Genomic DNA, 67455 nt, shown 5'->3' with positions numbered 1-67455 from the left:
CTGCCTTTCCCTGCCGCAGCCTAGGAGGGCTCGCTCGGTTGGATGGACTCAGGTGTGTGGCAGGTCCAGAGCTCCTGCAGCCTGGCAAAGGGGGCAGGGGAGGTCCACCCGCCCAGCCTGGAGGAATAAAGTGTCGGTTTTCTCCCTTCCCGACTGCTGTTTATTTGCTCAGAGCCGCGAACCCCTGGGCCTCAGCGAGAGTGTCTGTGTGTGCGTCCTCAGTGAGAGAAGGGATGGAGCCCCGCTGCGCAGACACCCCGAGAAGCTCAGTGGGCAGGGGCAGGGCAGAGCTGCTCGCAGGGCCTCAGCCGCATGCAGCCTCCCTGCTCAGGAGGTCAGCATTCCTGGCCCCCGGGCCAGCGCTCCCAGGCTCCCAGGGCGGCACTCGCAGACAGGAGCCCTCATTTCCCATTTGTGGGGAGGGAAACTGGCACGGGCACTCTGCTGACACGTGGGAGCGCCAGGTCCCCAGCCAGCCCACATCACTGCCTCTGGGACAGGAGCAAAGCCTGCCCACACATGCCTCCACCCAGGCCCACTGGCCCACCTGCCCCGACCACACCTCACAGGCTTTCCCTTGCCCCACCACAGAGTAAGAGGGGCACAGAGAAAGGCAGCTGGCCCTGGGCATCCGTCAAACAGGGCAACCACAGGGGCCCCACCCACAGGATCCACCTCCCTCACGAGCTGCCCAGGACAGCACCCCCGCCCCACCCATGGCTGGCCCTGCTCCCTGAGCCACCCCGAGGCCCTCCAGGGGACAGCCCACGAGGGGCTGAGCGTGGAGACACCCAGCAGAGTCTCGGGAGCTCAAGTCACTAGGCCTCTCAGCACCCCATCTGCCACACAGAGCCCCTGGACACAGGCAGGGGCCCCGGATGTAATGTGGTTGGATGACAGGGCTGCTGAGGACTGTGGACACCAGCCGGTCCACCCTCTCTCACTGTTGACACATGAGCTCTGGACCCCCTTTGCATGGATGGCTGCCCCAGAGTTGCATCTATCTGGCTCTGTCCAGCTGCAGCCCAGGACTAAAGCCCAGGTCAGCATCACCAACCTCACCTCTGAAGCCAGGCCCAGCTTCTGACCTTGAACACACCTCTGTCCCCAAGACCTTCTCCTGAGCCGAGGCTCCGCTCCCTTTCACCCTGGCCTGGGGGCTGGCTGGCTCCTGAAGCTGCCTCAGCCACGCCCCTGGAGAGCCCCACTTCCCTCCCTGACCCGACAACCCCATTGCAGGCCTCTGTGGGGTGGTGGGGTCACTAGCCCGCCTGGCCCCCCTCAGGGGTGGTCACCATGGGAAATGGCGGCGGACCCACCGTGGCCTTGCCCGTCTACAGCCCGTCTGTGACCCGAGGACGGTGGGTGCTATGTGCTGGCAACTTAAAACCCCTCTATAAGGCCCACCAAGCATGGACAGAGGGCACCTCAAATGCCAGGGCACTGAGAACTCAAGCACAGGGCAAGGCTCAGGAGGCCCATCCATCAACAGGCACCCAAGACACACAGCACCCCAGCACCTTAACGGCAACCACTCGCACTGCAGTTAGCCTCGAAGCGCCAAGGACGTGAGATGACCTTACCCACAGGGTTTGCAGATTTAATCAATACTGTGGTGTGATGTGCAGTTTACCTAAAAATCTCGCTTCCAGAAAGTATCACCAGGAAAATCGTCCTTGGCCACAGAGACCAAGTTGTAGTGTCCTGCATTGCCACGTTGCTTCCACCACAAAAACTGACCACTCAGAAGGCCGAGGCAGGCGCACCACGACGAGTTCAAGGCCAGCCTGGGCAACCCAGCGAGACCCCTGGAAAGGGCTGGGCGTAGCTCAGTGGTGGAGCACCCTTGGGCTCAATCCCTAGCACCACAAAATTTTTAAAAGACTAACAACTGAGAAAGGACCTACTGTCCACTCAGGATACCTGCTGCACAGATCACAGCCCACAGTGGGCAGTGGGAGGGCTCCATGGGAGAAACCACCGCAGCTTCACCTTCAGACCTTCACAAGACACCACTCGGCCATGAAGGTTGGTTGCAGGACACAGTGGCCCCATGTTTAGGAGAACAAAATGCACATGGGTGTATTGAGTTTTTATCTACTGCTTACAGATTTTCACATCTATACCAAAGAAATATGGAATGATAAGCATGGGAATCAACCATGATTAGGGTTAGGGCTTGGGGTGGCCGTGGAGGGCCTGGTCTCTCCCAGGAGTTAGGGTTAGGGTTAGGATTAGGTTCAGGGCTTGGGGTGGCCGTGGAGGGCCTGGTCTCTCCCAGGAGTTAGGGTTAGGGTTAGGATTAGGTTCAGGGCTTGGGTGGCCGTGGAGGGCCTGGTCTCTCCCAGGGGTTAGGGTTAGGATTAGGGTCAGGACTTGGGGTGGCCGTGGAGGGCCTGGTCTTTCCCAGGGGTTAGGGTTAGGGTTAGGATTAGGTTCAGGGCTTGGGTGGCCATGGAGGGCCTGGTCTCTCCCAGGGGTTAGGGTTAGGATTAGGGTCAGGACTTGGGGTGGCCGTGGAGGGCCTGGTCTCTCCCAGGGGTTAGGGTTAGGATTAGGGTTAGGGCTTGGGTGGCCGTGGAGGGCCTGGTCTCTCCCAGGGGTTAGGGTTAGGATTAGAGTCAGGACTTGGGGTGGCTGTGGAGGGCCTGGTCTCTCCCAGGGGTTAGGGTTAGGGTTAGGATTAGGGTTAGGGCTTGGGTGGCCGTGGAGGGCCTGGTCTCTCCCAGGGGTTAGGGTTAGGGTTAGGATTAGGGTTAGGGCTTGGGTGGCCGTGGAGGGCCTGGTCTCTCCCAGGGGTTAGGGTTAGGGTTAGGATTAGGGTTAGGGCTTGGGTGGCCGTGGAGGGCCTGGTCTCTCCCAGGGGTTAGGGTTAGGATTAGGGTCAGGACTTGGGGTGGCCGTGGAGGGCCTGGTCTCTCCCAGGAGTTTGGGTTAGGGTTAGGATTAGGTTCAGGGCTTGGGTGGCCATGGAGGGCCTGGTCTCTCCCAGGGGTTAGGGTTAGGGTTAGGATTAGGGTTAGGGCTTGGGTGGCCGTGGAGGGCCTGGTGTCTCCCAGGGGTTAGGGTTAGGATTAGGGTCAGGACTTGGGGTGGCCGTGGAGGGCCTGGTCTCACCCAGGGGTTAGGGTTAGGGTTAGGATTAGGGTTAGGGCTTGGGTGGCCGTGGAGGGCCTGGTCTCACCCAGGGGTTAGGGTTAGGGTTAGGATTAGGGTCAGGGCTTGGGTGGCCATCCGTGGAGGGCCTGGTCTCTCCCAGGGGGTGCTCACCAGTCTCCCAGTCTCTGGAATGGAACCCAGGGCCTTAGGCGTGCCAGGCAAGCGCTCTTCCACTGAGCTGCACCCCAGCGACCCTCGTTCTTGTGGAGAGGCCGCTGAGGCCCCCCAGTTCTTGGGGAGGAGCATGAGGCCATGGGCTGCCCACCTGGCCAGCAGCACCCTCACAGAGAGTCCTGTGGCTTCTCACTGTCCACCAGCAGCCGGTGCCCACTGGACCTGGCATCTGGAGGCCACCAACCCAGCTGCAGATCTGGGCATGTCACTCTAGTACCTACTTGTGGTCCCCATGGCACTGGGCCCAACACCATCAGCTGGCTCTGAACAGCAGCCAACAAGATGGGCAGAGTCTTGCGGGCCAGGCCTTTGCTGCCCAGGGCCTCACCCCTGTCCTGCTCCAGGGGCACCTACCCATCCCTGGACCAGACACAAGGCTCGTGACCCAACAGCAAGCGTCCTGAGGGGTTTCTACTCTGGGAGAAGGGCAGAGCCCAGCAGCGCCGTGGACATGCCAAGGACGGGGGCTGGCAGACAAGTTGCCAGGGAACCACGTGGACCCTCCATCACTGATACGGAATCATAGGAAGGCCACCACTAGGGAGGGACAGTCCCAGGGGGACTCCTCCCAGAGGAGGAGACAGAGAAGGGCTGAGGACACGGGGGCACGTGTCCAACATGAGGGTGAGCAAGAGGAGGGCAGGGCATGGCCCCCAGAACAGGGCGCCGAGGATGCGCCCACAGGTGGCCACTCAGGCAGGGAGGGCAAGTAAACTCAGAGGGCACCTCCCAGAACTCAGGAGACACAGGATAGCACTCAAGCACGGAAGGTGAAGAACCGTGTTCCAAGCCTGCCATACCCGAGCCACAGACTGTGGGAGGCCAACCTTAAGGGTGACTGAGTTACACTCCCCAGCTGGGTGCTGAGGCGCTCAGTCACAGAAATGGGTGTGTCTTGCTAGAGCCCCATGGGTGGAGCTACACTCACCTGTTCCTTTGTAATATAACCCCTTGCCCTGTTTAGGATAGAATCTCCTATGGAAGTGCCTTGTGTGTGTCCCCTCCTCTTACTGTGCCCTTGGGTGTGGCCTACCCAGGTGTCAGTCAACCTGCTGACAGTGGACATCATGAAGATAGACTCAGCCCCCTGAAACCTGACCCCTGGCCTCATTTGAATAGCTTCTCCTCAATAAAAGGGGTCAGTGCGTGCTCTCGCTCTCTCTTTCTGTGGACCCTTAAGGTCAGAGGAGCCGTCACAGCAACCCCAAAGAAAAAGGTCTTTGTGTCTCTTGTGTGGTCATTTCGTGCAGCCCAGTGAGCCCAGTTTAACTAGAGTGACCCCTGAGCCTTTTAGTCGCGAGAACAGAAACCCGGCTATTGGCGCCCAACGTGGGGCGAAAGGTCTTTAAGCCGCCGGGACAAAAGCGACAAAGGCTGGCTCCTAAGGGGACTCCAATTTAAATATTAAAGAAAGTTAGTGAAGTGGAACGTTCTCTCCAGAAGTTAAGCATGCTTAGGATTGCAGAGTATTGTGGGCAGAACTGTAGAAAGTAAGTGAATTAGACAAAAGGAAAATCTGTGACGTTAAAATTTTTAATATTGGGGTATAATTGTAGAGACTCTAAATAAATATAGTTATTAAGATGATTGATGGGCTATGTTGTTGAGTTGAGTCCTCTCCATGGAAAGCGTGCTTTTTTGGATTTTTTAAAATTGTTTTTATAAATCTTTATAAAAGATTTTTGGGGGGCTAGGATTGTTGCTCAACGGTAGAGCGCTTGCCTAGCATGGGCGGAACCTGAGTTCGATCCTCAGCATCACATAAAAAAAAAAAAAAAGCTTTAAAAAAAAGAGATTTTTTTGGCCTTTATGTTCTAGAAGTTTGCGCTAGAAGAGTGAGAAAAAGGGAGAGAAAATGTGATGTTTACCTGGAGAGAAATAAGTTTCAATTTTCTATTGTTTTTGTCAATACTCAGAAAGTATGTATGGACCTTTTCACTACATGATTGTCCTATGAATCAGAATGGCTGTAACTCAGCCGCTGGGGACAAGAGACTTTAGCTGCTGCTGCTTGCTGCTCGCTATGGGGTCCTAGCCCCTGCGGCCAGCAGTGCCTTTAACCCTTGAATTACCTGACCTAAATGCCATGGCAATACCCGAGCCACAGACCACGCAGGTGACAGCCCTCACCTCAGGCCTCTGAGGTGGAACACACACCATCAGCCAAGGTCACTGTCAGCCAAGGTCACTGTCGGAGGCCATAGTCAAGGAAGAAGAGGCCCAAGCACCGACCAGACAGTCACAGAGAAATAAGGAGACTAAAGAAACGCCCAATCTGCGTAAGGACCTAGAACTCCGCCCACACACGCAGACAGCAGACGGAGACGGGGGCGGGGACATGCTGAGACATCCCTCCCCACAGGAAGAAGACGAGATGAAGACGGGGCTGGGAATCCCTGGACAGCCAGGAGGAGTGAGGCCAGGCAGCTGCAGTGAGGACCAAACGTGGACTGGCCACTGTTAAGCCAGCAGAGAAGGGAGAAACACAAACGCAGACCTCGGGGAGTGGGCAGCGTGACTAGAGTGACAGCACGATGCCCGACGTGGCGAGCCGCGTCCTGAGAGCAGCCGTCTGTCTGTGATCACAGCCAGACTGCCCCGTGCCCTCGCAGCCAGGAGGAGGAGGCCAGGGGAGGTGACGGAGAGAGGGAGGAGGCCAGCAGCTGAGCAGAGACCTGGACAAGCACCTTCAGGTCTGGACCTCGTGACCAGAACCCATGGAATTCCACTCGGCCCAAGGGTACGCCGTCAGCATGCGGGAGCCCCTTCTGAAGGGCATTGGCCATTATCAGGTCCTGAGCTAAGAGTGAGGAACGCAGCAGGGTCTAGGCCCCAGGGCTGCCACCTGTCCTGCAGACTCACACAGGAGGGCAGAGCTCGTTCGCTGTAAGTGGACCCAGGAAGGTGCTCTTCATACCACAGAAGGCCGTGGATGCACAGCTTAGACTGACTCCTCTTATGTGGGGAAAGGCAAATAATCACAAAAGAGGAAAGTGGGCAGTGGACAGCTCATGATGAACACCCTGGGCACCTCAGGCTGGGCCACGGAGGGCTGTGAGCAGTCCTGGGGGTTCTGGAGGGCTCCGCCTGGGACCCAGCTGCACTGCCCCAGGAAGGACGAGCTCCTCCCCACTCTCCATGTCTGGGCGCTTCGTCCTGAGTGTGGCTCGGGCCCAGGGTTCCCCAGACCCATCCTGGACTCTGCTTGCTCTCAGGAAGACGAGGCCTCTCTGAGCTGTGTCCTGCTAATCCCCTGTCTCTTCCCAGACTGCCAAGCAACCAACCGATGACCCCAAAGGAGCAGCTACCCTGGACACCCAGAGACCCAGGAGAGGCAGAGAGGATGCCATCTGTGGAGTGGAAAAGGAGGATGGCCAAGTTCAGGGGCACAGTGGCCGGGTGTGGTGCACCCGCCTGTGATCCCAGCAACTCAAGAGGCTGAGGCAGGAGGGTCACAGGTTTGAGACCAGCTGCAGCAACTTAGGGAGACCCTGTCTCAAAATAAAAGGGGCTGGGGACGTGGCTCAGTGGTGGAGTGCCCCCGGACTCAATCCCCAGTACTGGCTGAGACATGCCCCGTGGACGGAGGTGTGTGGCTATCTGAGGGTGCACGGAACCCATGGCATCACTCATGATACATACAGGGATTCCGGAAAATTCTGTTTTGAGATTCTCATCAGGCACACTCCCACCCCGGGCCAGCTCTTAATCCCATGACACGGAGCAGACCACGTGGTTCTGGAGGCCAGAAGTCCACAGTGGAGGTGCACTGGGTGGGCCCCTCGGAGGCTGTGGTGAGGGCCGGGGGCAGGTCCCCGGCTCCTGGTGGTCTTGTGACCCACTTTGCATGGTTTCTCCTGCATGCATGGCTCTGTGTCCAAATCAGTCCTGTCATGTGAGGGACCAGTCATGATCTCAAGCCCTCACCTGCTCTTACTACCTCTGCCAAGACCTGTCCCCAAACAAAGCACGTGTGCAGCTTCTGGGTGGACCTGGGTTGGGGGGACACTGTTCACATGCCATCCCTTCTTCAGACAGTGATGAGGGTGGAGCTCTGGGTATTTGGGGACCTGGCTGGGACATGAGGAGGCGGGACAGGGGAATGGGAGACGGGAAGGACTGGCATCAGGTAGCACCTGACCTGGCAGAGGGTGTCCCGGGGTCCCTCTGGCTGGGGACGGGGTGGTTTTGGGCAGTGCATACAGCAAACCCAGGCTGAGGATGCAGTGAGAATGGCCAGCTCTGGACGTGCTGGAATGGCAGACCTGGCAGGGGTTGAGGCCAACATCAAGGGTCTGCTCCCTGAAATGAGGAGAGGAGGGTTGAGATTCGGGGACTGTGGGAACATCCCAGGACAGGGAACAGAGCCAGGAGCCGAGGGTCCTGCCGGCCCAGAACAGCCATAGTGCTACCCCCTCCCCAGAAAACCCAAGCTTCAAGCAGAGGTTGACGGCAAGCAGAGGCACCCCACCCTGCCCACACCTGCCACCGGGTGCTGTCAAAAGACAGAACCAGGACCGATTCAGCCGTAGGGCTGGTCCTCGGCTTCTGATCAAGTCTCATGGCCACAGAAGGGGCCAGCCCAAGCCCAGCGAGCTCCCATTTGACAATGGAGGGACAAGGGTTTCCCGAGGTGGACACAGGAGACAAGAAGACAAAGAGCCGGTTGGTTGGCGTCAGGTTGGGTAGAGCCACAGGGAGTCCTTCTGCTTAGGTGGACGGGGGCCTCTGCTGTCTCCCAGTTTCCTGGAGGTCTCAGGCATGTGGCCCCAGTGACTGGCTCTGGCTGGTCTCTCAGGGCCTGGTGTGTGTCCAAGACAGCGGCCTCCCATGCGAAGGCAAGGGGTAAAGGGAGGTGTGGGGAGGAGGTGGCCCAGGCTTTCTGGAAGCTTCTGATCACCCGTGGGGAGGAAAGGCACCAGCAGCCACTGCTCCTGGTTATCGGCCAGCACGGCCCCGCTGCGGGCCAGGGTCCTGCTGTGAGTAGGCCGCACTCCCTCCCCCCAGGATGCAGCTGCCTGAGTCAGTCTGCTGCAGGCGCCGTCTGCTGTTTCAAGCTGGGGCTGCGGTCGAGGCAGGAAAACCCGCTGGACCCGCAGCGCCCACCAGGTTCTCAAGCCCCTACACGGCGCCCCTCCCCCCTCCCCCATGCCAGCAGGTGTCTAGCCTTCTGTGCTAGGCCGTCCACTCTCTTAGACCAAGAGCCTGGCCACCACTCACTCCCCCACCACTACGCTGGCCAAAGACCCACATAGTGACCTGAGGGCTGGCCTCCTGAGGGCTCAGCACCCACAAGGGCAGGGGAGCCCTCTATGTCCTGCCTTTTCTGAGCACACTTGGCCCTTCAGCAAAGTCTGGTGGACGCATCTGTCATCGTGGCTGCCAGCTGCACACCCTTGCCACCCGACCCCTTCCCACTGGGGAATCCCAGTGGATCTGGGGGACCTCAAGCAGCCCCCCCACTAGGGTCATGGACAGATGCTCTGTGTGCAGGGGTCCACTTGTCCCTTTATTTTCTACCTTCCTGCTCCTGCCTCAGCAGTCTAGGGGGAAATGACCCCGGAGGACAGTGTGGCCTGGGGTGGCTGAAGAAGGGGTCTCAGGGGGCTGCTGGTGGGCACGGGGAGGGAAAAATCCAGAAGAGTGAGGAGAGCAGGCGTGGGAGAAGCAGGGACATGGGCAGAGCACGTGGGCAGAGCACGTGGCAGAGCACGTGGCGGAGCAGGGCGACCCTCTTGGCAGTTCCTCCCTCCCCTCCAGGTGCCAGCCCCTCCCTGAGCACCTCCTTTTTTCGTGGCTTTTTGTAGCACTGGGGTTGAACCCAGGGCCTCGCACATGCTGAGCAAGGACCCTGCCACTGCCCTGTACCCCTGGCCCTTTCTCACTTTTTACTTTGAGACAGGATGTCACTCGGTTGCCCAGGCTGGCTTCAAACCTGCGAACCTCCTGCCTCGGCCTCCCAGGAACTGGCATTTGGTCCTGTGTCCCCACACTTGGTTTCCCTACCCTTTTACCCCAACGGTAGCATTTGATCTTTAGCAGTTGGAGATGTGTCTGCCCACAGGAGCCGCAGGAGCTGGCCCAGGCCGTCCAGGCCCACCACCACCAGGAGAGCAAGAGGGAGACGCACGCCTGAGGAGGAAGACCCCACCCGGCATGGCCTTCCTGCTCGGCCCCTGCTTTCCTTCCCTCTAGGCCCGGGTTCTGTTCTCGCGACTAAAAGGCTCAGGGGTCACTCCAGGTAAACTGGGCTCACTGGGCTGCACAAAATAACCACACAAGAGACACAAAGACCTTTTTCTTTGGGGTTGCTGTGACGGCTCCTCTGACCTTAAGGGTCCACAGAAAGAGAGAGAGCGAGCACGCGCTGACCCCTTTTATTGAGGAGAAGCTATTCAAATGAGGCCAGGGGTCAGGTTTCGGGGGGCTGAGTCTAACTTCATGATGTCCACTGTCAGCAGGTTGACTGACACCTGGGTAGGCCACACCCAAGGGCACAGTAAGAGGAGGGGACACACACAAGGCACTTCCATAGGAGATTCTACCCTAAACAGGACAAGGGGTTAGATTACAAAGGAACAGGTGAGCGTAGGTCCACCCACGGGGCTGCAGCAAGACACACCATGCACGAGACACCGACCCCCGCACCCAAGAAGGCTGGGGAAAGCTCTGGCACATTTCTGTGCCTCAGCACCCAGCTGGGGAGTGTGACTCAGCCACGTGGGAGGTTGGTCTCCCACACTTCTAAAAGCCCTGAGACCCCTGGGGCCCTGGACGGACCTGGAGGCAACAGCCCTGCCTCTCTCTTCTCCAGGTTGCCTGCCGTAAACACACTCCTGTCCTCCCTGCCCACAGGGTCTCCCGGACACAGGCCCTGAGCAGGCAACAGAGTTTCATCCTGCTAACAGGGTCAGCAGGGACAGCCTCCACCAGGCTTCCCTCCGGGGAGCCCAGCCCTGAGCCTGAGCTCAGCAGCCTGGAGGGGAGGCCCAGGACCTCAGCCCCGCAGGCCTCCCAGGCAGCCAGCAGGAGCGAGCCCACCTGCCCATTTAGACAGCAGGGAGTGGGCCTGCCTGACTGAAGACAGCGCTCTGCCTCTGATGGGCACTGACCAGGGCCTCCCTGAGCCTCCCTGGGTCCAGGCTGTGGGAAGGGGGCCCACCGTCCAGATGACACCCTAGGCCCCAGGCCCTGACCGTTCCTCAGGCACCTCCCCCTCAAACTCTCCAGGAGTTCCTCAGTCCTGACAAGGACCCGGGTGGCAGGGACTGACACCCCAAGCCAGAGAAGGTGGCCCAGGCCAGGACAGCATGGTCCAGAGGATGCCTGTCTGTCCAAGGCCACCTGGGTCCCCACCCCAACAATAGCCCAGGAGGAAGGGCCCCTTTGGGAGACTCCATCCCCTCCCCCCAGGAAGTGGTTCCTTTCCACCAGATCCTGTGGCAGTTTTTCAGAACACTCTGCCCCACCTGCCCATTTAGACAGAAGCCCAGGAGGTGTATGTGGAAGGGGGCTGTCCACGGCAAAGACTTACAGGAGGGTGAGGGGGGTAGTTGAAAGGAAAGTGACCACAACACTCGGAGCAACCAAGAGATCTTTATTGCAGCAGTGAAACAGAGGAGAACAGAGAGAGATAAAAAGAGAGAAGGGAAAGAGACAGAGAGAGAGAGGGTGGGTGGGGGTGAGAGAGAGTGAGAGAAAGCAAAAGCGAGAGAAAAAAGAGAGAGCCAGAGAGGAGGGCCCAGCAGGAGGGAGATTTTATAGCCAAAATCTAATGGGGTCTCTGGGTCTGCAAGCTGCCTTGTTGGCGTACAAAGATCTCGGATCAGACAGCAGGTGCTAAGGGTGTCATCTTCGGCCTTCAGGCAGACGGAGCAGGGCTCAGATGTGGGTTTCTGTTGCACCAGACAGGTGGGGGTCCAGTGTCCAGCCCACCTGCAGCTAATATTCGATCAGCCTGCCCTGCAGATAACTTAGTTCAGCCTGCCCTGCACCTAACAGTAGTGCCCCCAAACAGGACACAGGACCAGGAAGGCCTAGGTCACCCAGCAAATGCTTCTGCACTCAGCCGTTTGTCTTAGGTGCCCACGCCCCAGAGCCAGGCACAGGGCTCCCAATGTCCGGGAACTGCAGTCTGCACCTAGTCAGTGCTGGAGACTCCACAGTGCAGCCTGGGGCTTCGACCTCAAGGTCAAAGCCCACCGTAGACCACAGAGAAAGACACCAGCAAGGGCCCAGGCACCCTCCGCAGTCCCCTGGCCAGGCACCGGGAGTCTTGGGTGCTCCGAGCCTGGGGGTCCTGCCAGCATGTCACAAGCCAGAGGCCATGACAGCTGCCCTGTGGACAGCACCGTCCGCACTCGCCCACAGTGGGTGGACCCCTGTGGGATCTGAGAAACAGCTCCTGGAGGCCAAGCAGAAGGTGGGGTGCCAGGCTGGCTGTGACCCTGTGTGAGAAGATGCCCTTGAGCTGAGGCCTCCCCCCACAGCCACAGGGTCAAGCCCACAGGGCAGGACCTGGCACAGGGCCCCCAGTGTCGCTGCGGAGGCTGAACTTCCTGTTTCTCAGGTGGGCTCCAGCCGCATCCTGCCTCCGGAGGTGTTTGCTCTCTCTTCTGCCACTGGGTCCCCAGCAGCAAGTCCCAAGCCCCAGCCCCTCCTACCCAGGGGCCCAGCTGCCTGGGAGACCCCCACCCCTTGCAGGACCCCTTCCTAGCAGCCTCCTGGCCCCTACCACCTCCAGGCCTGGAGAGTGAGGCCCAGAGCAGACCCAGCTGCCTGAGGGCTTCTTCTGGGCAGGACCCGGTCCCCAAGGAGGTGATTATGTTCCAGTGGAGGAGAGGCGTCCCTTGCCTCCCCAGTCCCTGCCTTGAGGGCCACCGAAACCCTCTTGGGGAGGTGGGAGCAGGTCCTGAGGCCACAGCCGGATGAGCATGGTCACTGTGGTCACCTGGTACTGACTGTCCAAGACCCTGTGCTCGGGAACCAGACTGCAGGGTCCCCCATGTCCCCTGGAAATGTCTGGGCGGACTGGGGTATGACTCCCTCTGCCTGCAGTCCCAGGTTCACGTTCCTGCCTGTGAAACCTGAGCCTGGGGAGCTGAGCTGATGCCCTCTTCTGCAGGCCTTGGCCTGGTACCTGCCTGACCACACCTCACACGTCCGCAGGGACTGAGCTGGCTCAGTCACCACGTCCTGTGGAAGCCCCCTCCAAGAACCTGGCCCAGCCCCTCTTAGAAGACAAGAGAGTCAGGGAAGAGCAGCTGTGAGAGACCCCAGATCAGACCCACCTAGCACACCTGTAAGCCAGGGATGGGCCTAGGGACAGCAGGTGACCAGGTGGCACCAGCCCCACTGCCAGGGCTGTGGTCTAGCCTGGAGGGGAGCCAGTCCCCACAGAGGCCCAGACTGCCGCCAGGAAGGCAGCCCAGCGGTGCCCTAGGGGCTGTGCACGTCCTCCCCCGGGTCCTCATGACAGGGCTGAGGGCCGCCTTCTACTCTCAGCCCCGGGAGGGCCTGTCCTGACCAGGGAGGTCCCAGACACCACGCAGACGCCTCACCTCTGCCCAGCACTGCAGCTGTCCGGCCCTGAGAGGAGCCCCCTTCCCTGGGACCACCTCTCTCAGGGCTCCGTGTGTCACGGCTCCTCGGGGAGCTCCCCTGGCTTGAGTCCCCGCTGCAGGCCAGGCAACCCTCAGCACAGAGCAGAGCTGGCACTCCCCAAGCTCATGCCAGGACCCACCCAGGAGGCAGAGGGTGCCAAGGGTGACACCAGCCAGCCCCTTTGAGGCCCCCCACATCCCTCCAAGAGGTCTCTGGGGAAGTTAAGCCCCCTCCTCCCTTTCCTCTTGCTTTGGACCTGGGTTGTCCCCATCAACATGGCCCCCATCGTGGAGGTATGAGCCAATGACATCCAGAGGGCACCACAGGTGGAGGGCGTGTGAGGAAACCCACATTCTCACTCAAACACCTTGCACAGTGAGGAGGCAGGAGGTCACACACAGCACATGCTGAGAGATGACCTTTACCTTGCAAATCCCAGCTGCCCCCCTCAGCCTGAGCACAGCCCCCCTCACCCAGCACACCATGGACCTCAGACGCTCCCCAGTCACTGTGGTCCCAGGTCACCTCTGCCTTTCATTCCAAGGGCCTCACAAGAGACCAGGCTGAGTCCAGGCTAAGAGGCTGCTGCTCTCTGTGGGGCCAGCGAGCAGTGGTCAACCCTGGCAGTTGGCTATGGTCCTGCAGCTGCTGCAGCCCCAGGGACACAGTGAGTCACCTTCCCTTGGTCATTGAGCACACGGCCCCTGTCACATTATTCCCACAGCCGTTGGAAGGACAGGTGCTTAGGGGTGGGTCGCCGCCCTCAACCTCCTCCCAGAGTATCGTGTGTATGTGGGGTCAGTGCTCCAGGATCCAGGACCCCTGCCCAGGACCTTTCCTCAGCTTCAGTGCCGGGTCCAAGACTGGCAGCCCCTTCGTACAGCCATGGACCTGTTTTTTCTATTTTCTCTGCCCCCCACACCCAGAATGTAAGACCTTCTCCCTCTTCCCCTGGAGAGCCCGCCCCACAATGCCACCCTCTCCCTGCTCTGCACACATATGGCTTCCTTCATGCCCCTCTCCCGCCCAGCCCACCTGGCCTGGCCACTTCCCCAGGCTCTGTCCATCTCAGCCTGGCCGCTCTCATTGCCCCCAGGACCTCCTTGCCAGGCAGAGCCAGCTTTATGGGGCCTTGAGGGTAGACGTGGGAAGGGTCAGCATATCCTGCCTCCACAGCTGACCCAGGCCAGGACCTGACTGCAGCCCTTCCTCTCCCTGGACCCTCTGAGCCAGCCCTGACCTACCCTGAGCCTAGGGATGGCTCTGTCTCTAAGCCCTCTACTGCCCTCTGGTGACAAGTTCCTGGACTGTCTTCCACCCTGTGGCCTCCCACAGCTTTTTGGCTGAGGGTCTCCCAGGCCCAGCCACACCCTCTACCCTCAATGAGCACAGGCCAGTCGCCCCCTGGTGGCAGACTGGGGCGGGGCAGGGGAGCCACTGTCAGACACTGCAGACCTCCCTTGGTGGAGGGAACAAGGCTGGCCTCCAGGAAAGTCTCAAGCTTTGAACTTCTCTGGGGCAGTTGCTTGTTAGGAGAAAGGAGCAAGCCACCTGGGTGCTGCCCTGGTGAAGACTTGGTGGCAGCAACACGGAGGGCGCCAGTCCTCGGCCCTGTCCAGGCCCACACTAAGAAAGGAGAGCTGGGGGAGGAGTGAGCCCCAGAGAAGGGGCGGGCCCAGCCGGTACCACATCCCTCCTGGGGCAGTGGAGACAGGTGTGGGGTAGCCTGCCTCCACCAGGCTGGAGAGAAAGGGCCACTGGGAGGGGCCAGCTGGACGTGTCCTCTGTCCCTCCCTGCTGTTTGATGTCCTCCGGGGCCTGCAGGCCCTCTTCCAGGTGTGTTTCCACATACATTGGTCACTTTTGGGCATTCCCCTGTTCTTTTCAGGGGCTTTTGCAGGGGATCAGGCTCCTGTGAAAGGAGGCCTGGTGCTGCTGCCCTGAAACTGGCATGGAGGAAGAGGCTCTGTGCCAGGCAAGGACATCTCCTCCTCTGAGCCACGGGTGACCTTGTGTCCCTGCCTTCTCCTGCCCCGCCTCCACCTGTCCTCCCTCTGCCCACCCAGGGACCCCAGTTCCTACATCAGATGAAAGACCCCGGTCTCCAGAGACCACTCTGCCAGCCTCATGATCATGGGAGGCCAAGACCCCATACAAATCCCCACTCCCTGGGAACTCCTCCACATCCCCTACAGCAAGCCCCAAGAGCCCAGTCACCATGTCCTGCTCACCCCTGGCTCCCAGACAGCATTTCCAAGATGCACAGTCAGCCACCCAGTGAGAGCTGAACTCCAATCTCCCGTCACTGGGGATGCTAGCTTGGCAGGATAACTCCTGTCACTGAATTTCTGGCTTTCAAGCTTGTTACAGCGATGAGGGCTGGGGCTAAGGACAGAGTTCAGTGGCAGTGCTTGTCCAGTGTCACGAGGTCATGGGTTCCAGCTTTGGCATCACCAAAACCAAACAAAAAACTGCAGGTGTGGAGGCTTCAATCCATTTCCCAGCTGAGCTCTGGGAGAGAGCATGCCCCCTGGCCCTTCACTGTGTAGGTGGGGGACCTAGACCTTTCCTGCCAGGACTGGCCTCAAGACTGCAGTTACAGCTGGGCCCTGTTCCCAGGCCCTGCACCCTGTCCACTGCCCCACCACATCAACAGACAGCTCATCCTGCTTCCACCCCCTTCAGGAGTCTCAGATGCATTTCTGTCCTGGGAGAGGACTCCTGTGGGAGGCTGCCCCTGCTGATGACCAGCCAGCTCCAGGGATGGCCCTTCAGGGGGCAGGAAGAGGTTTGGGCACTGTTCTGAGGAAAGGAGGCCACGGTCCCTGCAGCCCTGGGCTGCAGAAAGGTTCAACACCCCCCCCCCCTTTCATGTGTTACCATTTCCTTGCAAAAGGGCTGTTTCCATTGTTCACTTTCTCTGAGCTATGTCAACACTCTCGGCCCACAACTTCCTGGTGGCTGCTATCACAGTCCACGCTGATGCAGTTCTGGACTTGGTAATGGAAATGAGGTGAGTTCAGGAGTTTAGTGGAAACCGGCTTGTCACATGAACAGCCTAGGTGACACAGCACAATGTCTGAACACAACAGCTTCTGAAAAAGTTCACTTCTGCTGGAAGGAGGTACATGTCCCAGCAACACAAAAGTTCTGGGAAGGGGCCCAGGCCAGCCTGCCCCCACCTCATGAACCCTCCCTGCACACGCTCCCCACCCTGGACCCTCCCAGCGGTGTCTCTTCCATCCACACACTGACACCCTTCTGGCCTCAGTGAGGACTTCTGTCCAGAACTCCTGTGGAGGGACCTGGAGGGGACAGACACTCTGAGCCCAGCACTGCGCCCAGCCTTGAAAGCAGTCCTCACCTATGTACCAGGAAATGAACAATAGCACCCTGTTTTTAGTTATTGTGGTAGTTATTTAAATTATTCAACAGTCAGCTTACGAATAAATTTTTTTAAAAATCAGAAACAGTGAAAACCTTTATCAGGAACTTTAATAAGAATTTAAACAGAAAACCTCTTTGTATTTGTATCCCTCAATTTGGAAGTGCAGGGGTCATAAAAGATGAAAGAGTACTGAGTTCATGTGAGATGGTCCAAGTGCTGGGTGAGAAGTAAGCTATTCACTTCCTGATGCTGAGTCAGAGGTGTTCGTCGAGGACCTTGTCATCTGAAGGCGTCAGTTCCCCCTATACTACCGCCAGAGCTTTTCTTCTCTGCCACCAGGGGCAGCAAATGCAAGACTTGGGCTCGGTGCGCTCAGCAAGCAGCAGCCCAGACACAGCCTGCTCTACGACGGCGGCGTCATCCTTCCGGGGAGGGAACCCGTTTCCCGGATTTCTTACTATTTCGGTCATGGTGAGCAGGGTCGGGAAAAAGGAAACCATAACGATGAATAACCCTGGGATGATGGAATAGCAGACTACTGACGCAGGAAGCTACGTGCATGAATCTCAAACCGCGACGCCAAGTGAAAGGAGACGTCCCGGGAGCACGTACCAGTGCTATCTATATGCGCTCCCGGGACAGGCAAAACTCGTGGACGGCAGAGCAGTGACGCTGCTGGGGCTGCAGGTGGGCAGAGCGGGAAGGGCTTGGAGAACGTTCCCGGGCGTGCTCGGAGCTGTCGCCTGCACTAAACTCGCGACGCGAGGTTAAGGCTGTGCGCTCCGCGGTCCCTGAACCTGGCACCTACAAACACTCCACCAGGGCAAGTGCGCTAGAGCTCGGGGCCACGCGCGCCAAGCCCGCGAGGCTGGCTACCAAGTCGGGCTCCCGCACTCGCACGCCAGCCCCCACCCGCCAGGACGTCGCAGCCAGGCGCCGAGGCTCGGCGCGCGCTCCGGGAGGGTTCTGGCGACGGGCAGGGGCAGGGCCAGGGCCGGGCGCCTGCGGCCGCAGGTTACGCGGACTTCAGCTCACGTGCCCCACTGGTCTCCTTGGGCCGGAGGCCTCAGTTCGGAGGCTACCGAGACGCGGCCCAGGAGGACCAGACCCGTGAAGGTTCCGGGGATGGCCCTCCTAGGGAGCCGTAGCCAAGACGGTCGCGGTCTCCCTGGGCACATGACCCAGGCCTGGCCAGTCACAGAACGCCAGGCTCCGGTCTGAGTGATTGGGTCAGAGACAGGCACATGACCCACGATGGACCAATGAGAGCCCAGCCATGAATGCTGAAGGTGGAGCCAGAGTCAGTTGAGCCGCGGGCAAAATTTTCACTTTCCTCTGAAGACGGCCGAGTGCCAACCAGTGTCCCAGGGAAACTTGCGCCCAGTCCGAGGTCCGAGCGCGCGGGAACCACGGCACGCGTCGTAACTGATGGCCAGCCCCGATGTCCCCAGGGCGCCGGCGGTTCGGTCGCGGGTGGGTCTAGGATCCATACAGGGCACGCGCGCCGCGTGGCAGGTGACAGTATCCAGTGACTCTAGTTGCAAATTACGAAAAGCCCATCGCTATGGTCCTGAGAAGTCGGCTGTGGACGCCGTCAGGTAACAACGCCCTGCAGGTGCCTGAGACGGGAGGGCAGCGAGCATGGCCTTATGGACCACCGAACTCCCGAGGAACCCTTGGACTCGTTAGCTACAGTGCATTTGCTACGAAACACCCTTAATGTCTGCAATTCGGTGTTGTCGGCATATTCGGAGTCGAGCAGATATCACTGATGACCGATTTTACTTTTTCATTTCCCAGAAAGAACCTGTACCCACTAGCAGTCACTCTCTCCGCTCCTCCCCCAGCCCTAGAAATCTACTGTCAGTCCCTACAGACCTACCTTTAATATCTCATGGGACATACTTATACTAAAAAATTATCTGTTGCTTATGACTTCCCAGTAAGAACCCTAAAGCTTAGGAAATAATGCCAAGAATTAATAAATGGGATGGCATCAAATTAAAAAGCTTCTGCACAGCAGAGGAAGTAATTAGGGAAATAAAGAGAAAACCAACAGAATGGGAGGAAATCTGACAGGATTAATAAATAGAATATATAAAGAATTCAAAAAACTTAGCAGCAAAAAAGCAAATGATCCGATTAATAAATTAATAAATGAACCAAACATACATTTCTCAAAAGAAATACATATGGCCAACAAATGTATGAACAAATGTTCAACATTGTTAACAATTAGGGAAATGCAAATCAAAACTACCCTACATTGGGGTTGTGACTGGGTTTGATCCTCAGCACCACATAAAGATAAATAAAGGTATTGTGTCCATCTTCAACTAAAAAATATTTTTTAAAAACTGCATTTTACATTTTAAAAAACTTCAGTGAGATTTCATTTCACTCTAGTCAATGGCAGTCATCAAGAATACAAAAAATAAATACTAGAGCAAATGTGCAGGAAAAGGGACACTTTTACACGGTTGGGGGGACTGTCAATTAGTACAATCACTATGGAATTCAGCATGGAGTTTTCTCAAAAGTCTAGGCATGGAAGCACCTTATGATCCAGTTATACCACTCCTCAGTATTTATCCCAAAGAATTAAAGTCAGTATACGACAGTGGTACATGCATCCCCATGTCTATAGCAGCAGGATTCACAGCAGCCAAACTATGGACCCAGCCTATGTGTCTATCAGTGATGAATGGATAAATAAAATGTGGTATATTTTGGAGTTATATTCAGCCATAAAGAAAAATGAAAGTATGTCATTTGCAGGAAAATGGATGGAAATAGAGACCATCATGTTAAATGACATAAGTCAAGCCCAGAAGGTCAAGGGTTGTATGTTTTCACGTGTGCAGAAGCTAGAAAGGAAAACAGCAAAGGAAGGTAGGGGTGAATCTTTTGAAAATTGAAGGGAGATCAGTAGAGGAAGGGACCAAAGGGAGGGGGGAAGTGCTGGAGAGTGATATTGGCCAAATGATGATCATATTGTGTACATGTATGAATATGAAACAGATCCCACCATTACTTACAACTACAGTGTACCAATTAAAATGTGGAAAATTTATATTTTGCTTATCTGAAGTAAAAATCTATCTATACTTTTTTATCTGCTAACTCTGGCCACCCTGAGGTGGGTGTTGGAGCACCCTCACCTAGGAGGTGATAAGAGCCCATGGACATTTGACATACATCACTACCACCTCCAGATTTCCAAGAAGACAGGCAGGCATCCGTTCCCTTCCTTGACTCTGCATGGACCCTCAGGGGCTCTCTGGCCTAGCCCTGTGACGTTTCTGGACTCAAGGTGTGATACCAGGAGAGGGAGAGTTAGTAAGGATGATTTTAGGCCTAACACACCCAGATCTTTCAAGAGTGTATTATTGTCCAAATTTTTCTTTATTCCATACTTACTAGTTCTCTTTCCATATTTAAAAATAGTTCTATTGAGTGTTTCTTAAATTATGACATTAATTTCTGTTGTTTTTCCTTTTCTTTTTTTTTTTTTTTTTTCTTTTTTTGTAGTTGGACACAATACCCCTATTCCATTCATTTATTTTCGTGTGGTGCTGAGGATCGAACCCAGGGCCCCACACATGCTAGGCAAGCGCTCTATCGCTAAGCCACAACCCCAGCCCCTATTTCTGTTGGTTTTCATCATCTCCCATAACTTCACAATGGGTATCCTGTGGCTGGTGCATCGAGTGGCCAGTCTTCTCCCTGCCAGGTCAACAGATGCTCTCCAGAAAGTCAGTGAGGCTCTGCAGCTGGCTCACCAGCTTTCTATCTTACAACCAATTTTCTTCTTTTATTTGTGTTTTGTTTTGTTTTTGCATTGCTGGGGATTTAGACCCAGGACCTCGCATATGCTAGGCAAGCACCCTACCATTGAGCTACATCCCCAGCCCGTTTTTAAAAATTATTTTGAGATAGGGTCTCACTGAGTTGCCCTAGCTGACCTTGAACTTGCGATCCTCCTGCCTCAGCTCCTGGGTATTGGGACCACAGGTGGGACCCCCTTGCCTGGCTTCCTTCTTTCTTTCTTTTGATGGACCTACTTTAGGCAGTCCCTGGGTCATGGAATATGCAAGGTCTCTCTGATTCCATCGCAGCACTCCACTGAATCATTCCTTGCTCATTCCCCTGACCCATGGGCAACCCTGTTGATGTGTTTTGTGTGCTTGTATTTTATCATCTCAAGAAATGATATATTTAAAGACCCATTGTTATTAGCAAGCTGGGAGTAACAGGGAAGACCTTTAGCTTGTTGTGGGAACAATCGGAAAACTAAAGCAATTTTTAAGCATTTTTTAGGTAACATTTTTAGTTTAGAATGAATTTAGGTTTACAGATCAGCTGTGGAGATATCAGAGAGTTCCCACACACCCCACACCCAGTTTCCCTTCTGTTAACAGCTTCCATTAGGGCCAGTGTTGGTGCATCACTAAAGCTCATACTTCATCCAAGTTCCCCGAGATGCTTTTCTCTCCAGGATCCCATCCAAGATCCCACGTGACACTTATCTGTCCTGTCTCCTCATGGCTATGCTTTCTCAGACTTCATTGTTCTCGTCTTCACAGTTAGGAGCACTGGTCAGGTGTCTTTACACTGTCCCTCTGCTGGGATTTGCCTGATGTTTTCCTCCTGTTTTGACTGGGGCTTGGGATGTTAGGGAAGGAAGATCACAGAGACAAAGTGCCTTTCCCACCTCATCGTTTCAAGAGGCAATGCTCCAATGAAGGATTCTTTCCCCCAACTCCTCATACTGTACAGTCAGTATGCACAGTCCACATGGAGGACCAGGAAGCTGATGGGCAGCACCAGTGGTCATTCTGTCCACTGCTTGGACAGTCAGGCCTCTGATATTTCCAAGAAGTGATCAGGACAGGGTTGGATAGCAAGCCTGCTGAGAGCCTCTGATGGAGATGGTGGTTAAAACCCGAGTCTGGAAGTGTCTGGGCCAAGTGCCTGCCATTGCTTCAAAGCCTGGAGCACCCAGACCCCAGACTGCAAGCCCAGCTGGCTCTCCACTACTCTAGGGCTCCCCTGTGCCCCGCATGCCTCCTCTCCATGGAACCCTTGCACTCACCCAGGGTAAACAGAGCTGAAGAGCTTCTTGCTGCCATGTGGGTTGCTGCACCTCCCTGGCTTTGTGCAAGAGGCAGGCCAAGCCTGGAAGGCTCCTGGTCCCTCCTCTTCAGGGTCTGCAGGAAAGGATGCCATCCTGCTAGGGGGCCACAGTCCATTGCCACAGACGAGGGCAGCAGAAAGGACACATCGTCCCCACTAGTGCAGAGCTCTTCTTGTCCGGAGGAGAGAGCATATTGACGGTGTCCTGTGGGAGAGTGGGGCAGATGCCAAGAACCTTGGTTAATTCCAGCTTCCTTGGGGAAGCCCACCCACCAGGGGCTCTGTGATTTGCCTGAGCTCAGGAGGGTATGGGGCTTCTAACAATGCCAAGGCAGAGGGAGGGATGTTCCTGAGCCAGGGGATGAAATACTGGGCCAGGGAACCCTGGGACACCTTTGCCCACAAAGACTGGAGCTGCACCCAGCCCAAGGGCCAGTCAGGTCCAAGCATCCAGTATTGGGATGAGCATCCTAGCTCAGACTCTAATGTCAGACCTGAACCATCTCCGTTCAGAGAGTACAGCCCCTGCCTCAAATGTCCACAAACGTGGGCCACCTCTACCTTGTCCAGGGCTAGCATAGTAGAACTCCTGCCACTGCCTGGCCTCTTCGGGGGGTCCATGCTCACCTGACCCAAAGCCTCAGCAGGAGTCCGTTCCACTGAGGCCACCTTTGCATGGCCAGGGCTTGCTGCAGTTGGGGGCTGGGTCTGGCAGGAGCTCTTTGTCTTGGCCCTACTGGGCCATTCCCTGTGGCAGGGAGCAAAATCAGCCCCAGCTGAGACCCCTGGTCTCTGGCAGACTGTCCAGCTCTGCAGCCAAACCCAGGTATCACTGAGGTTGGAATGTGGTTTGCTTTTCTACTTTAGTTCCACATGGCCAGTGGCTGCTGTCTTGTGTAGTGCACCCGGGAACCCTGCACCGCAGCCCTGGGCTCCGTCAGGCCTCAGTTGAGCTGGGATGGATCTAAGGAGGTTAGGACATGAACTCACCTCCATTGCTCTGGTATGGGTCAGGGATTGCTTTCCTCTAGCCAGTCAGTCATCAGGGTTGCACCAAGCTCTGAAAACCTAAAGGACTTTTTTCCCTTGGGTCCCTTGGATGTCTGGGTCTCACCTGAGCCCTAGGGGACCCCAGCACTTCCTGGCCTTACCCTCGGCCTTTGGCTGGGTGTTAGCTTCATTCAGCATGCACATACCCCACCTCTCTCTCCTGGAACACCCCTACATCGCACCATGGACCTTCACCCTAACCCCTCTCCCTCTGGCTAAGGCCGCTCTTTGTCCTTGGGACCTTAGTGAGTCCCCTGGAAGCTGCCAGAAGCTGCTAACAGCAGCCCTTCTGGGTTCCCCCAATAGCCTCTGTCCAGCCAGCAATTGTATTCACTTGTATGTGGGTTGGCTTGTCCATCTTCACCCCCACCTTCGACAAGGACAGGGACCCTATCAGATCATGCTACCCCTGGGGGCCCAGACCAAAGCCTGCAAGTAAAAGGGGAAGTAATCCAGCCAGAAATGGTCTCCCAGAGGTTTCTTCCAGGGGTTCCCTGGGGGCAGGGGAAAAGAGCACCCAGACGTCAGGTCCACTACTCCAAGCCTATATGGACCCTCCTCAAGCTCCAGGAAGTTTCCTGGACTGGCTGCCTTTCCTACCCACCAGGCAAGAGCAGGTCCCCAGAGTTCCTCCACAGACAAAGGACACAGGCTCCTAAAGCTCCCCAGGCTGTCCACAGCTCCACATCACCTCCTGGGGCTTACTGCCCATTTCCTGTGCCCCCATACACTTCCTGGCCTCTAGCCTGCTCTCCATACCTCCCTCCCACACACAGTCTCCCAGTTGCCACCAGGAGCTCCCTGAACTTGGAGCAAGGGCCCAGAGGAAGCCATAGCAGCCACCAGGTCTTTAATCCCCAACACCAGGGTGTTCCATGAAGCCCAGACCAGGGCCAGTCACAAAGTTCCGCAGTAAGCCAAGAGGGCTAGTCACATCAGGACACAGGGGCAGAGGCTAGGCCTTGGGCTCCAGTGGGTATGAGCACTGCCAGTCTCAAAAAGCCACTAGGGCAGGGGCTGGGGCTGCAGCTCAGTGGCAGAGCACTGGCCTAGTATGTCTGAGGCACTGGGTCTGATCCTCAGCACCACATAAAAATAAACAAAATAAAAGCATTCTGTCCATACACAACTAAAAAGAAAAGCTACTAGTGCAAATCCATTTTTTGCTGTTGGAACAGAATACTACTGTCACATTCCTCACGACTAAAACACTCAGGGTCACTCCAGGTGAACTGGGCTGCATGAAATAACCACAAAAGAGACAGAGATACCTTTTTCTTCGTGTCCTGTGACGGCTCCTCTGACCTTAAGGGTCTGCAGAAAGAGAGAGAGAGCAGGTGCTGACCCCTTTTATTGGGGAGAAGCCACTCAAATGAGGCAAGGGGTCAGGTTTCAGGGAGATGAGTCTAGCTTCCTGATGTCCACTGTCAGCAGATTGACTGATACCTGGGTAGGCCACACCCAAAGTCAGAGCAAGAGAAGGGGACACACAAAGGGTGTTTCCATGGAACATTCTATCCCAAACAGGGCAAGGGGTTAATATCACAAAGGAACAGGTGAGCACAGCTCGACCCCATGGGTGACACGCCTACATCTGAACTACATCTCAACTTCCTGAACCGGGACAATGTCCAAGTCACTGTGAAATGTAGTGATTGGTCAGAGCCTCTTGCTTCAGTATGTGAAGGCTGGGTCATTCAGAGTGGCTCCCCACATACTACCCACTGGGTAATTTATAAGGAATAGAGCTGGGGATACGGCATTTGCCTAGCATGAGCCAGGCTCTGGTTTCATCCCCATCACTGCGGGGTCAGGGGTGCCAATCAATGAGCAGAGATGAAATTTCTTACCCTTTGGAGGCTGAAGAGCCCAAGGTCAAGGGGCTTGCATCTGGCAAGGGCCTTCTGTGCCATCCCCTGGTGGAAGGTAGAAGGCCAAAGGACACGTGTGAGGGGTGGAGGCGCCTAAGTACCCCCTTGTGCCAGGAGCCACTCCTGGGTCTACTTGAGCCCAGAACCGTCCTGTCCTGATCACTTTCTGAAGGGCCTGCCTTGCCGCTCTGTCCAACTGGCATTGTTCACAGCACCTGAACTGTGAGGGACACATTCAGACCGTAACACACAGCCTTGACACTGACCTGCAAGCTGCTCAGGACCACCAGTTTGGGGCAGAGGCAGGCCTCCCCTGATCATCCCCACAAGGATCCTGCTACCTCATATTTTGCTCTCTCCACATGGTGGCTCTATTTAGAGTGTGGGCAAGACTGAGGGGCATCCAGGCCTTGGCTTTGCAGTAGGTGAGTGGGGTGACTTTGTGGTCTTGGGGCACAGGATCTCTCTGCAAAGTCGGCAAAGGAGCAGCAGGGAAAAGTGGGATGGCCCTTTTTTGCAAAATCTGGCTATGGTTCAAACAGCAGACTGAAGGGAATAAAAGTAGTTACTGGGGCAGGGGCTAGGACATCAGTCAGCAGAGAGCTTCAAACACCACAAAGGGGGTTAACTCCTTGCTGCTGGCCATAGAGACCCACCAAAGTTCTGGAGACCTCTCCTGTCACGTGGAAGTATGAGTGAGTGATTCTGACCTGGAGTTTGCAAGCAGGCTGACCCCAGGCTGAGGCCCCCTCGGCACAGGCTGGAGGTCCCCAGAGTTATCATCTCTCCGTTACTAAGGGAAACACAGGGTACTGCAAGATGATCCAGGGCTTACAGAACAGGGCCCACAAATCGGAGGCCCCAACTGTGTGTGGGGCAGCACCTACCAAGCACTCCTTGCAGTGTCTGGGGGCATGCTCAGCTTTTCAGGTGGTCAGTTTGGGACTGCTCTAGCTGCAAGCTGAGCTTGTGGGGGCATAGTAGTGGAAGGAGAGAGAAGGCGCTGGTGTGGTTCCTGAAGTCAGGTTCTATCCCAGTCAGAAATGATCTGGATCCTAGTGCAGAATTATGACCTTAACTCCCACACCCAAGGGTTGGCAAGCTGCCAGGAGAGAATTGACACCATTCACTAAGAGGAAAGCGCTAGGAGTTGTTGTCAGGTCAGAGGGATGCTGGGACCAAGAGCAGGTTGTGGCGGGGCCTGGGATGCCTGGTGGGGGAGGTGTTGGACAGACAGCAAGAAGACAGACTGGGAGCACACAGGATCCCACAGCCACTCACTCCACTGCTGTGAGTGAGGGAGTTCAGGCAACGTCTTGAACTGGACTCTCGTCTTCAAGGCAACTTGACCTGGTGGTTGTCAGTTGGCCTCTGACTATGCAAGGTCAAGGGTGGTTTCCAGCCAGGAGAATGGGGAGGGAAGAGCTAAAGGGGGCCTGGCTAAGACCAGTGAGACTGTGTTCACCTCCCCATGCTCACCCTTTACAGTCCAGCCAGGCACAGGCCAGTGGCAGCAGTTCATGGGCATTTTGGGGGTGATCCTGCCCAGAAAGAGAGGTCATGTTTTTTGTGGAAGTAGTGCCCCCTGGATACTTTGTGCCTCTGCCCAGCCCAAGGGACCCCTCATGGGCAGTTTATCCTCCCCACAGGCAAGGTTAAGAAGTGCCCCTTTGGTGGCTCTTCTGTATGTCAGAAGTCCCTACATACTGCCGTAGTGCTAGTCACATGTGCCAGTACATGGGTGGGTCTATCTGTCCAGCATATAGTGATTCCTTCAGGCTCCCAAGAAGCATCAGGGCCACAAGCAGGTTAAAGACAAAGCAAGACACTCCCAGGTGTCTCTCTTCCTTCAGACTTGACGACACAATATCTGAGATGTTGGCTGCTTCTTCTCTCTGGTCTCATGGCATAAATTCTTTTTTTGTGGTGGGTACCAGAGATTGAACTCAGGGGCACTGTACCACTGAGCCACATATCCAGCCCTATTTTGTATTTTATTTATATTTTATTTAGAGACAGGGTCTAAGTTGCTTAGTGCCTCGATTTTGCTGAGGCTGGCTTTTGAACTCATGATCCTCCTGCCTCAGCCTTTTGAGCTGCTGGGGTTACAGGCATGCACCACCATGCCCTGCCATCATGGCATAAACTGTTGATGTTTTAAGTCTCTGGGTCTGGGTCTGTCTTACTGCCACGTGCCCAGCTTGGACTGACTATACAGTCTGTGACTATCTCATCTCAAAAGTGTCCAGCGCTTGATAATGGACTTCTGGCAGGTGCTGCGCTGTGGGTACAGAAGAGCTTTAATCCCCAGAGCAGGTGCCAAATGTTCAAACATAGGCATCAAGCTGTCCAACGGTCAGGCTGTTCGATGGCCCTTCGTTTTTTGCTGGGCTGTGAGCAGAGATGCATGATTAGAGAGCCTGTGCCTGCACTTACTGTGTGGGGCTTCTCTGGGGGATTCCTCCGTTTGAAGCCAGTTGTCAACTTGAACTTCCACATCCTTGTTTGCTTTTTCCAGAAGCAAGTTCACATTCAACAAGGATCAGATAAAAATGTTGACTTCGTGTCCAGGCTGATGGCACTGAAGGGAGGAGGAGACAGACGTCTGGGCCTCACCCTCTGCACCCTTGGTGGTTTCACCATCCACCGATCTTATTGCCCACTTTGAGGGCCCCAGAGGTAGACAGAGGTGGACCAGGAGACCAGCTCTTCCTCCCCCCTTCGCTTGGTACTGAGAAGGAGTGGGCAGCCAAACACCGCAGGTACTGATGTTCTGCAGCGCCCAAAGTCCAGAAAATGGCAGCTCCTGTCAGGGTGGACTGCACACTTATGACCCCTGATCCAGGGCTGGGGCCCTCTGTCCTCGTGCAAAGGGCACTGCCTGGCACCTTTCCCAGGTCTGTCGAGAGGACCGGCTGGCTTCCCTGACACTTGCAACCAAAAGCCCCGCGCGACCAAGGGGAGCCCGCCAGTGGGAAGGCAGGACAGGCCCGAGATCGAGGAGCCCAGAGCGGATGCTGCTGGGCGCATGCGCAAGCGCCGGCAGGAGCGTTGGGCCCCGCCCCATTCCCCGCCCCAGCGGCGTGGCCCCGCCCCCCCCGGGTTGCTAGGGGAAGTGACGTCACAGCGCGATGGCGGCGGCTCCTTTAGGCAGCTGAAGGGGGACTTAGGCCCGGAAGATCCGAGTCCATCCGCGGCGGGGAGAAGGCAAGCGGGGCCGGCAGGGGCCGGAGCAGCGGCGGCGGCGCTCGGACTGTCCCATCCGCCCCGTATTGAGGCGCTGGGAGCGGCGGGGCGGCCGGAAAGCGATGGTGAAAGCGGGGCCGTGAGGGGGGCGGAGCCGGACCGGACCCGCAGTAGCGGCAGCAGCGGCACCGCCTCCCGGAGCGCAGACCCAGGAAGCGGCCGGGCGGGCAGGAGCGAGCCGTATCGCCGTCATGGAGTTGAGAGTCGGGAACAGGTACCGGCTGGGCCGCAAGATCGGCAGCGGCTCCTTCGGAGACATCTATCTCGGTGAGACCCGCCGCGGGAGGGTGCGGGGCCGCGGGCGGGGTCGCGGGGGGCCGGGCCTGCGCCCAACGGCCACGGGCGAGCGGGCTGGGCTGCGGGGCCGGTGGGCCCGGGAGGGAGGCAGGGGCCCGCCCGCGGGCCTGGGGCTGAGTCTGTGGGGGAGAGGCTGGGGGCTTTGGGCCTGGGGTTGAGTGCAGGGGACAGGCAGGCGCTTGGAGCCGGGGCCGGGGCCGGGGCCGGGGCAGGGGGTGGGTGGGCGGGCCCCGGAGAGGCAGGGGCTTGAGGCTGGGACTGGGACTGGGACTGCGGGGCCGCCGGGCCCCAGAGAGAGGCAGGGGTTGAGGACAAGCCTGGGGCTGGGGCTGGGTGGGCCCCGGGCCTGGAGGCCAAGTCTGCAGGGCAGGGGCAGGGACGGGGACGGGGGCCGCGGGGTCGGTGGTCCTGGGTTTGGGGCTGCGCGGGGGCCGGGTGGAGGCAGGGGCCTGGGGGTGGGGCCCGGAGGGGCAGGGCCTGGGCTGCCGGGCGGGGCCTTGGCTCCCTACCCCCATCTAAGGTCACAGCAGTAAACAAAGGCCACGCGCGGCTCCACCGCGGGTCTTGCGCTGGCTGTCTCCACCCACTCACTTGCAGGCTGACCCCGCGTCTTGCACTTCGGGGGGGGGGGGGGGAATGTCAAAACAACCCAAGTGCAGTGTGGAGGTGGGGAGTGGCCCAGTCAAATGGGGAAATCCTGGGCTGGTTCTGAAGGCTCCTTGTTGCTGTCTGATCTTGCCTTTTCCAAAAGTAGCAGCTTCAGGTAACTAACCCACTGGAGGGGCCCCATGTCTCTTCAAGTTACCACCTTAGTCATAAACAGACTGAAAATGTTCCCCTTGAGCTAGGACTTTGGCTGGCCCTGGTCAGAGCCCCTCCACCTTAGAGTGGTCATTGAGTACATTATAAGCATCTGCATTGAATACTTAATACCTGGAAATAAAAAATAACTAAATTTAGCTGATTTCAGACAAAGATAAGATGTTGGCAGAAGTGGAGGCTAGGAGAGTGGTAGGAAAGTTCTCATGAGTTGTACTTTGGACTTAAAGTTCTCAAGGTAGACTTGAAAAAACACTTGGGTGGGGATGTCCTGAGTTGTGTTAGTAAAAGGATGTATGTGTGTATACACGGGTAATAAAAGGTTGGCTTAAAGCTTCTAGTTGGGAATTTGAAATAGAATTAACTTTTCTAAACTTAAAATTCCATTAATTTTCTCAGTGGAATTGTGTACAAATTCTTCCAAACCCCTGAACTTGAGAGTGTGTGGCCTAACAGTGATGGGTCTGCAGAGTGACTGCTGCCTGAGTTAGGGTAAAGTTATGATGTTGAGCAGCCCTGCCTGTCAGGGATGGTTGAGAGTCAGCAGTGCCTTGGGCCTTGCCTTTCAGATTATCCCAAGTTTGAGTGCTTCTCACTCCCACCCTTTCCAGGACCTTGAGGGCTGACAGTGTTAATGAACTGGCCCTGTCCGGTAGTTCGTAACTAGTTTTGGTTCCCAGTTAACCTACAGGGTAACCCCATCACATGCCATTTGATGTTTTTTAATTTGTATTTCTGCTATAATGGCCTGCTGAGAAAAGTATGCTCTAAAGACGTTTGGGTTTCACTATTTAAATATTTATAACTAAGTAGTCAGCCAGATGCCTTCTCGGCAGTGTTTTGGGACTCAGAAGTGCTGGGTAAATGGAAGCGTTTAGCTTATTTATAGAACAATGGATTTTGGCACAGGTTTTAACCTCAGGATCTAGGAGCTGTACTGAAAAGTCAATCTGTTAGGCACCCTTTTGCAGGCACCAAAAAGTAGGTGTTTTGAAATTTTTTGCTTTCTGAGACCTTGCCAAATAACTGTGCTTTCTGAAGATTGACTCTGACAATCAAGTTGTGGTTTGGCTGCCACATGTCATTCAGAGGTGTAAGCATGTTGCATGGAGCATGTAGACTTCACAAGGGTTCTGCTTCCTCAGTGTTGCATCCTTTGGGTACCTTGTGCTGGACACAGTGGGCACTTGACCATTTGGGTCAACCTCTTCGGAGGGATTTGTTTTGTCTCCTCTGTGTGTTTTAAAAGGAACTGGTTTGTCCATCAGGTCATACTCACTTGCATGGGGTTGGGTACCACAAGTCTTTACATTGGCATTGTCTCTTTGCCCACGTTGCTCCCCTTTCAAGCCACCCCACTTAGGAACTGAAGCAAAAATGCTGTACTAACATGAGTATGGAACTGTGGGTCTATGGAAGATGCAGAGTCTGAAGACCATGGGATGGGTGGACTAATCTGCCATTTTTCTGCAACCATTCCTTATCTTGTGACTTAAAGTCTATGTGTGAGTTCTGGTGTGAGTATGATTAAAACCATTCCTAACTGTGGCAACTCTGATGTTTTCTCAGAAAGCACTTCACTCCTCCAGTGGGGCTCATCTTCCTTTGAGCCTGACACTGTAGTTTTGGATTTCAACCCAGGACTTTTCTGTATTTCCAGGTATTTGAGACTGGGAGGAAGGGAAGGCTATCCTTGAGTTTATGGCAGTGCCCCTAGTTGGCCTGTACCCTCTGACCTCCTGCTGTGCAGTAGCCAGGAGAAAGGGCTGTAGTGCCACCATGTTGTGCACATCTTTCCCAAAATTGTCCCTTCAGAGAGGGCAGCATGTAGAGCTGTTTCTTGAATGTCCAAGTTTCAGAAAGCGTGTGTACTGGACTTGAGCTACCATGGGAGCCAGAAAAATCCAGTCTCCTTCCTCAGTCCAAGCCAACCCCGTGTGGAAGGCTCTTTAGGGGGCAGATTGGAACAGTATCACAGCCCACAGGCCTGTGGAGAGCACATGTGGGCAGGATGTCATGTGCCGGTATTGCAGGTAGGTTTAAGGCAGTCTCAGCCCAGTGTCCTTCCCAGTGTCAGCCCATCACTGGAGGTGGTGTTTTTTGTTTGTTTGTTTTGTTTTTTTGATGCAAAGGAAACCAGAAATTCTTCTATTTTGGGTGGCAGTGTGCCTCTTAGAAACTTGATAACATCTGAAAATGGAGCCAGTGCTCTTGTTGTGGACCATGTGTTCCCAGTCCAATGTGGTGGTATCAGGGAAGAAAAGCCTGTGGCATGGGCCAGGCTGAAGGCCAGTTTGTCTGATGGTGTCATGGTAAATGGAGCGTCACTGTGTTAGCCATTGTGGATAGAGTGCCTGCAAGGTGCCATGTGGTCTAGGTTTGGTCTCATCATTTATTTTCTAGAAGCAAGCGGTATGGTCAAGGACCCAGCTAGGAGAATGGAGTTTGTTCTTGACTACTGTTTCACCATCACTCCTTCAGTTTCTGGGAGTCTCGTCTGTCCGTCCATCTCTTACCTGGATGGACTGTGCATCATACTACGTGATGTCCCATATTTGGGGAACTAAACTTTAGTAACCTGTTCATCTCTGGTTTTCACGTTTCCCCGTCACTACCCTGATGTCTCTGGCGAGTGACCCCACTGCTGGCTGACCATGAGAATAGAGCAGTCACTGCCTCTTACTGGGACTCCATTTACCTTGGAATTTGGAATTACATGAGCATCTCAGTGAGAAGTCATGATATTCTTCCACACCACCTTGTCAGTTTCCCTGAGAGATGACTTTGACCTGTTGTTCTAAGGTGGTTCCCTATTTTCTATTGATAACCCTGGGTGGGAATTAACAACAGCCACGCTGGTAATTTAGCATGACTCTTTCCTATTCCAGGACAGAGTCATGCTCTGGGTTATGTTTATGTAATTCACTATTTGTTATTTCTTTAAAAAAAAAAAGTATTTATTTTTTAGTTGTAGTTGGACACAATGCCTTTATTTATTTAATTTTTTTAATGTGGTGCTGAGGATGGAACCCAGCGCCTTGCATGTGCTAGGTAAGCATTCTACCAACTGAGCCACAACACCAGTACTCACTACTTGTTATTATCTGCTCAACTCAATGTCCTATGTCTAAACACAGACCAACATTTATGCTGAGTGAGGGAGCCCTGTCTTAACAGAAGACCAGAATCATTGAGGTGTACAAAAAAGGGTTTGATTAATGTCCTCAAATATACAACCTGAATAAACATCTGCTGGTTACCTGATTTTGTCTTGTTCTGAATCATAGCTCTTAAATGCCTTTGTTACTTCTTAGAGTATTTCTCAGGCATACTTGTAATAAAGGAACAGGTTTTATAATTTCCACTTTTGTAAAATAAGATAGACATGTTGCAACAATGCCAAATGGCTATCAGACCTTGTCAGTGCTTCCTTATCCTGTGTTTGTCCCCTTGAGGATTAGTAGCAGTGTAGGGAAGCATTGCTGGTGGGGCATGGGGATGCTGCCAGCGAGGGAGGTGGGGCAGGGCTGCAGGGCTGCAGGCTAGTGGGTTTGCATTGGGACCTGCAGGGTGCACAGAAGCCGTCTGCCTGGTCTTTCTTCTTGTTAGGTAATGAAGTCCATGGAGGAAATCCTGGAGGGTGTAAGGGTGTACTACTCTCAAGCATTTGTCTTTTTTTGGTTGATTTTTGCCTTTTTGTTTATTTATTTATTTAGTGTGTGTGTGTGTGTGTGTGTGTGTGTACGCGCGCCAGGGATTGAACCCAGGGGTGCTTAACCACTGAGCCATGTCCCTAACCCTTTTAATTTTTTATTTAGAGACAGGGTCTTGCTAAGTTCCTGAAGGCCTCAGTCTCCCAACTAGCATTCCTTTCCAGCTGGTCAGCAGATTCAGGGCAATCTTCCTGTATGGTCCTGCAGAAAAACTGGCTCTGTTTGCTATTATAACACGTGCTCTTGGCTGCATGGCAGGATATAATTCAGGTTATGTTTCAGAGTTGCCAGTGGTCATTTGTTCCCACAACTGTCAGTATTGCAGGAGTGACTGTTAGACATGAGCTTTATCAGCTGCAGAGTAGTAGGTAGAGTCATCCTCCATCTTCGTGAAGATCCTGGTCCTAGGTTCATTGGCCCTAGACTATCAGTGTGGACTTGCCAGCTGGCAAGGAGCGTGGTGTTGTCCCCCAGAGCTGTGCTGCTTCGAGATGCAGGGAGTCGCTGATGTAACTGGTGAGATGAGTCATCATTCCTCCTGGATGGTGAGTTCAGCTCAGAGTCCAGGTCCTTAGGGGAACTCGGAGGTCATTTTTCATCCGCATGGCATGTTTTAGATGAAGTCATTTCTTTTGCGATTGGATAGATTGTCCCAGCTGTAGGCAGGAAGAATGAGCTGTGTTACCATCTTGTGATTGCCCCCAAAGTGTCTATTGAATGGTATGTGAAGTTAGATCTGGAGTGGTCACTGGTAATGATCAGGTGCTATTAGTTCTGCAGATCTTCAGTGTTGCCCAGGGCTTTGGTAGGCTTGCTGGGAGTGCTGCATCTTGTGCAGAACTCTGAGCCACCAGAGTGACTGGTTCTTGGGGGCTCACTGGATAGCAGTCATGTTGTCCTCATGCTTGTTGGCCTTGATCTGCTATTCCTCTGGGACTCAAGCACTGTGTAACCATAAGCCCCTTCATATCCCCAGCTCCCTGTGAAACAGTCTGCAGAGTCCCCTCAACCCATCTCAACTGAGAAGCTGAGTTGCTTAGGGCTGGCCAGACTGCTCTGCCTCCACTGCAGTCTGTCTAGTACGGCCTCCAAAGGGGGCTCTCCTAGGAGTCTCAGCTTGTGGGAGCCCTGTTAATCACTTTGCAAATGGCCACATCCCTGGGCAGGATGAAAGTGTTTTGTACTTTTGTCAGGGGTGGGCATGGTATTGGGGATGGAACCCAGGGGAGCTCTACCACTGAACTACATCCCCAGCCCTTTTTTGTTTGTTTATTTTGAGTCAGGGTCTTTCTGAATTGTCCAGGCCGACCTTAGTCTTATGACCTTCCTGCCTCAGCCTCCTGAGTAGCTAGTACTTCCTATTTAGAAGGACCCTTTGAGGGGAGAGGAGGGCCAGGTGTGCCATCGCAGAAGACCTTGTTTCCGTTTTCAGAGCGCTTCGCTGCATCGTGTGATGAAAACGGGTCAGGAGTTGTCAAGTAGGGCTTCAGGTTAGGCATGGACTCGGGAACACTTTTGTGAGCCTGGAGGAAAGGTGGTTGCCAGCTCTGCAGGTCCTTATTGGAGAAAAGCAGAGGCATGACATCCCTACATAAAAACTCTAAACTGGGCTGAGGTTGTGGCTCAGTGGTAGAGCACTTGCCTGGCATGTGTGAGGCACTGGGTTTGGTTCTTAGCACTGCATATAATAAATAAAAATTAAAAGGTCCATTGATGACTAAAAAAATATTTTAAAGAATGAAATAAAAATAAAAAACTCTAAACTCATAGAGTAGTTTATTACAGTATTAGTCACAAACTGACAAAAGTTGTGTGCCCAGTATGTGTTCCATAGGTGGTACCAGTGGAGCCCTGGGAAGGGTCCTTTTTTCTGATCTAACGTCCCCTGGAAGGGAGTGAGGGAATCCTTTGGCTTAATTGAGAGTCTGTGGCTGGAAATGGCTTCTGCAGCTACGTAGGCACTGGGCCTACTTGAAACTGCCTACTTGAAATTGCCTGACTGCTGAGGGTTGTGATGAGTGGATGCTATGCCTGTCTGGACTGAGGCTGTGGAGGTTTGGCATTTAAACCCCCTCCCTCATTCTAGAGGGAGACTCAAGCACACTCCCAAAGGCTTATTAAGGCAGCATGGAGAAATATCATGGCACTTTCCAGTGGCATGCTCTGGGCAAGTGAATGCAGAGGCCAGTGGACAGGGCTGAAAGGAAGGTGGAGACCAGAAAGGAAGGCCCTTTGGCTGTGGCGACCCTGGCATGGGTACAGATGTAAGCAGGTGGTAGAATTCCAAATGAACTTTCCTATGCATGTCAGACAATTGTTAGATGGTTGTCAACTGTTGCTACCATCTTCGAAAATGGAGAGCATCCATCATTTGGTTTATCTCAGAAAATTAAAAGCTACCAGCATTTCTGCAGTGAACTGTGATGTTGGGTCATTTGGTAGACATCGGATGATTAATGTGTATGGTTTTCTTTCTTTGCCAAGGTACGGATATTGCTGCAGGAGAAGAGGTTGCCATCAAGCTTGAATGTGTCAAAACCAAACACCCTCAGCTCCACATTGAGAGCAAAATCTACAAAATGATGCAAGGAGGAGGTATGTCCTTTACCTGTTGAAGAAAGAAGCCAAGGTTTTATCCAATAAGAGAGAGGATGTGTCTCAAGCCAGTCTCTGGTTTATTTTGGGAAAGTAGGGAAAGGTGTCTGTCCATACCCTTGGCCAAGTCGTTTGTGGCTTCTTCCTTGAAGAGACTGGCTCAGCCACATAAGACGTCACTCAACAAAGAGAAATAGTTGTATACTTTTCTGCTTACATACCACTTTTCTTAGCTTCTGCTAGGTTACACTGTCCTTGAAATGTAGGATTTGTGTGAATTTTAAAATGCATGGTGTCTGTTGATGGTGGCAGGTGTCACCAGTGACATTGCATATTGTACTATGGCCCCTGTGGGTCACATATTGTGTTTACAGCTTTGGGGGTCCCTTCAGACTGTCTGGCTTCAGTTTTCTCTTGAATACAATAAAAGTTTTCAACTCAGCAACTTTTGTGACACTTTCCAGGTCAGTCCCTGTTCCAGTTCTGTGGAACCTTGCCCCAGGACCTTGGGGTGCCTGAATCCAGTAGGTGTACCAGATCTGGAACCAGAGCGTATCCATCTTGATCTCAAAAGTGTTGCTTTTAGAATTTTCTGGACTTAAAATATAGTTTTAGTGGAGCAGAAGAGAATTTTTATTGGGGAATTCAAAGCCATGGAAACAGCAACATTGTGAAGGGTGGGGCTCACCAACATGTTCATCTGAGGGTCTGGTCTTGGCCTGAGTGAGGAACCCATTTGGGAGCAGTGTTTGTATCTGAGGGATGGCTGCACTTTGCTAGAAGTAGCCTTCAGTACTGTTAATAGTTGGAGGGTAGAGGGAGTCCCCCTCATTTGTCCACATTGTCTTCATTGACCAAAAGGGCTGGTAGGAGAAGGGGGATGTTGAGGGGATCTTTGAGGCTTGAGGTCTTCCCACCACAAAAGCAGCATTTTTGTAACAAAGTGTCTTTGGCTGCAGATACATGTCAAAATAGCATACCTGTACCTGTTTCTGTGGTTCATCTTAGTGATGTCCAGAGCACCGTGTCCTGGGCTTTGTGACCAGAGGAGGCTACAGTGATGAAAACTCTGGTGTCATTCCTCCTCCACTGTTGTCCCAAGGAGAGGTCGCCAGAGACTTCTCTGAGGGACCTTCTGTAGAGGATCAGCTTCTCTGGGGCGTAGAGATTATAATGCAGCTTTTAGGTTGTGACGAGTAGGGTAGAACAAGGTGACACTGGGTCTGACCTTTTCTGGGGGTTACATAAAACCTACAAGCTTAAAAAAAGCATTAAGGAGTGATTCTTCATGAGAACATGCAAACTGGGGAGCCTGCGAGGGGAGAGGGAGGAACTGTCCCTCACGAGCCTGGAACGGCACTGGTGCAGACATCTGGCAGTGGCCACAGAGGAACCTATCCCACCCAGCAGGTCTCAGATCCAGCACCATCGCTGCTCCCTGTGCATGCTCTTCTCTGCCAGTTGCTTCTCTCCTCCTCAGTTGTGGAGAGCTGTCTGCAGATCATGCCAGGTGCCCCTGGTGGGCAGTATTGCCTCCTGCTTTGAACTTAATGTAGAGTGGGAGGAATCACTTGCTCCCTTGTTTTTGCCCACATCGCTTTTCCAGGATTCTGGAATCCAGACATGATTCCAAAAAAAATGGGCTTTCTTCCATTTGGGCCTTTGATTGCCATTCCCCAGACGTGGGTTAGGTTTTACTATTGGATAAACCAGGGTTTTGAACCCTGTTGCGTGTTTGGTAGATACCTTGAAGGTTTGCTCTAGAAAACACATAATGTTGCACCTGGCCATCACAGTGCACTCCTGTAATCCCAGTTACTTGGGAGGCTGAAGCAAGAGGATCACAAGTTGGAGGCCAGCCTGGCCTACTTAGCAAGATTTTTGTTTTAAAAAACAAAAAGGGTTGAGGGTGCAGCTCAGTGGTAGAGTGCTTGCCTGGCGTTCACAGAGCCCAGGTTCTAGTACCACAAAAGGGGAAGAAGAGCATGCTGTGTTCAGCAGTTCCTGTTGGATGAATTCTAGCCAGGACCACACCAGAATCAGCAGGTACAGGATGAAGGCACCTGCTCTGCTTGGAAATCACTGTGCTTTGCTGCACTCCAGCCTCTTGCAGCATGTCCTCTGCATAGGTGGTTGTGAGTTATTCTTCAGGAAGAGACAACAATTAACTCTGACAGTGCTTGTTCTGACCTTGCTTAATGTGGGTCATCTCAGGATGTGCTGGAAGAGAAAGTCAGGGCAGAGTGGATGTGATTGTTCTCTGACTTACAACACATTCATCTGGGAAACTTGTAAGGCTGGTGGTGCCACAGTGCCTGACCAGAGAGCTACTGCACTCAGGTGGTCACGCTGCTTCAGGGAGACACGTTGTCCTCATTGTCAGGGTGTTTCTGTATAGTATGTACTGACTCCTCAACCACATGCTGCAAGTGAGGTACAGGAGACTTCCTGGTGTTCCAGGGACACAGGCAGGAACTTGAGTATTCTGCCCTGCAGCACTGAGCATCATTACGAGCCCAGAGAGTTCCATCTGTTCACAATCTGGTTGGGACAATAGGTCGAAAACAGTGGTGCACACACATAATCTCAGTGGCTTGGGAGGCTGAGGCAGGAGGATCACAAGTTCAAGGCCAATCTTGGCAACTTAGTGAGGCCCTAGGCAACTTAGTGAAACTTGTCTCAAATTTTAAAAGGGTGGTGCTGGGGAGATGATTCTGTGGTCAAGCACCCTAGGTTAAATCTCCAGTACCAAAGGCGGGGGGGCGGGGAGAAAACTTGAGCAGAAATAAATTAAAATTAACCATGTTGGTGAAAGAGTGGGACAGACAGCCAGTGTTTACCGACACTAAGTGACTGCCAGATAGACCTAGAGACCAAAGTCACTGCTCTTTTCCAACCCTAATGTGCCCAGGAGTAGCTTTAGAATGCTCTTCTTAGTAAGCCCCCCAGCAGAGAACATTTTACTGGGTTCAGAGCTGTTTCTGGTCCAGGTTGAAAGTGGCTGGTGTGGTCTGGGGCAGGGAGAGTGGGGTATCTGTAGGCAGGGGTGCACACACCATGATCCTTCTGTCACGAGGTGTGGGGAACTGTAGGCGTATGTGTCAAGAAAGGTGTGGTGGATGATAGAGTGGACGCTTGTGCCACTCACCCCAGCAGGGAATTGGGCTCCCTGCTGGAGCATGGGCCCCTGCCCTGCACGAGTTTGTCTCCACAGGCACTTGCCCCTTGGTGTTTCCAGGGTTTTTGGTTTTTGTTTTCCAGTGTGGGACATCAAATCCAGAGCTAGTGAACACTAGGCAAGTCCTCTGCCACTGTGCTGCACGCCAGCCCTGCTCTGTTTTTGTTTCTGTCATCCCACAAGACATTAATGTTTTTAAAAATTTAACTAATGATATGTCAGGAAACATTTGGCAGGTGTTTTGTTTGTTAAATTGGGGTCTTGCAGTTTTGCCCAGTGTGGCCTTGAACTTGAGATCCTCCAACTTCAGCCTCCGGAGATCTGGGATTGCAGGCATGCACCAATGTTCCCAGCTGCCATTTTTATTTTAGTCATCTTTTTTTTTTTTTTTAATATTATTTTAGATGTTGATGGACCTTTATTTTATTTACTTATTTATATGGGTGCTGAGAATCAAACCCAGTGCCTCACACTTAAGTACTCTACCACTGATCCACAACTCCAGCCCTATTTTTAGTCATCTTAAAATTGCTGAAAAATTCATGAAGACTTTTATTTGTATTAATGCTGAGTCCCCACATTTGTAGTGTATCTTCTTGCAAATCATAAGGAAGGTATGTGCCAGTATCTGACCCTGTCCCCTGGTTTTCATCCCAAACATTTGTCTGGTTCTTAGGCCCCATAAGGGGAAGCATCTGGGTTCACAGCTGTAAGTGGCAACAGCAGTAGCCGGTGTCCACCTTGTGGTGCTTGGGTCTCTGCTGGCCTCAGTTGTTTCCACAGAAACACCAGAATTGGTACTTTTCAGGCACAGATCCATTTTAGGTTCTGGATTTTGCTGATGTGAAATGCCTGCTTTCAGAGTCCTGTTTATTAGCCTGTGACCAGAAGGTTCTTCACCTTGCATCAGCAGGAATGTCCTCTTGAGTGTTTCTGTGGCCACTGGCAGCTGTGAGTGAAGCATGCCACAAAGCTTCATCTTTTCTGGCCAGGGATCCCTGAGAGCAGGAGCCCTTTGGTGGTAACTGTATTTTATTCTGTTTTTAATGCCACAGGTGGTAACAATGTTACCACTGTGTTAGTGCTGCCCTCATCCTGGAAGGAAAGGGCACTGGATTGGGTGCACCCAAGAGTTTGGTGAGTCTGTGCCACTTGTGTATCCAGATAGACATAGCTCTGAATGTTGTATAGTACAATTATATTCTGTAACTTTTTTTGACCTAATACATTGCTGAAAACTGCTATTATTTATAGACAATAAAATTTTTACTTGGTGAACCTAAAAAGAGATAAGTTTAGTTTAGCTGAAGAGCAAAATATGGTCATTTCATTTCATTACACCAACAATAATCAGTTAACAAAATGTAGTTTTAAAAATGCGTTTAAAGTAGCAAAAAAAGAAACCCATACAAAAGCTATCTGGAAAGGAATACTTTGAAATGTCAGTTTTCTGAGTTGCTCTTAAATTCAGTGAAATTTTCATCAAAATCCAGCAGCTTTTCTTACTTGACAAGATGAGTCTAGAATTGAGGGAGAAGAGGGAAGGGGCAAGGTGAATTCCATACTCCAAGTAGTGCAGCTTGCTGTGGAGTCTTTTGATCAGAACTGTCTTGCTGTGGCTCTAGATGGAACCTAGGAGCAGTGACACACCTGGCCCTTGCATGGTTCCCACTGAGAGGAGCCCAAACTGCTTGGAGAAATGGCCAGGTCTAGAGAAGGGCAGGAAGAGCTACAGTGAGCCCAGAACATGGCGCCGAAGGAAAAAGGTGCCCACTCAGCAGGTGGGCCTACGTGTCCACGGATCTGGGAACAGGGAACACGGTTGAAAGCTGCCTGCGGGCCTGCGTGGAACTGGTTCACAGTGACCACTGGTGTTTCAAGGTCACTTGCTGTTCTCAGAATCTTGAGATTTTACAAGTAAACTGGATTGTCAGAGTTAGTGTGTGTCTTATGTGTGTCTTTGCTATTTGAATACTTGGTCTGATTCACACACTGGTGATCAGGGTGCTGCAGATTTTCAGAGTGCTTTGCATTCGTGAGTCAACTCTTTGAGTGACTTCTGCAGTAGAGGGTTACCCATGATCCCAGGTAGGCTTATTCTTATCTTTCAATTTTTCTCAAATGGCCAATTTGATTCAGATAAAATAAATGAGTGATGACAAGGGTGGGCTGTCGGTGGCTGCTGGGTTCCCCTTGTGAAGGTCCGGACCTGGCGCCTGGCTTTTCCTCCTCTGCAGAAAAGACTTCCCTCCTCGCTGGTGGTGCGGGGCTGCTGGGGCTGCAGTGTTACCCACAGATCGTGCAGTGTGCCTAGCGTGGTTCTGTGCTTCTGCTTCACAGAACTGGATTCTGTCCTCTTCCCTTTCTCCCTTCTCGGGTTCCAGTTCCATCCGCGGCTTGGGGTTGCCCCACAGCTCCCAGGGGCTCTTGCTGGCCTTCTCTGAGTTTCAGTGCTGGCTGTTGTGGGTGAGTCTGTGGTGTCCGATTCCTTATTCCGCTTGGTGTGTTTTTTCGCTCCAGACGCTGTAGTTCTCAGCCCTAGACATTAGATTTGGGTCTTTATATCTCCGTGTCTTTAACTTCCTTGTCAGTTTTACCTCATTATAACTTAGATCTTGTGCCATTCTTGGCTGATTCCAGCAGCTGGGTCAGTTTCTGGGCCTGACCTCACTGGGTGGTTTTCTGCCTTAAAACCTCCTCGTGTGCCTGGTGGCCTTCAGATGCCAGGCAATGGTAATTCCACCCTCTTGTGGGCCGTGCATTTTCACGTTGCTCACCTTTTTTTTTTCAGTTGTGTTCTGGAATGAAGTTCAGTTACATGGGTCTTTTTGGTTCTTGCTTTTATGGTCACACTCAGAAACCGGGGTGCAGGTGCGAAGTTATGTTTGTTGTCTGCCTGAGACTGTGATTGTCTTAGAAACTTTCTTCCATGTTTTGTGTGGTTTGGGGGTTTTCCTTGGATATTGTAAGTGTGAGGATGTTTGGGTTCCTCTTACTCCATCTCTGGTAGAAGTATAATTAATGACTTCTACATTTTTATAAGAAAATAATAGATTTCTTTCTGACTGTGAGGTAAGAAACGATTTCTTAATATAAAATATTTAAAACGTTACTTATCAAGGAAAAAGCTAACGACCTTTTTTTTTTCTTTTGGCACTGGGGATTGATACCAGGGGCACTACTGAACCACATCCCCAGCATTTTTACTGTGAAATGGGATCTTGCTAAGTTGCTGAGTCTGGCATTAGACTTGCAGTCCTCCTGCTTCAGCCTTCCAGGTTGCTGGGATACAGGTGTGTGTCACCTTGCCCACCTTGAAATGATTTTTGATGAGTGGATTTTCCTGCTGGCATCAACGCGTACTATAAGGCTGAGTCTTGTTATGGAAGGGCCAAGAGGCTTGTGACCTGCACCCAGGACAGTAGTCGGGATATATGTGAGGAGGGTCTCATGGGAGTTTGCTGTGGGGCAAGCAGAGAACCAGGCAGTGTGCTCTGGAGGTCCTGTGAGCATGTGCCTGCTCCTGTAGCACTCAGGTCCTGACCTGGAGGCTCCCATCAGCTCATGCTCTCAGCTTCACTGTGTGACTTCCTGTAGCTGGTGGCTGTGTGTGGGCTCTGGTGCCAGTTTTTCAGGAGTGGGTCACACTAATTCATGTCTTCAGATCTGCCCTTCCCTCCTGTGGCGTTCTGGGTCAGTTGTTTCTGTTAGGTTTATCCTGTGTTCTTTATTCTCTCTTCCACTGAATTGTCTATTAAAAATCTGGGTTATTTGTAACCCCAAGAGTTTCCACTGCTCTTGCTTTTCTCATCAACATCAGAAGTGAATAACAAGAATGTCTTCTCTCCTGCCAGCCTACAGCAGCTCCTCTCTCTTTTGTTTCTTGATCTGGCATTGCACATCTCTCTGAGGCTGTGGTTTCTCTCCAGTAGGCCCTGCTGGCCGGTCTGCACACACTGCTGTCTTGCTCTTCTTGCCTTCTCTTTCCTGGGCTTTGCACTCCCCACCCTTGGAGGCCAGCGGTGTGAAGTCAGCATAGGTGCATCTCATTTCCCATCACTGACTGCTCTAACCCTCAGCAGAGGCTGTTCTGTGTTGTTTTTAGCATTTGTGGCTTAATCTTAGCTTTAGGTCCTTGAGGACGGGTTTTTCCAGGGTCTTCTGACCCCCCAACGCTAGCCCGCCCGCACCTCTGATGCCTGTCAGTTGAGTAGAGGCTAGTTGGTGCTGTGACCTAGGCTCAAGTGCTCTGTTTGGCTTCTCTTCCAGTGGGCATCCCTACCATCAGATGGTGTGGGGCCGAGGGGGACTACAACGTCATGGTGATGGAGCTGCTGGGGCCCAGCCTGGAGGACCTCTTCAACTTCTGCTCCAGGAAGTTCAGTCTCAAAACTGTTCTGCTGCTTGCTGACCAAATGGTAAGCTTTCCTATCTCTGATGCCCAAACACTGTGGACACTTGGTAGACACTTATTGCCTGATGGGGTATGTTACTTCACTGCTGTTGTTCCATTATTAGGCATGTTAGACAGGAATTTGTTCAGGCTTCCTTGGCCTCAGATAATGACACGGGTGATTGGATTGGAGAGAGGACCCCCACCTCCCTGAGTATGTGGTTGCGTTGAATGGGCTTCCCAAGTTCTCTCAGGATCACACAGTTGATTCCCAGCAATTCTGGTGTGGTTTCTGAGGGGATTCTTGTGTGTGGCCTGTGCAGAGTCTCGCTGGTGGACACTGTTGCCTAACAGAGTTTTTTGTCTGTCCACCCCTGTAGAGCTAGGGAGAGGAGACACCCAGGCCTGGGGCAGGGGAGCTGGAGCTGCCTGGGGATGCAGCTGGTCAGTTTCCAGTCCACCTTCCTGGTGGTGTGTTCACTCTGCTCTGGCTGAGGAAGAGAGAGCATGTGCCTCTCTTGAGGCTGGTGCTCTGAGAGGTCTTGAATTGCTTCTTGCATTGATTCTCCCCTTGTAGATTAGTCGTATTGAGTACATTCATTCAAAGAACTTCATCCATCGAGATGTGAAGCCAGATAACTTCCTCATGGGCCTGGGGAAAAAGGGCAACCTGGTCTACATCATCGACTTTGGGCTGGCCAAGAAGTACCGGGATGCGAGGACCCACCAGCACATTCCGTACCGAGAGAACAAGAACCTCACTGGGACGGCGCGGTACGCCTCCATCAACACACACCTCGGAATCGGTGAGCCTAGGTCGTGGTGCCACTGGGCATATCTGTCCCTCAGCTTTGGGAAAGGCCAGCTTCTCAGGTGACCTTGGGGTTGTGGACATGTACAGTGCTCAGAACCCAGAGGTCTGGAGGCTGTTGTCCAACCATCATAGCAGACAGGCTAGCTTCAGGACTGCTGGAGCCACTGATGATACTCAGCTGGAGTGTTTGGGGATTTCCTTAATAGCATGCAAGGGACACTTCTGGTAAAGAAGCCATTCACGTTCATTTTTCTGTTATTTTAAATGTTTTTATGTGTGTATGCGCACACTTTTTTTTTTTTTTTCTTTTGTGATACTGGGAATTTTGGACCCCAGGGTGTTCTACCAGTAAGCTACAACCCCCCTCCCCATCCCTTTTGTTTTTGATTTCAAGACAGGATCTCTCACTAGGTTGTTAAGGCTAGCCTTGGACTTGGGATCATTCTGCCTTAGCCTCCCGAGTTGCTGGAGTTACACTGCCACACCACCACATCTGGCTATTTTTAAAGTTGGCTTCTATGGTCATGCTTGCTTAATCTTTTGCTTTTATGTGTGCACACATGTACTGCCCTTCACACTTTCCCCTTTTCTTTCCAGAGCAATCTCGAAGGGACGACCTGGAGTCTCTGGGGTACGTGCTGATGTACTTCAACCTGGGCTCTCTCCCCTGGCAGGGGCTGAAGGCCGCCACCAAGAGGCAGAAGTATGAGAGGATCAGTGAGAAGAAGATGTCTACTCCCATCGAAGTACTGTGCAAAGGCTATCCCTGTGAGTCCCTTGCCGTCCTCCCTCGTACCAGCCACGGCCTGTTCCTGTGTGGGCTGGTGCTTGTGCCCAGGGCAACTGCAGAGTCACTCTGCCTACATCTTCTACAAGAAGGGTGGCAAGAAAGGGGTGTTTCTGTGTTATGGTAACAGGCAGCCCTCCCCTGCTGATGCATTTTTGTGAGCCTTTCTATGAGGCTCGGGAGAGACAGGACCCAGCCTCAGAAAACTGCCTGTGCACTTAGGAAGGGGAGGGACACAGTGATCATTCTGCCCTTTAAACTGACTGCAGTCAGCTGCCCCTACTCTACTTCAGCATCCCCAGATAACCCAGAGGTGCTGTCTGTGTTTTGTGACTGCCCCTAAGATAAATTAACTAGATAAAAGCTAAATTTTGTCCTGTGGTGGTGATTTTTTGTTTTCTTTTTTGGTGTTCTTTGGGGATGGGCTAAAATCCAGGGATTTCTTGTTCTTTCAAGAGAATAAGAACCTAGTGGAAACGGCTTGATACAGCTCCATCAATATACATCTGGACTTGGGATTCACCAATTAGTGATGGCACTTAACCTAGCTCCGTCCCTAGCCCCTGCTGGCTCCCAGCAGCTCCTCCTCAGCATGACTGTGAAATCCTCCTCTGATTTCACCTGCATGCCTCCAGTGTGAAGAACCAGGGTGGTGCGCAGGGGTTGATAACCCGGCTCTGGGTTGTATTCGGCCTCCGTCATTAGCCTCGGGTCTTTCCTTGTTTTACAGCCGAGTTTGCCACGTACCTGAACTTTTGCCGCTCCTTGCGCTTTGATGACAAGCCCGACTACTCCTACCTGAGGCAGCTCTTCAGAAACTTGTTCCACCGCCAGGGCTTCTCCTACGACTATGTGTTCGACTGGAACATGCTCAAGTTTGTAAGTGGCATTGCCCACTCAGTCCTGTCTCCTCCTGGGACAGGCAAGTCCAGCCCTGGGTAGGTCAGAGCTGCACCTCCTAGTTTTGCGTGCAGATCTGTGCTGTGTGGGATTCAGGTGTCAAAGTCACTGGCTGAGGTGTGAAAGCTGAGCACACCTGGTACAACTTTGGTCTTCTCTGGGCATCTACCTGCAGGCTCAGGATTCTAAGAAGCAAGCTGCCATCAGGGCAAGCAAAGGGGCCTGTGGAGACTGCTGGTGTAGGTAGTATATGCCCTGGAGTGAGCCCATGGTGCAGATCTGCCCAGAGAAGAGCACCCAGGTTGGAACAGGGCACTCTTCCTATCACTGAGCCACATCCCTAGCCCTCTTTATTTTTCATTTTGAGACTCGGTCTCTAAGTTGCCCAGGCTGGCCTTCAACTCATGATCCTCTTGCTTCAGCCTCCCAAGTCTCTGGGATTACAGACATGCACCGCTGTACCCATCTTGCCATCATCAATTCGGAGAACCTGGGGGCTAGCCCCCTGTAGGGATGTAGCCTGGTACCTACCAGCACACTGCTAGAAAGCATGGCAGTCTCTCCAGGCTGCCCCCGTCTCTCAGTTCATCTGAGTCCAGGTGTACCCAGGAGCCTTAAGAGAGCAGACAGGTGGGCAGCCTAGAGTTCAGTCTGGTTGGGCTCTATAACAGGCTGTTTTACATTTGGTCTCCTCTGACATCCCAGTTGGCTCATCAGAAGTATATAAGAATCCCTGGGTGCAGTAGGGAGGCCCAGGAGCCGCTGGGCCACCCATCCTGGGTTGGCAATGTGAGTTTAATTCACTAACATTAGACACCACTGACAGAATTCAAGTTTCTGGGGAATTTTTGTGTCTTCTTTTATTAAAAATGTATCCTTTGTAGGTGGAAATAGAAATTAAAACCTGATGATCAAATCCAATGGAGGAACAGAGGTGCCTCCTTCTCAGGAGTGCAAAATTAGAAGCCTTGTCTTGTCTAAACCACTATTCCATGAGTCGGGTCTCCCCGAAGGGCGAGGGTGAACCCTGAACTAGAGCCATCTGACCAAGCATGGTGCTGGGAGGAGAGTGCTCTGCAGAGTGGGCTGGCCCAGGCTACAGGACCTGGTGCCTTTGCCGGGTTGAGAGGGCAGTGCTGTGCTGCTTCTGCAGGCTGCTCAGCGCCGAGCACCAGAGCACCCTTCTCCAGTGTGGTTTCTGCACTATCTCGGTCTCACAGCCAGCCAGGCAGAGCTGCTCTGGAAAGGGCCAAGTAACATCACCAGCTTTCCTGGCTATGCAGGGTCACAGTCCCTTAGCTCTGCCATATAGCCACATGGCAGCCATGGGCCACCTGGGAGTGGGTAGGTGTGTCTCTGTCCAGTAATACGGCTGGCACTGGAATTTGGCTCTGGGCTGGTTTGCAGAGTCTGCCTGGTAGCATTGGTGGTGAGGACAGACCATTCAGTAAGCTGGTGCCTCAGCCTAGCTGCTCACAGTCAGATGCCCAGAGCACTGGGGTGGTCCCGCAGGGACGTGAGTGTGCATGGGCAGGTGGGGCTGTCATCACTGACATGACCTTCCCTTTGGTCTGGGATCTGGACTCTGACTGGACCCTTTTGTGACCCATTGCTGCCACCCTGTCCTACCCTGGTCTGGGCAGTCTCCATCGTCCCCCTCGCCCATGCACAATCATGTTCACAGGTAAGGACTCAAAGATAGAAGACAGACCCGGGTCCTTTTGACACAGCAGCAGGAGTTGGGTTTCCTCTAGGAGGCAGGCTCTTGCCACTCAAGGGGATGGTGCTGTCTTCCTCAGGGTGCCAGCCGGGCTGCAGATGATGCTGAACGGGAACGCCGGGACCGAGAGGAGCGATTGAGACACTCCCGGAATCCAGCCACCCGTGGCCTCCCTTCCACAGCCTCTGGCCGCCTGCGGGGGACCCAGGAAGTGGCTCCCCCAACACCCCTGACCCCTACCTCACACACGGGTGAGCACACCTCCCAGCAAGCCCATGGAGTGGACACCAGGTTTCTGTCTGTCTTGTGTTTGGTGGCCTTATGGGAGCCCAGGCCAGACATACTTGGTATTGATTGATGCTGCGTTTGCCCCTACTTGAGTCAGTCCTCCTTGGGAGTAGAGAGGCCAGGGCACACAGCCTGTGGGATGTTGGGTTTCCTGAAAGCTCTCCACCAGGGTTGGTGATTTCTCAGATGAAACTTCCTTCCCATACAGAAGTGTCCCCCTCATGAACTTCTCAGTCCCCTGTGTGCAGCGATGTTGGGCTCAGAGTGCTCTGCCAGCCAGTGTTGCTGGGCTGCCTGGATCAATGAGCTGTGAACAGATGTGGGAGAGTCCATCCAGAGCCCTTGTGGTGGTCTTTGGCAGGCCAGTGGGATGTGGGAAGCCACGGGGCCTCAGCAGCCATGTCTCTTTCCCTCTCTAGCCAACACCTCTCCTCGGCCTGTCTCTGGCATGGAACGGGAGCGGAAAGTGAGCATGCGGCTGCACCGTGGGGCCCCAGTCAACGTCTCCTCGTCAGATCTCACGGGCCGACAAGATACCTCTCGCATGTCCACCTCACAGGTATGTGATCAGAGCTGGCCATGGCCAGGGCAGTCCAGGCCCTGTAGGGACACATGTTGGCCTGGCCTTCCAGGCTCACTGTCAAGAGTGGGGTGAGATGTGAAGGGTCTGTTTCCTTCTCACTCCCTGGACCTCCCCACCCACATCTCTGAGTTCACCTGGTGGGCAAAGTATGCTCTTAATTCTTGTTTGCCTTTTGGTTGGAGCCTGTGCTGAGCTACGCTGAGCTGCTGGTGGGCTTGTTTTCCCAGCCACAGCTGTTATCCCAGCAGGGAACTCTGTGGAGCTTCTCCCTTCTGTGATCTCCGGGCGAGGTCCCCACCTCCTTTTCCCCCCAGGCAGAGCTCCACACTGTGCTTACACCTTTGTGAGGGAGTGCTGTGGCACACTACCCTCCAGGCTCCTTCGTCGCCAGGTGCTGGGAGCCTACCCTAACAAAGCGCCTGGGAAGGGGCGGCTCCACAGGAAGGGTCCCTGTGCGGAACCTCATGCCAGTCATCCCTGCAGCTGAGTGCAGGGCCTGTAGGAGCCTCCAAGGGCTCCGACGGTTGCCTTGCGGGGGGATGCGTCATGCCACTAGGGGCCCATCGTTCGCTGGTCGGGTCTGATCCTCTGAGAAGGAAATACTTGGAAACAGGCCTGGGCCCCTGCCAGGCCTCTTCCTCTCATACCCATTCCTTCCTCACATCCTCCTCTTTCTCTGCCTTTGCAGTCCTTACACACTCTAACGTGCCTCTCTGCACACACCAGAAACTTTACTTAATGTGTCGGTTTCTTTGCTTCATATGAGTTTAGGGTCTGCCACCCATGGGTAGGGTAAGGGGTCAGGGATAAGCTCCAGCAGGGCTGTTGCTCTCTGGATCACCCCAAGGAGTCTTCCCAGGTGAGCAGGGGCTCATCTCAGAAGTGCACTGGCACCAGCCTAGCTCTGTCATGGGGCGGCATCCATCTGGTCTCTAGGAAGGACCTGTGCAGCTTGCTCTGCCCCACTTGGGGAACTGAGCGTGTTGCTGAGCAAATGCAGTGTCCCTGGGCCACCAAAGCTCAGCCTGCGCCAGGGCTGGCCCGGAAGGAGCAGGAAGACTGCAGCAGGCGTGCTGTGAACGAGGGCATACTGAGCATCTCTGACCTGCTGGTGGTCTCCATAGCAGTGGACTTTTGTGTTGTGGATTTCTTGGAGACCAGAGCTGCTTGAACTGCTGTGCTGTGCTTTGTGAGACTGGTCCCTTGGTGGGCAGAGGCAAACACTGCTCCCTCACAGCACCCAGGGATCAACGGGCCTCTTCTATAGGTGTTAGCATCCACAAGGGCCACTGTGAATGCATTCTGGGTAGGCAAAGCGTAAGGAAAGGGCTGGGTTTTTAAGAAAATGAAACATCTGATAGTTGGGGATTTGGTAGTGGAGGGAAACGAATGTCAGAAGGCCCTGCAGGAGCCAAGCAGTCAAGGCTGCAACTCAGCAGCCTCTTCTTAGCACGTGGCCCCAGCCAGTACCAGGGCAGGACTGTCTTTTGCTCGTGGTTACAATAGTGTGTTTCCTTCTGCACTGAGGGCTCAGCATTCTGCCTGTTTGCTTGGCCTCTCATGGTTGTGTGAAGAGGTGTAACATGGGCTTGAACACAGGGAGGCTCCAAGCCATCAAGGAGGGCTCCTCCTTCCATAGAAATAGCTGGGCTTTCCCTCTGGCTACTGAGGTAAAGGTTCTGGAGCCTGCTTGTGTTGAGACTCTCCCCAATGTTTCCATCCCACCCCAGGACTGGCTTTTACCTCACCGACCTTTAGGACAGGTTAGTTGGACTCCAGAGTGCATGTGGCCTTCAGAGCATCTCTTTCCCTCCAGCGTGCCAACACCAGTGTGCTCAGTAACTGCCCCTGTTTTTAATCCAAGGGTTCAAATAAGAGTTCTTCCCTCTACCAGCTGTTTCTAGACCCATAGCCATGTGTTTGGCAGCCGAAAGACTGGGGATTACTCCAGCTTCCACAGTTCTATAGTCACCCCTCGGAGCCCTCTCGAGTGGGGATAAGGTAGGAGGACCCGAGTGTGAGAAGCAGGCCCTCCTGGGAGTGCAGCAAGGTATTGGAAAGGTTCTGTTTCACTCTCTGGTCCTCGCACCCTTGGGTATGTCTGGACAATGCTACAGAAGTCACCCCTGCTGAGGTGTGGCGACTCCACAGTACTATATGCAGGTTGAAGACAGCCTCACTGTCATAGAACCTGTCGCTGCCTTGGCTTGGCTTGAAGGTGACTGCTTCCTCTTGGGCCCTTTGTCTTCTGAAGGGCCACTGTGTTAGCTAGCCTCTGGGGAGCCCAAGAATCCCACATGGCCTGGTCTGCAGGTGTAAGGTGTTCTCATCAACCACAAGAACACGGACCTGCAGAGTGTCTGGCCATTGATCCCTAAGAGGGGCCTTCCTTGTTCAGTACTGTCCATAAAGGTGCCAGTTACTCCTTTTGATGGCTCATTGAATCCACACCCTGCTCCCAAATAAGATTTGCAGCCCAGCCCTGCCATTCCCCTGGATGCTGGCCTCTCAGTGCATGAGCAGTCAGGAGGGTCTGTCACGTGTCCTCATTTCTGGAGAAAGAATGGCCACTCTCATCGGAGGGCCAGCAATGAGAGGGCAGTGAGCCCTGAGCCGCGTGGAGAGATCGACTTTCCCTCCCTGGTTCCTGAGGTGGCACTGTCAGCATCTGTGGACCTGGCCAAGGCAAGGAGGCACGTCCGCACACAGGCCCCACGTGGGCAGTCGGGTCGGGGCCTCGCGTACTGGTCCAGCCAGAGGGACGCTTACCAACAGCTGTCTTTTCCCCCACCTCAGAATAGCATTCCTTTCGAACACCACGGCAAGTAGCTGCTCGTCTCCGCGGAAGGCAGCACTGGGTGAGTGTGCTCATGGTGGGGCTCAGCAGATGGCCAGCGCCAGGCGGGGAGGGAGCCACCACTCCCCACCGCCTTGGGGACTCAGTGGGCTGGGCTTGCATGCCAGGTGCTGGCAGTAGAGTGAGGCTTCTTCTGCTTTGTTCTCCCTGCGTGGGTCCTAGAGCAGCCGTGGTCAGCTGCCCAGTCTGGGGGAAGATCCATCCTTGGTCTCGGACGGAGCAACCCCAGGGGACCATCTGCTGTGGCCTCGCCTTTGGCCTCCCTGTGCTGCAGTTGGGCATGTCTGTCGTGCTCAGCTGAGTGGCGCCACGCTTGGTGTCGGGCTCTTGAGCTCTTGCTGCCTTCAGGCTCCTGGTGGTCTATGCCCATCCCGGCTTTTTCAGTCGTCCCACTTCCTCTCTCATTTATCTCTGTCCTCATTTTGTGTTCTTTCCAAACTTGGTCCCTGCCCAGCCATCCTGTCCACGCAGCTGTCGTCTGTGTTAACCCACCCAGCCACAGCCACCTGCTCCCTACCGTCGGTGCATGGCCGGGCGTCTACGCTGCGCTCCCTTCTTGTCGGCCACATGGCACTTGTGGCTCCTTCCCGCAGGGGCTTGGTTTTCCCAGGGCTCGGAGTGCTGGGGACCCGTGCAGTGTTAACACCATGCACACTCTCGGAGATGCGTCGACAAGACTGCTTTTCCTGTCTTCCCCCAAGTGGGGTGCCTGTTTTTAGAGCAACCGTTTGCTTCTCAGGAGGGGACCCTGGGAGTGGGCATCTCTGCCCAACTTGGATCCTCGCCATCGCTGCTGAGCGCAGCCCTGCGGTCTCCTGGCTTGCACACCTCTTCTTCCTTTCCCTCTTCCTGTCACTTGTTCTGCTCAGCACGTGTTCTGGCCGCAGAGCCCCCTCTGTGCAGCTGGGGCACGGGTGTCTAGACTGGGGCCAGGCAGCAGTGTGTCCCCTCCCCGGGATGCATCGTGTGGTACTTGTGCCTATCACCTTGCTGGCCAGCCCCTCTGGCCTCATGCTGACCTTGTCCTGTGCTTTGGCTCCGACAGATTCCTGGTCGGGTGGCTTCCAGCGGTCTTCAGTCTGTCGTGCACCGATGAGACTCTCCTTTTTGCTGTGAAGGGCAGACAATGCATGGCTGATCTACTCTGTTACCAATGGCTTTACTAGTGACACGCCCCCCGGTCTAGACCCGAAATGTTAACGCCGGGAGCCCTCCAGGCCACTCACCCAGCGACGCTCATGGGGAATCAAAACAAACTAAACGGACAGGCTCTGAGAGCCGCCATCGCCAGGGGCTGCCGGCGTGGCCCCCACGTGAGCCCGGTTTCCACAGGGCTGGGCAGAAGAGCAGAGTGTGGGAGACTCGCATAGAGAACCCAACTCCCTGTCAAGAGCCGCAGCTCCCTCCAGTGGTGGCGAACCTGTGCTCCCTGACGATCCCACTGCAACTACCAGTCTTCTACTTGGTTAAGACAGTTTTGTATCATTTTGCTAAAAATTACTGGCTTAAATCTGTGTAAAGAAATCCGTCTTTTTATTGTTTCTTTCTTGTCTGTTTTGCGGTCTTAAAAAAGATGTTGATTTCAAAGACTCCTGAGACAGACCCTGGCTGGAGCGTCTGTGTGAGATGGAGGCAGAAGAGGGGCACACGTGAAGGACAAGGATGTGTGTTCTGTTTGTTTGTTTTCTCGTGTTGTGTTGTCCGTTGAGAGAAAATCTCGTCAGAAGTTGTGGTTGTATGCGCCTGTGTGCCTCGGACCCACCAGCCACCCCCCACTGCAGGCTGAGGTGCCTGGTCGAATGCAGGTTAGGCTCAGGCTGCCACGGAGCAAGGGAGTGAGGCCTTGGGGGTCAGAGCTCTGCGGTGCCCAGGCAGAGGCCTGGGGAGTTCCGAGACTCAAAGCTGGGTGTGCGTTCCTGGTTTTCTGGGGGCAGAGGACTGTGAGTCGGACACTCCGAGGTCCTGTTGGGGGTTCCGTGTGGTCACTTTGGTGGTGGTGGTTCCTCTCTACCTTTGACTTTGCGAAGTTTCTGAACAGCTTACACACGGCTGCGCACATGGGCACCGCCATCGCCTCTGCTGGAAGCTAGGGAGCAGGCTGTCCTCACAGACTCGGGGTGTGCTGAAGGGAACCCGCCCTAAAGCGCCAAGTCGGGTGCCTGTCCAGCTGCACCGAGAATCTTCGCCTCCAGAAAGGTGGTACCACCTACTTCATGACCTTGAGCTGGACGTCTGTGAGGAGGCAGCCCCTGTGAGCCAGTCCAGTCTCTTCCTGTCCTGTCCTGTGCTGTGGGCACTGGCTGCTCTGCTGCTGCAGCTAGAATTTAAGATGCTCTTCCCTGCTGAGATTCTGTGCTGTCATACACCAGATAGTAGAGACAGCAGTGGTTCTGGGGGCCCCCATCTGGGAAATGGGGTGCGGTATACATGTGCATGGGTCCGTTTCCATTTCTTCTGCCAGCCTGTGGAGTGAGTGCTGCTGGTAGCCGGCACCCTTGGTGGGGCCTGACAGCGCCACTGTGGCTGCCCCTCTTTCCCCAGAGCTCCCTGGCACAGCACCGCAGTAGGCTGCTGGTGTGCCGTGGTGTCCCCACGCACAGTGGCGCTGTCCAGTGGGCCGGCCGTCTTCCTGAGCCTGTGAGTGCTGCTTCCTGAATCCTGAACTGGTTACTCTGTTAGCATTTTGGAGTGTGGGGCCTTGACCGGGTGGGCTGCATTTCTGGGAGTGCTGAGGGAGTTCGGGACGGGTCATGGTGAATGTGAGGTTTTCGTGGTGGCGAACCCCTTCATTAGAGTTGGGCCTTTGCCTGTCAGCAGCTGTCCCGTGTGGCAAGTACCCTTTGTCAATACCCATGGTCCCAACATGGTTCCGGAAGGCTGGTGGCAGGCAGCCTCCGACCCTGCACCAGGCCTGGCCTGGGACTGCTGGCTTGCACTGGGAGCAGACCCGTCCTGATCCCTCAGGTGTGGCTGTTGCAGTTCTCGGCCAGTATGTAACCCCGTCATCACTGGCAGGCAGCGTAGTTGAGTGTGTATCATCCTGTGTCTTGTGACCAGTCTCTGAGCTGTGCATTTGTACTACCACTGTATTTGTGTACTTTAACAATTGTGTAAATAATAAATTCATAATGACTTCTACCTTTGTTCCCAGCCCCTTTTGAGTGGTCTTTATTTCATCAGCTGAGTTTTCCAAGGGTTCAGGTTGACCATGGGAAACTGACAGGGAGGGTGGCAGTCTGCTTGTCCTCTTAGCCTGTGGTGTTGAGGACCTGCTTAGAGCAGGCTCCAGAAGGACACCTCCCACCTCCCCAGAGTGGACTGTGGTGGGTGTGAGCTGGAGCGGGGGGTGCATGCAGTGATTCCAAAGGCCCCTCTCCAGCCTAGTGCCCTTTTGGAGATAGTCCCGTGACCTCCATGCCCCAGGGGCTATGTTGGCCAGAAGCACACCAGCACCTCAGGCTTTCTGGAAAGTAGACAGTGAGCAAGCTAGCAAGATGACTGGTGAACACCACAGTGGACAGCATTTTCCATACGGTGACTGCTACTCAAATTCCCATAGGTGCAGGGAGAGGGCGTACACCTTCACCACAACATACCTTCTCAGGGTGGGCATCAGGCTGTTGCTGCTGGAGCTGTGCCCAGGCCTCTCCTAACCTCCTGGTCTGCCTTTCTGCAGGCAGCAGCCAGGCTCCCCTGAGTCAGGGTGCATTTGCAGCAGTCAGGTGTGGACAGGACTTCCTAGTCCACCCACTGGAGGTTGCTGGAGCCAGGAACAGACAAGCCCTGTGCAGGCATGTGCGCATGTGCCAGAGCTCCCCAGCAGTCCTGCTAGACTCCTGCAGTGCCTTCTTGCCATCTCACCCCAGCTAGACGCCCATAACCAGAACGCCTGGCCCTTGGCCTGAATTGCCTTTTCCCAGCCCCCTGCAGCCTTCCTGTTCCCCAGACATCCCAAGTTGGTCATTCCTGCCTCACACGGTTCCTGGAGGTGCTGGCAGGTATCTCCCTGTCCCTCCCCTCCCTGGCTGTGGGGCAAGACACTTTTGTCAGCTCTGCCCAGGCTGGCACCTTCCCCAAGCAGAACCAGAAGGCATGGGGTGGTGGTTCACCCACTGCCTCTGCAGCCATCCATATTTGGGTGCCATGAACCTATAAGGGTGCCAATGCTGGAGGTGAGGAGGAGCTGGTTGTGATTCTGCATCCCTGAGGCCAGGCTGCAGTGTTGAGCCCCACAGTGGGCCTCTCAGGGGTTCAGGACATGGTGTCCCCCAGCCACCAAGGCCCTCTCTGGGTCCCACGCGTGCCTGGACCTGGGAGTTCTTTGTAGAGGCCCAGGAGGGGGCGGCCCAGGAGAGCATGAGGGCAGGGATCAGAGTTGCACCCCCAGCACGTGATCAGGCAGCAGCCCAGGTTGTTGGACCCCAGTGCTGGTGTGGGGACCAGGGGATGTCTGTGCTCTCTACAGGCCTGTGTGGGCGCACTTGGCATGGGCCGGATGGATGTGCTGCTCGGGGTTGGCCTTCACAGGGTGCTGCATGTGAGCTACTTTGCTGCCCAGATCCTCCCTGTGGGGCAGCCCTGGTCATAGCCCATGTCCTGGTGTGCCCCAGCTTCTTCCAGGGTATTTGGGGCCTTCCTTGACTCTTTTGACCCTCTGCCACATACCTTGCCCACTGGTCAGCATCAGTATCACCTGCCTAGCAGCCACAGCTTAAGGATGTGAAGTGTCCCTTTCCCTGTGCTTGGAGACCATCTGGAACCACTGGCTCATAGGTCTGGAGGGCTTCAGGGCCACGCTGCCTTCCCCGGGAAAGGGGAAACCCGCAGTGGGTCCTTGCCAGCTGAGCTGCAGTCATCTTCCCAGGGAGCATCCCAACATCCTGACCATCTCAGAATCACTCGGGTCCCCAAAGCCTAACTTTCAGGAATCACCATTTCCTGGCTCTCTTATGCCCTGGCCACGTGCTCTGGGTGTAAGTGTGGGACAGGAGGGAAAGGCCTGACAGCCCTGGAGCAGGGGCACTGCGCCCTGCTGTGGTCACCCAGGGGAAGAGGGCCCGCTGTAGGTGGGAGACTCAGGAACCAGGAGAGGGTGATCACTGGTGGTGGATCAGCTCTTGCCATAGTTCCAAGGGCAGCCAGGTCCAGGAGGGAAGAAAGCAGGTCTTGGGGCCCCCAGGGGCCCTGAGTGGGGGTGCCTGAGAGAGGGGAGCATTGGCTACGTGCCACCGAGGCTCTACACTTTCCTACACCCGCTCCCCATGTTTTGTGCCGCCCTCTGGTTCCTGGAGATTGCCTATGGCCATGGCCTGGACTCATCCTGTCCTGAAGCCTGGGGTTCCCACTATTCCCACTGCATGTGGCAAGGTTGATAACCTGGGGACATGTATGGCCCTGGGCCATCTGGGCTAGCCCATCACCCCTACAGCTGCTAGCACTGCCCACGAGCCAAGCCCCTGACTTAGGGTACAGGAAGACCAGAGAAGGGAAGGGCACCCCAGAGCCATGGGACTATATCAGGGCTGCCAGCAGATGAAACTGCCCCTGGCTTCCTCACAGAACTGGACAGGGCCAGGGCCAGGGCCAGGGCCCGGGCCCAACGAAGCGAGGTCGGGACAGAGGAGAGACTGGGCCTGAGACGTGAGCTCTCGCCTCCTTTTCGTTGCAGAGGAGCAGGGACATGGCGTCTCTTCGGTTGCACGCGGCCCGTCAGGGTGCCCGCTGCCGTCCCCAGCGCCCACGACGCACCACCTACTGAGGGGCTTCAGCTGCCTCTGACCAGGCTCCCAGCCACGCAGGCCGCCGCTGGCCACAAGGGCAGGTGGGTGTGAGGTGCCCAGGGCAAGCCCGAGCGCTGAGCACGGGCTGGATGGAGGAGGAGGGGAGCAGAGATGAGCAGGCGCTGGCCACATAGAGCAAATCTACCAGCCAACCAGGGGACAAATAAATGGAAGGCAGGAAAGTGTGTGTTGAGGCCACACGCAGGAAACAGCTCCCACTGCACCTCCACTCAGCCCTCGCACCACACTGGGTCCTGCGGGTCCAGGCACCTAGCTGGGGACCCCTCTAGCTTGCAGCCCCCTCCCTGCCTGCCCCCTTCTCTCCACCGTCTGTGCCCTGTGAACACAGTCGCTGCTCAGGGAATGTTCCAGAGCAGACAGCAGTAGGAAAACTGACAAGGACCAGAGCAGTTTGTAAGAACAACCAGGTCATTTCCAAACCCAAGCGAGCTGAGGGTACACCGGCACACACCACACGTAGCTCCGAGGACCAGGCCCCCAGACTCCTGCCACACGCAGGTTTATTTCGCACCTTCACGGGTGGAATGAGCTCTTTGTACCCTAGACAGAGAGGGGTGGGCACCGTAGGAGGCGAGGGCAGGGTGGAGGGTCAGACAGGCACCAGGGAAGGCCTCGGGGAGGTGTCCACTCGCCAGCCCGCCCTCCTATTAAAGTCATGTTGTCTCAAAGCCTGGGCTTCTAGGTCCTTGACCACGTGGGGGGCATGGGCTGTTTGGGGTGAGCAGGCGGCTTGTAACCATGGGCTTGGCTTCACCGCAGATCCGCTGTGGAATGACACGTTCCCACCCCGCCACCTTCCCCGCAAAACACAGGTCAGGTGATGACCCGATGACCAGCACCCAGCACGGAGCCAGTGGCCCTGCCTCAGCTGGTCCTGTTTGTGAAATAAATACAAGCGTTGCCAGTCTCTGTAGCTCTTCCCTGCACCCTGCCAGCCCCGCCAGGCCACTCACACGCTGGTCTCCGGGGTGTGGACCACCTCCCCGTTTTTCTCAGGCTCTGCCTTCAGGAAGTGTTCCACCTCCCGGGAGTCCACCCTCACATCTGTGGGGGGCTTTTGGAGCCTCTCTGCCTCCGAGGTAGCCTCCTCAGGTTGTGACGCCTCGGGCCTCTTCCTGATGCAGAAGAAGTTGCCCAGCAACAGCACGAGGGAGGAGGTGAGCACCTCAGTCCCCGCCAGGATGAACACGTACTTGTAGACGTGGGTCGTGTCCAGCAGCTTGCCTGCAGGGGGACTTGGGTCACCAGCTGCTCCAAGGGCACGGCACACCCCAGGGCCAGGCTCCTACAGAAGCCCCTGTGGTGTCTGACTTGCAGAACTGCCCCCTCTCCCTCGCCCAAGGCCCTCTGAGGTCTTCCTGCCGTCCCCACCTCCCTCCTGCCTCCTCTCAGGAGAGTAGAGACAGACCCTAGAAGCAGAAGTGGCATTGCAGAGTACCCAGGTGTGGCCCTGCTGCCCACTCAGGAGGGGCACTGCTGGACTCAGCCTGGCCCTGTGCCCTGTGACCAAGCAACCCCAAGACAGGGAGAGCCACTTGTGTGGCCTCCGACCCCACCCCACCTCAGGATCCTTCTGGGGAAAAGGAACAGCCAGGGGCTAAAGGGGCTAGGGCATGCCAAGTGACCTCTCCTTGAGCCAGGACCTGGCCATGCTGCCCTCCAGTTGGACGTTCCAGATCCCACTGGGAGTTTCCTCAGTAGAGGCCCAGAGTTTCAAGCACTGGATTGGCCCCCAGCAAGCCGTCCCTCTGTGTGCAGATGGCCTGAAAGCGGCTGCCAGGCCTGTGGGTGTTCCTGCCCGGCTCAGGGCCCGCTGCTCACTCCTGACCAGGGCCCACAGTGAGTCCCTAGGAAGCCCAGGGCCTGCCAGCCTTTGCCCTCAGCAGTACTCACCGCCCGACGGGGGTCCGATGAGCACAGCCACAGCCTCCAGCAGCAGCACAAGGCCAATGGCACTGGAGAACTTCTGGGTGCCCACAATGGCCATGAGCACCTCAAACTGCAGGGCCCCCACCATGCCGTAGGAGATGCCGAAGAATATGCAGAAGACCACCAGGCCACCGTAGTCGCTGGCTGTGGAGCCCGTCAGGTCGGTGAAGCCGTTGAAGAACATGGCGAAGCTGAAGAGGTAGACCGAGTAGGGCCGCACCTTCTTGAGCCCGGTGATGAATCCAGCTGTGGGCCTGGCGAAGATGTCGATGAAGCCCAGGATGGTGAGCAGGAAGGCAGCCTGCGTGTCGGGCACACCCAGGTCCTTGGCGTAGCTCACCACAAACACAGGAGGTACAAAGAGCCCCAGCACCATGATGGAGGCGGCGGCAGCGTAGATGACGAAGCCGCGGTCCCGGAAGACGCTCAGGTCCAGCAGGCGCCGGGCAGGCCGCTGGGGGCCTGCTGCCCCGCCCGGCTGGGGCGCCACCAGGGGCCTCATGAGCGCAGCGCACACGCAGCAGTTGAGCAGCAGGCCGCCCAGGATGAGGAAGCCACCCCGCCAGCCGTACCGGTCCTGCAGCAGCTGCCCCAGCGGCGACAGCGCACACAGGAACACTGGGCTGCCCGCGGCCGCCAGCCCGTTGGCCATGGGGCGCCGCTTGTTGAAGTAGCGGTTGAGCATGATGAGGGAGGGTTGGAAGTTGAGAGCCAGGCCCAAGCCTGCAGGGGCAGGCGCAGGCGCAGGGTGAGACCCTCCCCGGCCCCAGACTTGCATCCCTGCCCCCACCCTCCACCCCGGCCCTGTGGAGTGTGGTCTGACAGGAACCCCTGCTGCTTGCCTCTGGGCTGTGCTCACTGCTCCCCCAGATCCCACCCCCAGAAGCTCCCGGCCAGGCCCTGCTCACCAGTTATGACCCCTGTGGTGAGGTAGACTTGGATGATGCTCCTGCAGAAGGAGGCAGCCACCATGCCCAGGGACGCGAAGAGGCCACCCACAAGCATGACAGGCCTGCAGCCAAAGCGGTTCACACACACGCTGCAGAGGGGGCCTGCGGGGAGGCGGCTGCTGAGGAGGGGCTGCCCCGGCCTCCAGCTGGGCTGTGCCTGTCCAGTGCCCAGGGCCTCTCCCAATGCCACCTCAACTCAGCAGGGATGCCAGGAGCCCACAGACCAGGTTCCCCAAGGGCAGAGCCCAGCCACCCATGGGGCGTATTCCCATGATGGTCTGGTCGGCCTGGGCAGGTCATCAAGGACTAGCCGTGGTTCAGAGGGGGGCTCCCCGCGACCTCGCCCTCTGGGACTGTCTGAACGACCCACATGTTGGGACGGGGTGGAGACAGACTGCTTTCTAGCAGGTCCCCATCTCAAGGGCTCCCTTTAGGCCACTGTGGATCTGCAATGGTTTGGGCTCAACCCTGGGACAAGCCCCACCCATTGGGCTCCTGTGGCCACGAGGACTTGGCCAGCCTGTCCCAGGCGTTGCCACAGGTGGCCCCTGAGCCGACGGCCTCACCTGTGCCGTACAGCATGGCCAGCAGGATGGAGGAGATCCAGGCTGTGTCGCTGTAGCCAATCCCGAACTCCCGCATGAGCTCCTTGAAGAAGACGCTCACTGCCTTGGGGAAGGCGTAGGAGAAGCCCGTGATGACAAAGCAGCCGAAGAGCACGGCCCAGCCCCAGCCCCCATCGGGGGCCTTGACGCCCGTGGGACCCTCGTCCACCACAGCTCCTCCCATGGCCAGAAGGGCTGGTTCTGCCGCACCTGGGGAGAGAGGAAGCAGGGCTGAGTTGGGTGAATGAGCCCAGAGTCTCAGAGGCAGGCAAGGGTTAGCACTGCACTCATGGCTGCAGGGGCTCTGTGGGCAGCCTGCCCTGCTGCACCCACCCCTCCCCAGCCTCCTGCTCCTGCGGCTGGCTTTCTGAAGGGCAAGGGCTGATTTGGGCTCAGCCAGGACTTTTGCCTCCTGGAAAGTGCAGACCCCGCTGGGTGGACAGCCTGGCTGGTGTGTGTGCTGCCCCTGTGGCCCGCTGCATTCAGCCTGCAGGAACTGGCATGCAACATCCCTCCCCCTCCTCGGGCCATGCCAAACCCTCCCCTGGAGGGCGTGCGAGGGTGCTGCCAACCTCTGCCCCGCTGTCTAGATAAGATGGCCAGGCTTACCCTTGCTCTCCTGCCCCCAAAAGAGTCAGGCTCCCTGCCCCTGTTCACCACACCCCTATTCAGCTTCCTGGCTGTACAGGGCAGAGGCCTTCATATGGGAACAAGCCAGATTGGGGTTGGGGAGAGGCCAAGGGTTCCGACCTGATAGGTCAGATGAGGGCACCTTGCGGTATACCCAGGAAGGTCAGGAGGAGGCTTCCATTGGCCCCCCCAAGGCTGCCAGGGCAAGGAGCGGATTGTCCTAAGCCCCACACAGGCCCAGGGCTGACTTCCCTTGTAAATTCCAGGAGCTTAGCTCCTCTAAGACAGAGTAAGTCAGAATGTTGGGACCAGATTTCCACCTTCCCATCCCATCCCATTGGAAGTTGCCAATCCCACATCCCCCACCTCACCAGGGAGAGAGTTATGACAGGGTCTGTGTCCCTGGGTGTCTGGAACCCGAGGCCTTCAGCCTAGCCTGCGCAGCGTCTCCCACCAGTGGTGTGCAGCCAGCCAGCTCTCTGGGGAAGAAAGTGCAGCCCTGGTGTGTCAGGTTAGCCATTGTCCATGGTGTGACCGCCCCTGCGGCAGGTACCTGGGGGGGGGCGGGATAGGCTTGGGCCCCACCCCACCCCCTTCCCCGCGTCTTCCTGAAAATCGGGCCCCAAGGGATACCTTCAGGCATGCCAGAGACTGCACTCAGCTGGGTTCCCCGTCCCCCCAACCCCCCCTGCAGGGGCCACACCAGTTCTATGATGCTGTGCCCAGCTGAGACCCCCAGCCGGGAGTGGGGCCAAAGGAGGAACATCATGCACAGTGAGGACACACTGCAAGGGGCACTGAGGGCAGGATCACTGTGCCATCTTAGTGCCTAGGTAAAAGACCTAAAAGCCCACACAGCAGGGAGCTGACCAGTCACCCTAGGGACCACTCACTGCGAAGGAGCCAATGTGGGAGGGGCGATTGTCCCTGCCAGCCCCCACTTGCTTGGAGTGTGGCCTTGGATGCTTATAGCACTTTCTGAAACAAGTCAGGCAGGCTGGGACGCAGTGCAGAGTCCTGGCCTAGCACACGTGAGTACTGCAAAAATTAAATGAATGAATCGAGGGCCTTGCAAAGTCCAGGAGGGGAGTGCTCAGTAATGGCCACAGGAGCAGCCCGACCCCACATGCCCAGGGTCCTCCCCAGAAACAGAGTGAGGCAGCTGGGGCTGTACCAGCCCTGCCCAGTCCTGCTAGGGGAATCACAGGCACCCCAGCCTTTTGAAGTCCCCCTTGCTTGTCCACTGCCCACCGGGGCTGGGCCCTCTTGGAGGCATCCAGGGTCCTCAGGAGGCAGTAGGGACTGCTGGGAAGCAGAGACATCTGCCACCTGCTGGAGAAGAGCACCCCTGGGCTGTGGCTTGGGAAGGCAGGCAGAGGGTGGGCTGGTGCCAGGACTCAGGCCAGGAGAGCACAGCATGTTCTAGGCCCTTCAAGGAGGGTCACACGTGGAAGACCGTCTGTGCCACGGAGATTGTGGCGCCTGGGGCACAAGCTCCCAACCAAGGCCCAGCACTGTGGTCCATTGCCACCCAGCTCAGGCACCCTGAAATGGCCTCACCAGTCAGTGCCTACTCCAGCCTGTCACCCAGAGACGCTGCAGAGTGAGGCCTCAGCAAGGTTGTGGTTTTTCAGACCAGAGGTTGACTTTAAGCTGGCTGTCTGCCAGCCAGGCTTGGGGCAGGGTAGGTGGAGTGAGGGTCTGGGACCTCTTACACCTGGCTGCTCGGGAGGAGCAAGTCCGTGGCTCCACCTCCCAGGGACCCTGAGCATAGATAGGCTGAGGTGTGTGCAGGCTAATTATCCATCTGTCTCCACCCAGAGGAGGAAGCAGCACCCACCATGGTCCCTCTCCCACAGCATATCCATGGGCACGTCCAGCCGCCTGGCCTTTTGGTGACATTTACCCTCCCAGGGAAGCATGTGAACCAGCCCAGAAATAAACTGGCCTCTGGGTTACAGAAAGCTGATCTCCCTGGGTGCATCTGGGTTAGCAGGAGCTCCAGGTACTCCCCAGGGCTGATCCCTGGAGGTCCTTCCAAGGCCCCATATACCCCAGACCGCCAGGAGCTGACAGGGGACAGTTCATGGCAGGGGTACATGGAGAACCTTGGCCCTCGGGGAGACTCCTGGGTCCCCTCCCAAGTCAGGGCTGTGGGGCCCCTGTACTCTCCCCTCTGCCTGTACTGCATGCCTCCCACATACAACCCTGTGCCCCAGCCTGCTCTTTCTTGGCCTCCCCAGAAACCTCACCCTTCAGCAGCCTGAATCCTTAGGCTGGACTGTCTGCCCCAGGAGTGCAGGCCAGGTCCCTGCAACCTCCCTGCCTTTGTAGCCCAGGCAGGTGGCAGGCACAGGGACAATTATATTCCTTCAATCAAATTCCAGACCCCTGAGAACCAAGGAAGCAGTCCCTTTGTGCTAGGACCTGGCCTTTGAGGGTTGGAGGTGCTGCATCAGGGAGAGGGAGGGCCTGCTTCCGGGTTCCCATTCTTCCTTCCCTCATTGACACTGTTGTGAAAGCAGGTAACCAGGGCTGGGGACGTGGCTCAAGCGGTAGTGCTCGCCTGGCATGCGCGGGGCGCTGGGTTCCATCCTCAGCACCACATACAAATAAAATAAAGATGTAGTGTCCACCGAAAACTAAGAATAAATAAATAAATAATCAGGTAACCAGCATTGTGCCCCTCCCTGCCGGAGGAAGCCAGCACCCTCAGCCCTGTCCCCACCAGTGCAGAGAAACACAGGGGCAGGGGCTGCTTCCAGGGAGAGGTCAGAAGGCTGGTCGGGGTGGGGTGGGGGGCCTGGCCTGGGCCCTCCGCCCTGCCTCCTACCCCTGCAGGCTCCCACTTGTCCACTCACATCCTCTTCGCGGGGCCAGTGGGGTGGAAACACTGGCCTCATTTGCCAGGCTGGATACTGCCACCCAAGGCTAGCAACTGGCTGAGTACAGATCTCGGCTAGGACCCCCAGAAGTGTGGCCCCGGGGATGGCGCCCTCAAGTCCCACCTCCTACAAGGAGGCTTCTACCCTTGGCTGCCACACAGTGGACAGCCCTGGTGATCTGGTCTAGCTTCTCAGCAAGGCTGTGGTCAGTGGCTGAGGCTGCTGTGGAGGTTGGGGTGAGCGCAGAGCTGCCCTCCCCCAACACCAAAGCCTGCGGGACCCTGCATGGGCTGCCCCTTCGCCTGGCCATCTGGACCCATTCCTCCACTCCCGTGCAGCCTTCCGCCTGAAGGCCAGCGCTCCGGAGGTGCCCGCCCACCCAGGATCAGGCGTGGAGGGAGACAGGTGGGAAGAGGTGAGACGAGGGCCCTAGGGCTGGGCGCGGGAAGCCGAGGCCCCTCCTCCGATGGACGGGCCTGCTGGCTCCTGCCGCCCGCCCGGCTGGCGGGTGGGGGTCGGCCACTCTGGGCGGGTCCCACCGGAGCTGGGCCGGGAGGGGGAAGGGGAGGATGCTCCGCCCGTGCGGCCGGCCGCGGGACGTGGGGGACGTGACCGCGCCAAGGGAGGAGCCGCCGCCGTATTGCCTGGAGTAGGCGCCCTTCCTCCGCTACCGTAGTAGCCAGCGCGGGTGCCACTGGGGTCGGCCCAGCAGCAGTACAGCGCTGAGCGTCCACCGGGGCCCCGCACACCGCAGGGACCGCGCGTCCCCCTGCGGTGCGCGCCCCCTAGGGCTGGGGCGGCTTCTTCTGTGCTCCGCACAGGCAGGACGGGTGCGCCCGGCTGGGGGCCGCTGATTCCTAAACTCAAGAGCTTCGCATCCTGGCCAAGACTCGAACTCCGGCCAGGGGCGCGCAGCCTGGGTGCGTAGGACTGCCGCGTGGGACCCTTCCCACAGATGGAGACTGAGGCTGGGACCGCAGGCCCCGCCCCTGTGCCAGGGCCCAGTGCCTGGTGGCCCAGGGCCTGATCCAGAGGTGCCTCCAATTGCTCAGCACCACCATGCAGAAGGCCCCGCCCCGGGCCTTAGGTGCAGCTGGCACTTGGCTCCTCACTGGCCCCTCCCTTCCCACACTGTCAGGTCACCGCAGGACAACCCAGGAGCCCATAAGCCCGGCACATGGCATGCTGTGGGGTCCCACCCACAGGCCCCCTCCGTACACACTCTTAGAGGGCTGCTTGGGGTCAACAGAGCCCTCTCCTGTCCCTCCAAAATAGGTATCCATGCTGTGGGCATTGAGGGCCAGATGCCTTCTGGGTAGCAGGCACTACCCAAGGTCACCCAGGGAGTCTGTCTTGGGATGAGGCCTCCCAATGGCCACAGGAGGCTCTGACCACACCAGAGCCCTGGGCAGGAAAGTGCAGTGCCTCTAGTGTTCTGTTGGGAGCAAACCTGCCCCCATCACCGACTTAAGACACACACACCTGCCCACCCGAGAGCCCAGGCACTTGTGGGATTGTCCCCATCCCTCTCCCCATCCACCAGACACCAGCCAGCTCTTGGGCCTGTAAAACGAAGCTGAGGACCTCTGGACACCCCCCAGCTCCTCCCACCCCCCTCATCCCCACCAGCACCCGTCTGCTCTAAGCTTTGGACAAGTCCCCTCAGCCTACCAAGTGGTCCTGACTCTGGTCATCAGAGTGATTCTGTCAGTTTGGGTGGCCTAGACAGGCAGCCCGGTGCCTCTGGGATATGGCCCCCAGCTGCCCCTTTGTCACTAACCCAGACTCCAGGTGCCACACACACACCAGTCCACAAACCCAGACCCACCCACTGAGCCCAGAGCTAAGGGCTTTCCTTCCACTAGGTGCCTGCTCTTGATGGGCCCAGCATCCAGCTAGTAGTAATCAACCCACTTTTCAGATAAGAAAACTAAAACTCCTCCTAGTTTTTACTCAGGCTGGGGAATTGGGAGGCTAGTCCACTTCTTGTCCCACCTGTATCCAGCCTGCTGGCTTTTGGCCCCGGAGGGAGCGTGGGTGTGTAATGGTGAATTTAGGGACATAGTAAGAGGACAAGGAGGGGCGAGAAAGGAAGATCCGAGGGCTTCCCTCCCCAGGGTCCAGGCCTGGCACGCACGTGCACCGTTCAGGGAGGTGGCTCCACCAAATATAGCCCGCGGCCCTGGCCCGGGCTGCCCGCACACCGAGCTATTTATACTCGGGACCAGCTCTGCTGCCCGGCGCTATCACCTCCTGGCCGGAGCCCAGTCCCCGAGGGCCGCCCGACGGATGGGTGCCCAGGCGGGCTTGGAGGCAAAGCTGGGCGCCTGGGGTTGGAAGGCACACAGCTGGCTGCCTGGAGCTCTTGGGGGGGCAAAAGGGGCGGGAAGGCTCGCCTAAGCCGAGACGCCCCCAGAGCCCGGTAGACCGCGAGGGGAAGGGGCGAGGGGGCGGGAAGCCGCGGCCCGGAGGAGGACGACGCGCGGCGCCAGCTCAGCCCACCAGCGACTCGGAGAGTCCCGGCCTCCGCCCGCGCGCCCAGCATCCCGGCCGCGCCTACCTGCCGCCGCTCGGCCGCCGCGCCCGCCGCTGCCCGACTCGGCTGCCAGGCGCCGCGCCGGGGGCGACTTTAAGTGCTCTCGTCGCTCGCGCGGCACGTCCCCTGCGCACGTCACCGCTGCCTGGCGCCGCCCCTGCCGCCCCGCCCGGACCCCGCGCGCCGCCGCCGGAGGGGGCGGCCAGGCCGCTGCTCCCCGACGGCGCGGCCCGAGGCCTGCCAGCCCCGCCGGGCCCACGGACACCCGGCCGCGGCCCGCCCTGTCCGTGCTCCCCGAGCCGACCCCTGCCCGGACGCGCTTCTTGCCGGCTGGTCCGCCTCCTCTGCGCCCCTACCCGGGCCGCCCGGCAGCCTCCCTCTGGCGCTGGGCCAGGAGTTCCCGCCGGCTGAGACGCGGCCACTTCATTTCCTCTCCCAAGACCACGGTTTGCTTCTGCTCCAACTCTGACAGGAGCATGGCCGCGTCCCTGCGACCTCCAGGACTGGGACCTCTCGTCCTGCACTCCCGGGGCGCGCCCTCTAGCAGACAGGAGCGCACACCCACCACCGTCCCACCGCCTGGTCCAGCCCTCCGCCCCACGCCCGGCTCCCTGAGGCCGCGCGTCGGACCTGCGCGCATCCTATTGCCGCCTCATCCGAACCGCCGCCTGCTCCCGGTGCCGGCGCCGTGCCGTGCCATGCCGTGCCGGTGCTGGTGCAGGCGGTTACAGCTTGGGCAATCTTGGGCAAGGCCTTCAGCGCCTCTCAACTTCCCTTTCCTCAGTAGCTCTGCCCTCTGCGACACCAGATAAAGTCCCAAACCCCAGCCCTGACCCTCCGCCCCTGTCTCCCTGCCCAAAACCACGGAGCTGCCCCCAGCCCCCGCCCCGGAAGGAGTAGGATTGGAAGGCCAAGGGGCTCTTTCCAGCTTGAGGGAGTCCACATTTGTCCTCTGTGGGTGTGTCTAGGCCCAGTTTTCTTATTGGCACCATGAAAGTAGCTGATCGGTGCTAAGGTTTGAGGAGGTGCCAGGGAACTGGCCTTTCTCAGCCTGGACCTGGAACACCATTTGTCCTCTGCCATCCTTGGGGACCATGGGAGCACTCCAGGTCTTCTGGGGCTAAGGAGCCTGAGGTGGGTAACTTGACTTTAGCAGAAAGATCCCAACACCAGGATGGGGATCCGGGAGAGAGTGGGTGGTGGACCCTCTTCCAGAGGGCTGTGGGCAGCCCACCCTCTTGGCCCAGTAAAGGGAGGGCAGCATGGCATTGGCCTTGGCCCCAGAGCCCACTGTCTGGTGCCCTAACATCTTGAGATGTCCAGCACAGTAAGGTCTATTGCTCTTTATTTCTTTTACTTTTTTGTTGCTGGGAATTGAACCCAGGGCCCTTACCACTAAGCTACATCCACAGTTCTTTTTATTTTTTATTTTGAGACAGAATCTCACTAAGTTGTTTAGAACCTCACTAACTGCCTATTAGTATGCAGTGTCTTTTAAATGCTCGGACTTCAGAAAGGTCCCACTGGGTGCCCAGCACCTGGTAAGGC

At 55.7% G+C, this 67455-nt stretch overlaps 3 protein-coding genes and 2 long non-coding RNA genes across 13 annotated transcripts in view; 3 read left to right on the top strand and 2 right to left on the bottom strand.

The window, feature by feature from the left end:
• The window catches only part of Cd7 (CD7 molecule), a 2328-nt gene extending 2180 nt beyond the window's left edge, over positions 1-148 (top strand). For all 3 annotated transcript variants that reach the window (XM_027920612.2, XM_027920611.2, XM_027920610.2), the window contains exon 4: positions 1-148. This exon is cut by the window's left edge. The gene's annotated coding sequence lies outside the window, so the exon portion shown is untranslated.
• Positions 149-16413: 16265 nt separating this feature from the next.
• LOC114079373 (uncharacterized) lies at positions 16414-17024 on the bottom strand. Its single transcript, XR_003580479.3, has 2 exons — positions 16937-17024; positions 16414-16781 (listed from the first exon to the last, which is right to left on the bottom strand). It is a non-coding gene; the product is annotated as an uncharacterized lncRNA (long non-coding RNA).
• A 396-nt stretch (positions 17025-17420) lies between these two features.
• On the top strand, positions 17421-19397 carry LOC139702329 (uncharacterized). The gene is made up of 2 exons (XR_011704941.1): positions 17421-17496; positions 17565-19397. It is a non-coding gene; the product is annotated as an uncharacterized lncRNA (long non-coding RNA).
• An 8105-nt stretch (positions 19398-27502) lies between these two features.
• Positions 27503-57279, top strand: Csnk1d (casein kinase 1 delta). 2 transcript variants are annotated; one of them, XM_027920624.3, is made up of 10 exons: positions 27505-27894; positions 34941-35051; positions 42499-42647; positions 43200-43428; positions 44034-44204; positions 44954-45102; positions 46923-47094; positions 47551-47690; positions 50511-50572; positions 51617-53709. In XM_027920624.3, exons 1-9 carry the CDS (start codon positions 27819-27821, stop codon positions 50541-50543), a joined length of 1230 nt encoding a protein of 409 aa, XP_027776425.1. In that variant the 5' UTR covers positions 27505-27818; the 3' UTR covers positions 50544-50572; positions 51617-53709. The 2 variants fall into 2 exon arrangements, with proteins under 2 accessions (XP_027776424.1, XP_027776425.1); XM_027920623.3 differs by lacking the exons at positions 50511-50572; positions 51617-53709 and adding an exon at positions 56240-57279 and having other exon boundaries at positions 27503-27894.
• Slc16a3 (solute carrier family 16 member 3) lies at positions 56830-66673 on the bottom strand. 6 transcript variants are annotated; one of them, XM_027920622.3, is made up of 6 exons: positions 66538-66673; positions 60858-60965; positions 59818-60066; positions 59210-59353; positions 58266-59024; positions 56830-57596 (listed from the first exon to the last, which is right to left on the bottom strand). In XM_027920622.3, the coding sequence occupies exons 3-6, from the start codon at positions 60038-60040 to the stop codon at positions 57322-57324; spliced, it is 1401 nt and encodes a 466-aa protein (XP_027776423.2). In that variant the 5' UTR covers positions 60041-60066; positions 60858-60965; positions 66538-66673; the 3' UTR covers positions 56830-57321. The 6 variants fall into 6 exon arrangements, with proteins under 6 accessions (XP_027776423.2, XP_027776422.2, XP_027776418.2 ...); XM_027920621.3 differs by lacking the exon at positions 66538-66673 and adding an exon at positions 65932-66006; XM_027920617.3 differs by lacking the exon at positions 66538-66673 and adding an exon at positions 65932-65990 and having other exon boundaries at positions 60858-61524.
• Positions 66674-67455: the final 782 nt, after the last annotated feature.

Source organism: Marmota flaviventris, chromosome 17 (assembly GCF_047511675.1).
Source record: "Marmota flaviventris isolate mMarFla1 chromosome 17, mMarFla1.hap1, whole genome shotgun sequence".
NCBI lineage: Eukaryota > Metazoa > Chordata > Mammalia > Rodentia > Sciuridae > Marmota > Marmota flaviventris.
Note: the sequence above shows the minus strand (reverse complement) of the source record. Positions and strands in the feature narration are given on the sequence as shown.

Bases quoted from the DNA above. Each gene is read 5' to 3' on its own strand.
- Csnk1d (XM_027920623.3), top strand. From the start codon at position 27,819: ATGGAGTTGAGAGTCGGGAACAGGTACCGGCTGGGCCGCAAGATCGGC. The intron at 45,103-46,922 runs GTAAGTGGCATT...TGTCTTCCTCAG, and splicing joins ACTGGAACATGCTCAAGTTT to GGTGCCAGCCGGGCTGCAGA. The intron at 47,095-47,550 runs GTGAGCACACCT...TTCCCTCTCTAG, and splicing joins GACCCCTACCTCACACACGG to CCAACACCTCTCCTCGGCCT.
- Slc16a3 (XM_027920622.3), bottom strand. From the start codon at position 60,040: ATGGGAGGAGCTGTGGTGGACGAGGGTCCCACGGGCGTCAAGGCCCCC. The intron at 59,354-59,817 runs GTGAGGCCGTCG...GCCTCCCCGCAG, and splicing joins GGCCATGCTGTACGGCACAG to GCCCCCTCTGCAGCGTGTGT. The intron at 59,025-59,209 runs GTGAGCAGGGCC...CTGCCCCTGCAG, and splicing joins CACCACAGGGGTCATAACTG to GCTTGGGCCTGGCTCTCAAC.